Below are 66,897 nucleotides of genomic sequence, written 5' to 3'. Positions count from 1 at the left end.
TCTATCCTGTGTGCCTTCGATGCAGCCCTCCAGCTCCACCAGCAGTGGAGCAGCACTTAGCTGCAGCCCAGCCTAAGGACAACCAACCTGTGGCCCTTTGTCAGCTGAAATCTCAGTTTTCATTTTTAAGCTGCAGGAAAACAGCTCCTCAAGCAGATCCCAGCCACACATGGGTGTCCCCAGGCCTGCTCTGAAGCAATTACCGAGGAGGACAGTGTCTGAGTGGGAAGGAGGAAGGGTCAGGCTGGTGTATGGAGATGAGGATGTTTTCCAGGTCGGAATGATGGGAGCACAATGAAGAGCTGCTCCACACCCTGTCATCATGCCCAGCCTGGCAAAGTCCTCTCATGTTGCAGGAAGCCAGTCATGTCTTTTACAGCTGCACTGGTAGTTGCTTTCCATTAGGAAGGGGTGAGGATGCCCAGGTCTCACTGGGGCTCACACAGAGCCTTGTTACTAAAGCGCCCATTCTTTTAAAACATGCAAAGCCCATTTCTGAGAGAATTTGAAGGGAAAATCGGCATTTGTTCTGTGATCCCACAGACAGGCTGGGGAGGAAGAGGTAGTAATCCACAGGGAGAGGAAATAACCCAGACCATGACTGAAAGCCACATCTCTCAGTGTCCTACAAAACAGCCACTCTGCTGCCTCTCAGTCCCCCTCAGAGCTGAGCGCCAAGGCACAACCTGAAGCCACGAGCAGTGAAATAATATCCCTGCCATTCTAAAAAGAGAAAGCAGAATGAATTAGCAAGTGTTCCCAGCAATTCCAATCCCAGCCCATGCCTGCCTGGATCTCTGCCTGCTTCTGAACACCCAAGGAAAAAGAAAACAGGTCCAAGCTGTGATGAGGGCTGAAGAGATTCTTAATGATTTTCTGCAGAGGAAAAGAATGAGCTGGTGGAGTGAGACAGGATTATGTTCCTTTGTAAGGTTACAGACATGAAGCACACAGTTCATTGCTAATGGGGTTAATCCTTCTATTGGAGAGGAAAAAAAAATCAGATGGTAGCACCTTTAAACTGGCTCTTGGCAAGTACTCAATTATTGCAAGAGACCAATTAAATAAAGTCGGGTCAGAGTGTCTCAGATCGGGGAGAAGGAGTTCTCAACCTCGCCTGGCTCATCAGAAAGATGTCGGGGGTTAGGAGTCTGCTGTGAGTGAGGTTCAAGTCAATAAACTCCTTGTAATTAGCTTCATGTAGTGTTTGTTTTCCTTGAAATACATACAATTAAGTGAAGAAAAAGAAAAGTGTGAAGAGAAAAAAAAACATCCCATGAAAGCAGAAATAAGGCAGGCGGGAGGTGGGCATGTTACTGCACTCTCATGCAGTGGGGCTCCCAGGCTCATTCATGGTGCTGCTCTCCTTGGGGCAGACCTCACCAAAGGACAGTCAATGCTGCAGTTACCTGGAGATGAAACTCAAGCTCTGTCCAAAGCTCTCTCCATCACCTGAGCACTATTTAAACCCCTGTGTTGGGGATTTACAAATGCTTTAATAGCGATCTTTAGATTTGCTGTCTGTACTGGGGAATGCAATTGAGTCTTCCCTATGAGACACACTTAAAGCTGCCTGTTTTTAAAGACTCACTAAAACCCTTAAACGCTTGAGATAAAAAAGTGCCTAAGTGGGATTCTCATTACACTGAGACACATGCACAACTGCCTCATTGTCTTCAGAGGGATTTAATTGCTGCCTATGGAATACAGCACCTGGGTCACTGCTCATCATCTGGACAGAGATAACTTGGCTGTGACCAGAATGTGCATGAGTTTTGCTCCAAAGCAGGCCAAGGATGGACAACTGGCCAATGGCCACAGTGACTTGTGCATTAACACAGTCAGGATCTGTCTCATTCTTAACCACTTCAGTGGTTGCAAAGACGTAACAAAGAGACGATGACAAATCTCAAGCCTTTTGAGAACTGCTCTTAGAGACCTGAAACTACAGGTCACAAATTGATTTGGGTTTTATTCTCTAATAGCTCAGAAAGATTTCTCCTGCATTGGCTTGACAAAAGCCTCTTCATCATGCCAGTTGGATCAATTGAATCCTGCTGGTAATGCTGCACTCTTTGTTACTTTCTCTACTCTTTACACCTCCATGTAAAGAAAATGTGAAATAGGATCCTCTCGAGATACTGGGGAGAAAAGTAAGATATTCAGTATTAACATGCTTAGACATTATCTCAGCAGCTCAGTGGGGATTCTTTTCACCTGATTCTTAATTTAGTACTTTAATACTTCTCCAGATGAGGCTACACAATTAATAAATCCTCTGTGTTACAGAGAATTCTACTGTGCAGAAAGAATATCATATTAAAACAATCTTCTATTTTTAATAAACACCACCCTCCAACAGAAGAACATTACTCACATAACCTGTGTATGATTGTTAAATGTCTGCTGCCTTTTCAAAGGCAGTTGGAGTCATTATCTATGCAAGCCTGAGTATAGGGCAAAAGCAGGTAGTAAAGGAGTTTGGCTTTCAGAACAAGGAGCATGCATCTGAATTAAAAGAGCAACAGAGCAACAACAAAAGAAACACAGGCAGTATTTCATAATGAAACCATTACTGACATTTAGGGGAAACTGAGGCTCACTTATGCAGAAAGCCAGTGGCCACGTTCACATAGATGCAGTGTTTTCACTCCCCAGGCAAATACCAGATCCTTCATGTTTTACTCCATCATGAAAGGACTACGCTTAGGATGGGAAGGTTTTATTTCAGACTGGTTGTGGTGCACTCAGTGAGACTATCATTGTTTCTAGTAACATATCTGTGAGAAATCTTCCTCCTCACACAGATCCCTGACCCTTTGTCTTGGCTTTGGCCTACAGCCACTGTCCTGGCCAAGGGTGACATGGGGTGGGTTTGAGTCCATAACTGCTTTATGGGGCTTTCCATCACCTGGGCATCTGTAACTGCATTACCTGCATTTGGTAACTTTGCTCAGACAGGCTGTAAATCTCTTCTTTCCCTCTGTCCTTCACCTATAGTACGTTTGTAACTTGCTTTTACACCTTTTAACCTTTATTTTTCTTTTGGCCATCTGCTTTGTTAACACTGCATTGATGGATAGCACCATGCAGGCTTAAAAATAATGACAACTCCTATAACAAATGGATAAATAATTGCAGATCATTGTGGATTGCACCAGTGTTTGAAAAGGTGCTTATGAATAGCTTACAATATGTTAATCAGAGATTAAGAGATGTTTTAATAAACAATCAATAATTGCCATCTTATACATTTATGACGTGACAGCACTGGCTCTATTGCTTTTCACCTTTCTGATGTTTACTGCATCTTTACAGGATGGTTTGTGACCTTCAGGAATACGATTTTTAATTTATACCACTTATTTAACACTTATTAAAACATCTCTTTTAATTTATTACCAGTTTATTACATATTCCTGGTATGAGAAACCTTCCCTCTTGCTCCTGCTCTTTCCAGAGCAGAACTAAGGATGTGTATCACCTTTCTTGTTTCACATTCCAGTCGCAACAAAGATCAGTGATTCCTGATGGTGCGTTTGTCTCACTACCTTTCTAAAACGGCTTTCTGTGTTAGCAACACTTGAACTGACACGTCAGCTTTCTGCCAAGGATTGATTGGTTACACACAGTTAATTGGTGAGACGGAGTCACTCAGCCCATTAATTCAAGTTTGGGCATGGGCTCTTTTGTAGACCTGGGGTAGGATGGGCTCATCTGTGCTCTGTACCCAACTCCTGCCGTAACCACCCGTGCTTTGGGGCAGTGCCAGAATTGCACAGTGAGGTAACAGGCCCAGTTTTGCGTATTTGCCTAGTGTGATTATAATCTGTGAAATGAACTCCAGAGCCATCACGCTGCAGTGATCGTTTAACAGACTTGCTGGCCTTTGGAACCTGATCTGGAGAGACAATTGCTCTTGGCAACAGATCACCCCACTGACGGCTCTGATCTTCAACCTCCAGATGTACTAGGAGTAACTGAATGGGATTATGATGAAGTTAAATTGGCAGAGACTTGTTCTCTACTCCATTTCATCTGAAGATGGAAATGAAAATAGCCCAGCCTGGCATCGCCCTGCACAATAACCTCACTCTATTACGAGTTTTCCACTCCTGCAATCTGGAAATGCTTGCTTTGCTCAGACAGATGACCTTGGAAAGCTACTGATGGTGACAGCTGACAAAGCCAACATGTTTTCTAGGGCTGTTTTTTCTCTGGTATTATTCCCCTCAGGTAGTGCTTTCACATGTTATCTGTGTCCTACAGATTTCACCAGTCTCCATCAGGAGCTATTCTGAGCCTCTTGAGTTGTACAGGTTGTCTTTCTGGGGTAGAACACACCATCCTCTCACCCCTGCAAAGGTGCCTTCCAGGTGCACCAAAGACAAAGTGCTGACCTGGTCTGATCCCTCCATCTCCATCCCCTTTTTTCAGCATTCCAAAGATGTCTTATTTCAGAACCAGAACAACTAGGCATGCTGTAGATGAGAACTTTACCTTGGAATAAATGCACGTAGCTCTTCTTGGTATCAGTGGGAGGTCTGAATACATATTTAATATCAAAGGCTTATAGCTTAAAGAAAAAAAAGAGTGACAATTCTTGCTGCCCCGCTCTGAGGCACATGAAAGGAACCTGATTCTGAAGCCATGCTGAGCTCTGAGAATCAGGCCAGCAAGTTACATACCCCCAAACACTTGTTTGTTTTTATAATCCCAGCTGAAACATGGCAAAAAGTTCTTAGGGAAGCAAATATGCAAACTATTTGTTATCTGTGTAATGTTTGCAATGGCAGTCCTCTGCTTTCCCTAATTTCTTCACAATTTACATATAAATGAGACATTGTATCACCGGGTAGTTTTATTTCTCCAAAACACTGACAAGAATGTTGACAAAGTTTTGAGGGTCTTATAGTCAATATTTTCACTAAACACATAATGTAATGCACCATTTGGTTTAAGAAGGAACTGATTTAAAGAGTTGGGAAGTGCTCTGAGAGCACACAGCACAGCAGAGCTAAGGCCTGGAGATTCCCACTGTGGCTACTGGTCTGCCTGAGAAAGCAGCACCACCTTTTTCCACAGCTTCCCCAAATGCACGGTGGTGGCAGCAGAGCCTCCTCTGTGATCCAGTATCTGTACGGAAGTGCTGTTGTGTTTCACAAATGGAAGACGCTATTGTAGGGTCCTGTGAGGTTTCAAAGGGAACCCATCCCTGGGCCCAGTTCTGCCCACATCAGGTGAAACCTGAGGTCTGCAACAGATTGTGTACAGCAACAAGGCAAGTCTGTCACCTGCAGCAATGGTTCAGGCGAATTTAAAGTCATTTAACATCTCTTGCTTAGTGTTCAGCAACACATTTTGCCACTTAGGTACTACTTAACTAACATAGGAGATAAAACCCTAATTTTGCTCCATCTAAAGGGGATCTTTAAGGCAACTTACGTATGATGAAAGAACTTACGTAGGACAAAAGATTTTTTTAATGGCTGCAGGTCTAATCCCTTCTTATTACCCCTCTCATTTACTTGCTGCTTGTTGCCAGAGGTATGGGCAGGGAAAGGCTGGTGAGGGGCTATGTGTTAGTGCTGCTAATTGCTTGGCTCATCTTGATTAGCTGCATCTCTCCAGCTCTCTGGTGTGCTCATTACTATTGCTGAAATCAATTCACTCTACTTGAAGTAGGGCTATTGCTGATCCTCTTCTCCTTTCTTGAGATGATGATTCATGGGCACAGAACCTGCCTGGGTGCTCATGAGAGAGCAGTAGCAGCTCTGGGGATAGTCCTTCATGTAAGATGGAACAGATGGAGACCATGTGAAGGAATTACAGTCTGCCTAGGACCCAGCACATCCCTGCACAGATGAATACAGTAAATCCCTGTGTAGTGCCTACTTGCAGAAGAAAGACTGTCTTTCTTGTTTATGCTTTGAAGAGATCCTAAACCCAGAACACAACCAGCAGCATTTGCATTTAAGGTTTCGTTTTGATGCAAAGAACATGCACGAAGCATATGGTTAGTCACCAAGCCTTCCTGAGAGCTCCACAGGCAGAAGGAAGAACAAAAAGAAGCACAGGATCCATTAAAAGCACATGATGAGCAAAAAAAAAGTCAGCTGCAGTGTTAATAAAGCATTGCTTGCCATCAAAGCTGGATTATTTCAGCAGCTAATCAGCTTCAGAGCATAAAGAGACTCTGGAGCAAGAATGATTGATGACTGAAATTCTACTTGCACTGTTGTAATGAGAAGGGATATCTGTAATCCCTTCCGTGGCTATACCCGAAAACTCAGAGGCACTGGAACAAGCTGGGACAGACAGCAAGTATGAGTCTGAGCAACAGTTATCTCTGCAGACCCAAGGAGCCTTTTGTTTGCGTGATCTGTGTTTTTTTCAAAAGCATGAGTAAGCCTCCAAAGCAATCTCTGCCAGACAAGACTAAATCTCAGCAACGGGTGCTGAATGGGGAGGTGCTTTTAATATTCAGCCTGAGTATCTGAATCCATCAGTGCCTGTGTAGCTCAGGAATCCTGCCCACACACCTACCTTAACGTCACTGGCAGTTTCTTGCCTAACTCCTGCCATCTGTAAGTCAAGCATCTCATCTAAGATGCTGCTAGAGGCTTCCACAGATGTTAATAAAGATCAGTATTTCCTGAAGGAGACTAAACCCACCATTCTTGGACACCTAGGTCCAAATTACTTACTCCATGGACCTATGTTTTTCTTCAAACACTCTGCAAGGAGCCTTGAGGATAGGCTTTAACTAGGCACATACAGCTGGTGAGAGGAATCCATCCACCGTATGAACCCACCCCATGTTCTGACTCCGAGATGTGGCAGAAGTGTGGGGCTGGGGTGGGAGCGAGGGGATTTGCAATTCTACACTGTATAGCACCTGCCTTTCCTGCATGACAGTTGGAGCCTGGAGGCATGGGAGAAGGAGAAAATAGGCAAGAGGACGGGCCAGAAACTTGGAATCAAAACAGCTTTCAAACTTTGCTCTTTATAAATCAACAAGATCCTAATATATCGTTGTTGACTGTATCTTCCTGGCAGCTTTTAATGCCTATTTCTTGCTACTTACATGTGGGTTTTTTCGTGTTTGTATCTGAGTCACTTAAATGCTTCCCCTACTCTATCATGTCTAAATCTCCTTCTGGATTTCACCGAATAGTAGCTATATTCAAACCAGAGGGGAACAAAAAAGAGTGCCAGAATGCACGCATAAGGCCAGTTGCTGATGGATTCAAGCTGATTTATTACCCATTGCCAGAGTTAGAGGTTCAAAATTATGTTAAAAACAATTTACAGTGACACTTCGAGCTGTGAAAGAGAATTCGGGGACTCTCCGCCAAATCTGTGTACATCATCTATCATCTGTCAGTCTGATCCAGTCAATCACCTAACTTAATTCACTGCCTTTATAAAGGCAACTATAATTTTAAGGTCTAAATGCAACATCTCTATAAAATTGATTCCCATGTTACAGTGTTGGTCTGGCATGGATAAGTAATATTAGGAGGACTAGCATGCTAGAATACTTCTCTACTCATTTTACCAGGCCATACTATCATCTTCCATCAGTTTGGCATATGAACTAACTGTAAATAACTTAGATCAGTATGTATAATATTTAGAGAAGGAGTATGAGGTTGGAAGCCAGCGCAAATGAAGCAGAAATACATCCCAAGCTAGGAAGTGTTTTTCCAGTCTGATAATGCATATACATACTAATCACTTGTGACCGTAGACACCAAGCTATAACACAAGGGCTGGAATAGCTCAAAGCATTCACAGCTAAGCTTCCTAGGGCACAGAGATTTCCCTCTTTGCTGAAGTTTTGACAGGGATGGAGGAGGAAGCATCTAATTTTATGCAAATGAAGACTCTGAAATATTTCATTAGTGTTTGTTTTTGCATTACTATGGGTATATAGCAAAGCACTGTCAAATCCAGACCTCCTAAAATCCAGATTTAAAATAGTCTTACTTGCACAAATTGGCTTCGGGATACCTATCAAGAAGCAGGACCCTTGTGCTCGGTGCTGTACCACTCCTCCTGTTTGTTGCAGACACCAACAGAATCATGGAATCCCAGACTGGGGTGGGTTGGAAGGGACCCTAAAGCTCCTCCAGTTCCAATCCCCTGTCACCTTCCACTAGAGCAGGTTGCTCCAAGCCCCATCCAACCTGGCCTTGAACACTGCCAGGGATGGGGCAGCCACAGCTTATTTCATCCACAGTAATCACAGTGAGGTTCAGGTGAGTGCTGGGTATTGAGTACATACCAGGTAAAGCAATCCTTTCCCTGACGGTTTTACACTCTAGATAGAAAAGATAAAGAAGGAAACATAGAAAACACGTTCCAAAGGGACAGTGAATGAGCAGAACCAGAAACAAAACACCATTCACACTTGCCCCTTAAAAGCACATCTCCTCCATTCCTTCACATATGGAAGTCTCCATGCACATCCACAAGGAAAAGCTTACTTTACCCGACATTTGGAATCAGTATTTCGTTACACATTTTTGCCAAACACTAGATCTGCTTGTAGAGGAGACAGATAAAAATGCCAACTGTGTTTCAAAGGACTGGATTTGCTCTTCTCAGCCAAAAGCCAAAAGCCAAGGTGCAAACAAATATCACCTGGATTTCCTGGCAACACTGAAGCTAGAATATGACATTCTTAATGGGACCCCAGCTCATAAGGCCCAAGATGATGGCTTGTGTTTACTCCTTGGGGTTTGCTACAAAGGCTCCACTGGGGCTCCTTTTGCAATCATGGAAAGGATTCCTAGGCACATGGAAAGGAATTGTATCAGACCTCATAAGGATAATGCTGCCTCTGTACTCCTACAGAAGTAGAAAATACACAATAGTCTGCCAGTGTTTTCCACCTGTTCATTACATCTTGTCTAGCTTTGAGAGCTTGCCAGCTATGCATTAACCAACTAGTTGGGATTACCTTGCAATACTGTCTTTATATCCCTTTAGTGGCTGAAGGGAATAGCTAGAGAACGTCAAGTACAAATTCAGTGCTATTTAGCAAGAGCTCAAGGGCACTGATAGAAAGCTGAGCTCAAGGCAATGCATTAACTAGTTGTTGTAAGTGTATATATTTCTGAGTATTTTACATCGCCCCCTGTAGACACACAGCATTCATTTGGAAAGGGTTCACCTCTTTGGGAAAATCCCCAGTCACTGCATGCTGCCTTTGCAAAGAGCCAGTCATATTAACTGCACTGTAAGTGATCACTTTGGCTTCAAGTGCTGGGATTAATCACCAAGCAGTGGGCAAACTGCATGGCCAGATGAGCATTCTTAAAGTAGGTGTTTCATTGCAGCTAAAGCACAGATGTCTTGGTAGATTAAGTTTTTTCCCTCCTCTGTTATACAGAGTAGCCTTGCAAAGACCTATGCAGCAAACCTGGGATGGACCGACTGTTTTCAGGCCCTTTCAGGGATAAAGGATGAAGAGCAGAGAACTTACAGATTGGCTTTAGGAGTATTTGAAAGAGGTTATTATCGTGCTTTCCCCACCTTAAGACCCCTGGGAAATGCCCTGTACAATAGGAGAGAGATGTTTCTGAGGACCTGAAAAGTACCAAATTCTTCTGGATCACAAAGTCCAGAGCAAATTAGCTAACAGAAACCAACTGGCCCATATTTGGCAACCTGAAGGCACAATACAGCTACTTAATATCCGGGAATTTAATGTGCCATGTGTAGAAAATGTCCGTAGTGTAACAGAGATGGCTCTGACCTTTCCCAGCAGGTCAGAAGAGCTCCTTATGCAAGGGCTTCATCAAGTCATAGAGAACTGTGACCGACAGGAGCTCATGATCCACACATGTGACTCAGAGAAGACTCTCCTCCAAGGCACTTAGCACAGTTATCGCTCCCATTTGGCAAATGGTCAGGAATTACACTTGATTTGATGAGGTGCTGGGAGATAAATTTCCTGTCGCCTCTCAATATAGATGTGGTTGTGCAGCAATCAGTGCCAGCAAGCAGATGCCGGGTGTGCTGCTAAGCCACCAGCTTTGGGAGCAGTGCCTTCATTAGCAGTGCCTTCATGAGCAGTGCTTACTCTGAGCTGAGCTGAAGGGCATTCATTAGGTATTTTACGTGCAAATATTCTGCTACATAGGGGCTATCCCTGGCTTAGGCTCTCTGTGGAAGCAGCCTGTCTTGCAGTCAGCTTGCATGGCCCACACTAGGTCTCCAGGGACACGGTCTTAGGAGCTGTTTAATCCCAGGAAAACTAATGAAATTCACTGCACTGGAATGATATCTTGAGGGGAGAGATTAATTTCCTCAGTTTTATCCCAGTATTTCCTGTAGATAGATGAATGCTGGATGACATTGGAATACATTCTTATTTATATGATCCAAATCCCACCTCACACACTAGCAAAAGACCTAAGTATCCAATTCATCTCCCGTCTGGCCCAAGACAGCATCTTGCATGCAGGACCAGCATCTGCAGCTTTTAACCTCTGGCACCTCAGCCACTATGTGGTGCAGCCCTTTCCATCACAATGCTTTAAAGATATGATCCTGATTCAAGAATAGCCTGCCTGTTTGTTCTGTACATTGTTCTTTGTGCATTAATTAATGTGATTCCACTAGAAGAGTTTCCAAAACCCCAAAAGCCAGTGAGACTATTACTGAATTTAACAGAAATAGATTGTTCTGGTATTATTTGTTCTTTAGTGAAATTCTTGAATAATTATTTTTCTTTACTGAAAAACCTGCCTAGCACACCTGATACTCATCTTTTCCATCAAAAGATTCTCCTTTGTCTCACTGTATCTGTCAGCATTGCTGACTATACCATCTTCTTCCACAGCACCCATTCTTTGGTGTTGTTACTTATTGAATTAGACATCCTGAAGGAAGACTGCTATGTCAGATGAAGCCAGGATGCTGGGTGAGTGCTGGGATGGATGTCATGCTTGCTAAGATGACTAAATTATCTTGTCGAGGAACATTATGGGATCAAGTTGAAGTCACTTCTTACAGAATGTAGGATGCTTTGTAATGCACTTCCACATAGCTAAAACTCGAGTGCACTTATTCGTGTTTTCAGTTTGCACTTTTCTACAAGTCCCCATGCCCTGTGGGTTGCAAGGGGCAGGGTAGAGGCCCAGAAGAGCTATATGTTTGCAGAGGTGATTAAACCCAGAAGTGAAACTTTATCTGATATCATGAGTGAGCTGATTTATTACCCCATTGCTGTCAAGGGAAGCTCTGGCATCTTCCTCCTACGTCTGCCCTGGTGCTCCTGAGACCATTCACTGATCTTGTTCAGCTCACTAATCCAGCAGGAAACTTCATTGGCTTTTCCACTGAGGGGTTTATCTGTAGCAGAGCAGGAGCCTGTAGGCAGCCCAAGGGGGACAGAATAGCAGGCAGAGGGAGATCCAGAATTGCCCCTTTCAACAACGGTGAGCCCTGAGATCACCTTGACAGACCAACTCAGCCCAACTCCAGCTACAGTCAGTCCCAGGAAACTAATTCAGTGATCTCAAAGTCTTTAAGTGGATGCCAGTGATCATGTACAATATCCTTAGTGTGCTTGCTCCTAAATCTCATTGGTACACTTATATATGCAGTAGGGTTTTCCCTGCTAATAATCAAAGGTGCTGATTTGCATATGCTCTTGGTTATGTCTTTAAAATATAATGAGGGTAATAAAAGCCAAAGTCCTGCCTGGAATTCTAAATGAATAGTTATCTGTCTCTCCTGTAACCTGTGTGTGCTTTCCTCATTTGGGCAGAATTAAATCTACACCGTCTAAGGAATCTCCAGATGTAAACGGATCAGAAAATAATAGCCATTTATGTCCCAGCAGCGGATGGTTCCTTCTCCTCCTACCCCAGCGGTAAGCAGTGATTTGTAGCAGGGATTACACTTTGCTCCCTGGAAGTGGTGGTGAAGAACATGATGTTGTGTTATTGCCCTCCTGCAACAATGCAAGGGCATAAAATCATAGAATCCAGTCTAAAACTCCTCTGATGCAAGCTGAGGCTGTTTCATATTGTCCTATCACTTGTCACTTGGGAGAAAAGCCTGACCCCCACCTTGCTACAACCTCCTGTCAGGCAGCTGTAGAAAGTGGTAAGGTCCCCCTGAGCCTTCTCCAGACTAAACCCCCAGGTCCCTCAGCTGCTCCCCATTGCATCTGTGCTCCAGGCCCTGCACCAGCTCCAGTGCCCTTCTCTGGCCCCACTCCAGCACCTCAGTGTCTCTCTTGCAGTGAGGGGACCAGAACTGAACACAGGATTCGAGGTGCGGACCACCTGGCCAGTACAGGGGATGCAGTCCTGCTGCCCACACTATTGCTGACCCAAGCCAGGATGCTCTTGGCCTTCTTGGCCCCCGAGCACACTTCTGGTTGGTATTCAGCTGCTGTTAGTCAACACCCTCAGACCCTTTTCCATCAGCAGCTTTCCAGGTATTCATCCCTGGAGCGTTGCATGGGATTGTTGTGACCCAAGTGCAGGCCCCGGCACTGAAAAAGGTTGAACCTCATTCAACCGGCCTCAGCCCTTTGATCCATCCTGTCCAGATCCCTCTTTAGAGCCTTCCTACCATCTGCAGCCTGCTACCTACTGCAGGAACAGTACAACCATCCAAGCTGTGACACGTTTAAATTGATCTCTATTCACTCCCAGTTGGGAAAGTTCTAGAGCCAATCCTGCAGAATCCAGCAGAGCTGTCTGACTGTGACTGACGTGTTCCCACTAGAAGAATTTATGCCACAGACATGAAAGCATTTTACTACTGGACATTATCTTTGAACATGAGTAGAACTCTATTATATGTGAGTGTGGGCCAGTGTGTATAACCATCACTGGGGTAATTCATTCACTTGTATGTCCCTGCAAAGTACTTTACCTGGTTACCTCTGTTAGCAGTAGTGTATTGCTCTTCATTTGCCAAGAGAATTAGATTTATGAGAGGGATGTGCCAGGGACAAATTGGAGACAGCACTGTCTGGCCAAGCATTAGTGTCCAGCTATGATCAGACAGAAAACAGTTCAAAGTGTCTAATGAATGAAACCATCCTACTGAAACTCAGCTCTCCAGTTTCACAGGCAGAGGAGGGGATGTCCCCCAGTACCATTCCCTGTCGTGGTGCCTCTCTCTTGCTCTTGCACAGCTCTCTCAGTGCCTGGTGAAGCAGAGGATGCAGGACAAGGGGCTGCCTGCAATGGCTGCTGTGGGAAAGCACAGATCCTGCAGCCTGGTAATGTGGGCTCTTGCCTGCCATGCAAAGAGGGTCTTCTGGCTGTTGCATGTCCCCATGCACTGACCAACCCCTCTAATGACCCTCAGTCCTTCCCCTGTCATACAGCCTGATACTGGTATTCCCAGAACCCTAGGAGCAGCCCTGGCTTTGGAATTGTATTCCATAGCAGGCAACAGCATTGAAATGGGTCTGGAGGAGGTGTGGGTTTGATGCCTTCCCCAGGTGCTCCCAAGGAACTGAGACATCTGAGTCAGATGTAAAGACAGGGAACAAATGGGAATCCTTCTTGTATTGTGGGATCACAGCACAAGACAGGAGAGAAACCTGCTAGAAGGATTGATGGGCACGAAAGCCAAGTGCTGGCTGCTTCTCCAGAGGGGGTTGTCTGCTAAAATCCAGCAGAGGAAAGATGGAGAGGACACAAGTTAACAATAGCTAAAACAGGCCAGGCCAGGCAGGCTGCCTGCTACACCAGAGCTGTGGATGTGAGGCCAGCATGCAGCTGAGCAGGCACAGCTCCAGCCACCACACAGCCAAAGCAAGCAGTGGTGAGATGTGTACTGTCCAAGAGGCTGCTGTACATCTGTGAGAGCAGAGATGAAACTGGAGCACAGGAGCTGGCAGGCAGCTCACCCACACCAGTGGGGATGGACTGGAAAGAGGGTGACACAGAGCCTCCATCCCTGCCTTGCCTAACAGAGAAGAGTTAAAAGTGACACAGGCCAGGAGAGCATCATCCTGCAGGCTGGGCACAGCCCAGGGGGAGGGAAAGGAGAGGAAGGAGGATGGAAACCAGCTCCTGAAAGCCCCTTGCAGGGGATCTGATGTGAGAAGCCTTCTGAGACGAGATACTGGAGAAGTGGTGGGCAAAACTGGCCAGTCACTGGAGCCTCAGAATTGCTGGAAATGGTTGTCTTAAGAGATCACCTGAGCTTTAGACACATGGTTTGCCTACCTGTTACTATTCAGTGCGTGTTACACAAAAAGGCACTAGAGACACAAGAGTAGAGGAGGAGAGGGGCAGAGGTGGGTTAAAGCTCACTCTCTTGAGCTGTTTGTTCCCAGATCTGCCATAGAAATGCTTGTGACACCACTTTCTGCAGATCTGTGGGGATTTTCTGTGCCCTCACCTGCTGCAACGTGCATGCTCTGGGCTTCAGCTGGATAAATAATCATGTATTTTGGTTTCAGCAGCTTGCAGTAGATAACACTGGCAAAATCAGAAATGAAGGAGTATGAACAACCTGACTTCCTGCCTCCCTTCCAAGCACTAAGCCTGGGACCAGTGCTATGCGTGTGAACCAGCCACAGCAGACCTAGATTTCAGAGATTTCCTTTCCTCCCCCTCCCAAGAAACAAGGAAACAAAGGACTTTATCTAACATTAAATTAATGGGGTTTAAAAGCATAGATTAAGAGACTATTTATGTTTAATTACCCATCTTAGAGCAAGGAAACAGCAGAGAGAGGTGGCTAATGTAATCTACATGTTTCAGCATTCATTGAGTGCTTTGGGGGGTACAGCGAGTATCTCTGTGCTTGCTTTGCAATGAGTCTCTCTTTCTTCATCTCTCCCATCTCACTAAGGTTTCATTCTGCACTTCTCACAACAGGGGGACTTGCTGATTACTCTCCTCTAATTGAGTCTGGGTAATGGAAGTCACTAAAAATCTCTTTCATGTCGTATGTTGTCATAGATCTCATTAGGCCATTAGATTTGTTCTAGGCCCCTTACAACAGAGGCCAGGGGAAAGAAAGGGGGAAAAAAAGAACAAATAAAAAGAATGATGTGCTAATATATTTCAAATGTTTCCAGAGAAACTGCTCAGCCTAATTACAGCTGCTCTTGCATTATTTAACCTGCCTACACACCCCGGGGCTTCCAAGAGAGAAAGAGGCAGACAAGATCCCAAAGAGCTGTTCCATCACACACAGTTGGGTTGGATCACGTCATTGAAGGGGCCAGAGATTTAAAAACTATTCATAAATGCAAATTTTCCCGGGTTAGTTCAAGGTCACCTGGGTACCAGACGGTGTCAACAGCAAAATCAGACCAGACTTGGACTGCTCCAAAGGGATGTTATATCTAGCTATCCCCTTACCACTGTTTGCTTTCACTAGCTCACCATTTTTAGCACACTTTACATCTTTTTGTGCTTTCATTTCACTTGTAATAATACTGTTTACCACAGAAATTGCTACAGCTAGTGAAGGAATCTCCTGTTTTTAAGGAGAAAAGATACTGCATGTCCCTACAGACCTTACTTATTAACACAGCCCATCACAGCCAGCCCACTAAGGTATTTATTCACCACCACTCAGACCTGTGCTTTCATGTGGCTGTGGAATGGCACAGCAGGTGGCTGTCTAGACAGAGACCTGCTTGGGTTGCAGGTACAGGCACAGGCTGCAGCAGGGAGGCTTCAAGCTAAAAGTTGCTTTTCTCACTCTTCACACATACATAACTACTGTAAAATCATTTGCATCTGACATTGTGGCAGAGACCTGCACCCTAAAGCCCTTCTGAGCCCAGCTTTGCTAGCTGCAAAGTAGGGATGTGAGACTCAACACTAGCCAGAGGTTTTGAACAACTTTACAGCCAACACTGGCACTTAGCTTTGAAGAGATCCCATTCATGGGTGTGTCGTGCTGACCTGCCCTAACAAACACAGAGACATGACAGTGTTAATGCGTGGTAAATGCTCCTTCTGGTGCACAGGACCCCAGCAGGTAAAGGCAGGAGCATGAATATCTGAAATTTAACTTTTCCTAGTATCACCCCATTTACTTTATGTCAGACTGTGTTTATCTTCCACTGCTCACATTTAAATGTCAGAGTATCAGCATGTCTAAATTCCTCTTTTCACAGATGGAAACTGTCGATTTTTAAACACAAAAGGCACCCGGGAACGTGATGTACATATTACCCTGGCACACAGTTTAACCTTTAAAGTCTGTTCTTTAAGAACCAGCTTTAGGATGAAGCCAATCACTTCAATAAAATGATCATTTACTGTTCTATAGCTCCTGGATCCTCAAGAAACCAGAACTACTTTGCAAAGTATAAAAGAAGAACAGTTCAGGCTCTAAATAATGTGCAAGATAATGGACGACTACAAGTTTTTGCTTCCCATGTACTGTGGGGTCTTCCTGGCACTGCAAGGCTATGATGTGGAGGACGGCTCAGGCAGAGCCTGGGGAGTTGGCCCTTTGCATTCCCACTTTTCTCCTTGAAAGATAAGAGCATCCTCTTGGACTCTGCAGCACGGACATAGGTGCTATGGACACCAGCACCCAGCAGTGCGAGCCCAGTGGTGCTCCCAAGGAGCCGATACAAAACTGCCCGCAAGGACACCCACAACCAGGCAAAGTAAGCTCCAGAAGGGCTTTACAGACACATCTGGTGGTGGTGAATTATTCAAGCCCTCCTCAATTTTAGGCTGTGATTTTGTGAAATGCTTTTAAGATCCAGAGATACTTGCTGGGTTTTGGGCACCTACCTTTGACTCTCAGATTGCTGCCCGTACATCTACAGCGTGTTGTCTATCCCCTTTGGAGTCCTTCAGTCTGGAAGAGTCAAAAGAAGTACCAAGTCAGACTCCAAACAATACTTTAGGACCAGTTTTCAGGGTGTTTCTGTATCTTCTGGACCCCAGCTAGAGATGTGACAAATAAAATAAGGCTCGGTAAATCACAGGATCCCAGACTGGTTTGGGTTGGAAGGGACCTTAAAGCCCATCCAGCTCCAACCCCTCCCACAGGCAGGGACACCTTCCACTGGAGCAGGCTGCTCCAAGCCCCTGTGTCCAACCTGGCCTTGAACAGGTATCTGAAAATGAACAGAATAATCAGAGCCTGCTTTGGGCATTTTGTGAAAGATGAAAGCAATTTTGCTGTCTGTGGCCCAAAATCGTGTGTGCCTTTTGGGTGACAATGGCTGCGTATTAAACCAGGTGAATTCTAAGGCAAATTTGATGACAGGAGTAGGGAGACAAGGAAGCTCAGAGATGTTATTTTAAGACAAAATGTGCTTTAATTGAATGTTCTCCACTTTGTCGGCTCTTCGCTTGACCAGGTTGGGACATAAAAGCAGTGCTTGCCACATTAGTGTGTCATGGAGCAAAGCTAGGTATCAGGTAAGCAAGAACAGCCATAATGGAGAACCTTTCTCCACATATTTTTGATCCTCAATACACTCCAGTGAATTTGAATCCTTCCTTGCCAAGAAGCAAATTCCAGGGATGCTTTTCTACCACAGTCACACCAAACTCTCTGAGCCATTAAAAGCCAACATGCAAAGGAACAAGGTGTCACTGGTTTGGACATCAAGTAGAAATCCATACGGATTCCTTTCATTTGGGTAATACGTCCCTCTTCTTCTGAAAAATATGCCTCTAGCTCATGGTGAGAAAATCTCTTTCTCACTTTCACTTATGGAGCCCTGGAGATATCTCCACCAATTACAACGTTATTAGCTCTTTTAAAGGACAAAAACAAATGGGCAATTGAGGTTTGATTGCATTACGGAATGGTCTTTTTTTCCTCTGTTTATTTTTGTCAGCTCTGTCTAGGTAATATATTCCAGGAAATGAGACAGTGATGCTATCTGGGGACAAGTTTAGCTTAGATAGGTCTGCACAACCTTTTGGTCTCAGCTCTGTGGATACCCTCTGGAGTTTCATACTCTGCCCTGCTGCGTTTGAGACTTGCTGCCTACCAAGACTTGCCTTTGCTTTCATCTCTGCCAAATTCAGTACAAAACTGTCTGACAAAATGCAGTTTTGCAGGTCTTGCTCATACACCAGAGTGGCAACAAGGTCTGGGATCATTTGTAAGCTCTTTGTATTATGTTGGGTAAACTGTTTCAGAGCCCCTCTCAGCACTGTGGCTCTCAGACTGAGCTCTCCTCTGCACCCACTAACCTCAATCAGATCAAGGAAAAAGTGTTGCATCCCCCTGTGCTGCTTTTACAGTGGGCTCTACGTTTTTCCATACACTGGAAGGAGGCTGAGTGCAGCAAGGCTCATGCAACCAACCAGGCATTAAAGGTAGGACTGGCACGATTAATCCCTTACAGACAGGGATGCTAATCCAGCATGCAGCATTTTCCATTGATCCCTGAAAAGCACTCCCGTAACCATCCCTTGATGTCTGTGTGACACAAGTAACTGTTCAATTAAATCACAATGAAATGGTTTTTTAATACCCTTCTTAGAACAAAGCTACTTGGCAGGGAAAGGTGAAGAATGGGTAAAATAGTCTACTAATGAATTGCATTACATTTCATCCTCCAGCACTGTAACCTCCCCCTTATAATTACAGTAACTCCGAGCTAGAGGTTTTGTGGGATGAATGGGATGAGTAGTAGAGAGTATAATGCTGCTGAAGAAGCAGTAAGTTAGTTATGGTGGTTAACAGGAGAAGGGCTGAGTAGGACTGACGCCTAGGATGGCACAGTCTCACTGAAATGCCGCTGTCAGCACAAGTGCAGAGCTCTGCCTGCACGCAGCTGTGGCCACCAGATGCTACGTAAGCTGATTTGCTGTGTAATTTTATGGATGGGCTTTAAAATATGGCTGTTGGGCAGTGATAAGCCTCCAACTTTATCTGCAAAAGAGAGTCGTTATTTATCAAGATTGATTGGATTATAAAGTCAGGCCCTTTAATTAAACAGTCCTGTAATCCAAAAGGAAAATAATACAAGTTGATGCCCAGCACATGGAGTGGCTTGCTCTTAAAGCACCTGGGCTCTGTCTGCTACCACAAGTCCATGCATACTGTCAACAGCTTCTGTCCAACTCCATATCCTGACTGTTTTTTTAATAAACTCTATGATATTGAATTCACCAGTTCACATTTGTGCATGCTCAGCAGATGGCTTTATGAAGAGGTGATAGCAGTTTTCCAACCATCCCGCTGGAAGTTACCCCAAAAGGTGATTTTCCCCCCTCCAAACGCTTCAATATTCAGTGGGAGTGGTGTCTGTTCATGTCCCAGCAATGGCTTGTCTCAAGGGTGCAACCTGAAAGTGCAAAATTGACTGGTGCCTGTGGGGAGCGCTCCAGCCCGGTGCAGAGCTGTCTGGAGCAGCTCTGTCCCACCACAGGCAAATTCCACAGGGGGAGAACAACAAATCCCTGACCCGTTCTGAGCCTCACGTTGGGATTTGAAAGCTGGACTACTGATGCTCACAGCAAAGCAAACCATTGCCTTGCTTTTAAGATGAGGAATATAATGTGGTTTTTAATACCTCTTTTTTGAGCAGCTGGAATATTTTTGCCAGTTTCATTTCTTTTCTTTTTTTTTCCTTCTTCTTTTTAATTTAAACGTCACAGAGGACATTTCAAGCTGATTAGTTAAAGTCTGGTAAAGTAATAAAGTGACTGGGAATAGTATATGCAGGCAGAATTCCCAGATCAGCAGCAGTTACGGCTGCTGAAGCACTCGGAGGTCCCAGGACAGGCAGGAGGTTCGCAGTGCCCTTGGCTGAGCTGGCAGGAAAAGGTCAGGGACTTCTCTGCGGAGGCGAGAAGCAATTCAGGCTGAGGTCACTGCAAGAAGCTTTAGATTCCCCTGAGCACTGAGCAATGCAAAAAAGCCAGCAGTGAGTGCTCACAAAGCCCAGCTCAACCTGGTGGAACAAATAAAGCCCCAAACCTCTTCTGCAAGATGAAGGCACAGTGCAGCCACAGTCTGCAAATGCGCTTGCCACTGTCTTTGTCAGGATGAGATCCTTCCTTCTCCTCCCTGTTTCCCCTCCCCAGCCTTAAGATGTGTTTGCTTTTGCTTCTCTTCACTTTGTTTGTAGGTCCAGGCTCTGGCAGGGAGCGTGCTACCTTCCAGATGCTGAAATGGATTATTGGATTAACTCCTCCATCAGCTGTTTGGCCTCGCAGAGGCTGGAGGTCAGGGAAGTTATTAATTCACAGCCTTCTCCATTTGCTCATGGCAAACGGATGGAGCTATTGACTTTGCAGATTCAGTGGGATCTTACAGACATATTACAGAGTGCAGTTCTGTAGGCAATAAATCAGTATACATCTTTTGATGTCTCTTGTTATCAAATGAAAAAGAAGCATCTGCCACATTATAGATGTGTTCACATGCCAAGGGGAAAAATGGAGTGTGTGAGAGATGCGCCAGCCTCTCCAGCAGTAGAGTGCCAGCTTTAAGACCCATGCCTGCAGGGCAGATGACTATGGTATTGCCAGCAATGGAGATAAGCTCTTGGCTGTGGGTGACACCCTGGGAGGCAGTGCTGCCACCCAGGGGCCTGTAGGTAGGTGGGTGACAGTCATAGAATCACAGAACAGTTTGGGTTGGAAGAGACCTTAAAGATCATCCAGGTCCAACCTTCTGCCACAGGCAGGGATACATTCCACCAGACCAGGCTGCTACAAGCCCTGTCCAACCTGGCCTCAAACACTTCCCATTGCCTGCCTGGGTGCTGGCTGCACTCTTGGCCCTGGCAGTCATTCCCTGCTTCCTCCCGTGCAAGGATGACAAGCCAAAAGGGAGGTGGAGAGCCCATGACCGTGACAAGTCAACGGAACACTGGGTAGGTGGGAAGCCAGCTGGCCAGGCAGGGCGCAAAGCAGGAAAGGTTTTAAGCACCAGTGATGGTGCTAAGGCAATCCTTGGGAACAAAATGGGTTTCCTAAGCCTCTGCAACCTGCAGCATGGCCATGCAGCACAGCAGCTACCCTCAGCCTTTGTGTGCTCCCCAGGCAACTGAAATGGCCCACAAGCATATGCATGTCCCAAGCTGCAGCTGAGCCGCCTCACTCAGCTCTTCAAGGAGATGTGGCCAAGCAGCAGAGATGGTTACTGCCAGCAGGGCAAAGGGCCAGCATTTCTCTGTGAAGATCATATGCCTCAGAAATCATGCACAGTGGAAGCCTTTGCTGGTACATCATCACAGCAAAGGGAACATGGATGCAGTGATGTTTTCTTCCACATCCAGATGAACTGGTGCCTGGCCATCACCAGCTCTTGCTGGCCAACACCAGCTTTTCGCTTGCTCCAGCACCATGAGCTGTGAAAGATCCAACCCTGGTTTAAGGAGTTGTCCAGAGCTTTCAACTTGCTGGGACGGACAGTATCCCCTGGACACAACAGAAGGAGTTTCTGTGCATCTGGAATTTGGCTTTAACTTCATTCTTCTAGGAAGATGGATTTTGAATAGGAGCTGATCTAGTCTTATAAGCTTATGAATAGAGAAGCCTCACCTATGGCAACTTCTGGCCTCTCAAGGGCAAACCACTCAGCAGATAAAAGTCCAGATACCTCTGGATGATGTCAGTGGTTTTCTGATTTCTCCTTATGCTATGGAGAATAGTGATAGGATGGAACTATAGTGCCTTGGAGATGTGAGTGCCCTGAAGAGATGGCAGGAGGTTTGGCTCAGCTCGGACACAGTCCAGAGCCTGAGCACTCACCAGCTAGCAGAGGGGGCTGAGCCCACAAAGGAAAGCCAGACCCTTTGCAAGAGCAGGGTTTAACTGCAGCATTTTCTGTTTCCATTGGGCTACAGGTTGTACCTGACCTTACTGACTGAGCAGTGTTCTGATTTCAGTAAATTAACGTCTATACTGGCTGCTCATCTGCTCTTGAAATGCATATTCCTATTATATTCCTTATTAGTAAGATACACCATGCTATGCTTAGTTAACAATAAAAGTAGGGACTTTTGACATGTTTCTCTGTCCTCAGACTAGACAGATTGTTAAATATCATTATATTTCTAGTATTACTATGTGGCAACATGAATCAAGTGGCTATGAATAGATTAAGATGGAAATCAGAAGTGTAATTCTAACCATCAGAGGCATGAGACTCAGAAACAGCCTTTTAATGTGATTAATGAAGCGAAAATCTAACTAGTTTGAAGATGGAAGTTTGATAAATGTAAAAGAGTTCTGTGCCATCCTTGCATATGGAGTGTCATGGGAATGTCATTTTGAGCTGATGCTGCTTTGTAATCAATAAAAATAGGATCTGTCTAATATGTTCAGGGAAACCACTTGTTACAGCTTTTTGTAAGGGAACTGTACAAGAGCTTGAGGAACATCCGGCGCAACAGAGAAGAGCAGTGCTTAGTCTAGCCATGAGCTCTGGCAAAGCAAATGGTTTGGGGCATGAAGCAAATGGGTTTGGAGCAACTGGTGGTCTCCTGGGAGGAAGGGTAATAACTGACGTATTTAATGTGGGCTTTTGTCCTGCTGTGCTTCTTCCTGAGCTCATGAGAATTAGTGCTTCAGGGTTTGGCTTAGTATGGACAAAGTCTGGATACCATGAGCTCACTTGGGCACTCTTTGAAAATCTATTTGTCTATTAGTAATCCTTAGGCAACAGGTTTTGGACAGAGAGCTAATCCCTAATGAGGATTTAAGGTTGCAAACTGAGTTGGTACATCCTCATGTGACCATTCCCCTCTCGGTCTTATTTATCAGCACAGAGCTTTTGCTAAAGAGAGATATTGAGGTATAGAAGGATGTAATAACATTTTGGGTTTGTTATAAATGTTTTGAAAGCTTTACTTTGCCTGTGAACATCCATAGGCTATCAACTGATGACAGTCAGGAGCACAGGATGTGAAAATGTCTGTGTCTCCTGGATAACTCCACACCTCACCAACCATGGAGGGTGCTGCAAGAAAAACAGCCTCTCCTTCTGGAGCTGGTGCCAGTGCCAAGAGGAGAAAATAACAGCTCCCTAGCAATCAAGCTAAGAATTGAGAGAACCCATTTAACCCCTACTGTGCATCAAGGCAGAACCACAAGGAGATGAGACAGGAGACAGGAGCTTCAAGGCCTCTGAAGAGATGCTGGCAAAGGGGGAAGAAAAAGTGCAGCAGGTAGGATGTGGTTCATGGTTTGAGACATGGAGCTGAGCATCCAGTAAAAAAGAGCCTAAAGAGTTAAAAACCTCCCTTCTTTCTCTCATGCACCTGATAAATAAAATAAAATTTCCATCTCAGAGATGATCCAAGACCATTTTCCAATAGGAAACAAACCCAGGGCTTAGAAAACACACACACAAAGTAGATGAAACTTAAAAGCATTTTCCCAGCATAGTAGTTATAAAAAAAGAGAGGTGACCTTTAAAGAAAGGCAGTGAGAGTTCATTTGCTGTAAAAAATAAGTTTAAAAAAATCAGCTGGGTTAAGCCAAAAAGCCCTCCCTCCCAGACACTCTCCTGCTATAGGTTAGCGCTCTTTTTAATAGGTGCTTCAGCATCAGGATTTAAAAATTCATTTTCTTTTAGTGCTGGAATAAATGGAAGTCAAGGACTGAAACATCCTCTCCTTCCCCATCCTCCTCTCTTGATGGAACACAGCCAGAGGTAGTGGCTGCTCCCTTTTCCTTGCACATCACTTTACCCAGGAATTTAAGCCCTCACTGGCATCCAGGTGGTTAAAAGGGAAGAGGTGGAATATCTCCCTCTCTCCACTCTCCCGAAGATCACATCCAGAGCTGAGAAAAGTGCACTAATTCTGTCTAAGACTTCTTTGAACTGGAAAGAAATGCCAACCTAGAACTTTGCTCCACACACGGCAGTGCCCCAAGCAGACATTGGAGCATTGCAGGAAGATGTCTTCCTCCTGGGCAAGTTCTATGATGCCCATGGTGAACCTTTTGCTCACTCCCTTCAGGAGCCATACTCATGGTGCCCATACACATCAGCCATTTTTGTGTTTCACAGTCCTTCAAACAGTGGGATAAAGAACACGTACAACACAAACATTTGGCACAGACCTTTCAGATGCTTGTAGCCGTGATGGTCTCTGTGTTCTCCTCTGAGATGGTGCTCCTGGCAGCAGCTGTTCTGGTGTGAGCATTGCATTCTCCTCAGGACCAGGCCAAAAACGTTTATTTCCTATGGAAAATACAACCATCATGGAGCAATACTGCTGTAAAATGATTACTTTCAAAGTCTCCGAGGTAGTGGCCAGTCTGTCTGCCTCTTTCCTGGTATAAAAAGGATGTATAAAAGGACAACAGCTAAATTAAAATGCCAAACTGAACAGTTAAGCTATTATCTTTACAAATAATACACAGGGTGTCCTTCACTTTTAAAGAACAGGCAAGAGTGATACAGCTTGAGGCTCCTCACATGGAGCATCAGCTGCTGGTGGCATGTCAAGTGCTGATGGTCTCATCATTAAATAACTGAGTCGTGGAAAATAAAATGCAAGCTCCAAGTGAAGGACTGAGCTAGGATTAAGGCTCCTGTGCAATACCTGATGGCATCCCTGTAGGTAAAGACTGGCAAAGCAGAGTAAATATGGTATAATCCTGGTGCGGTCCAAACAACTGGACCACACAGCAGGGAAAACCCAGCAGGAGATGAGGAAGGTGCCATCCACAACATAGCTGTGAACACAGCTCCTGCTCCCACTTGGACCCCAGCACACCTACACAGAGAGAGCAGACACTCGCTGCGGGTGCTGACTGACACTGCAGCCTGAAGAGTCTTTACATATGATCATCCTTGATGTCTCTTATGAGTTTTATTAATTTTAAAAGCTTTCTGATCTCTTCCAGTTAAGCTTTAATTACTGTTCTTCATTTGCAGCCCCTAGAAAGATCAAAACCAGTTTACAGGGACAGGCTTTTTATTCCTTACCAACCCTGCCCCCTGTCTTCACTGGGGATTATATTCCTTCCCTCTGCACATCCATGAGATCATTAAGTATAAAGCAGCAGTCAGACAGCAACATCTATACAACAGTATTCCCATCGCCTGTGGCAGGATGCCAGACAGTAAATATGACTTTAAGGCTGTACAGTTGGTCTTTTGAGCTTTTACAGCTTCTAGCTGGAGGGGAAAAAGGAAGAAAAGAGACCAGCTGGTGCAGTTACTCTTGCTTTCAATTGCCAGTTATGCAACAGGCAGATACATGGATGTGCTTTGAACCCTTATGAGTTGGTGTGAAGGCCACCGCCACCTTCATCTTACAATAGCAAGTGGCTAAAAGATGCCACAGGTTGGGGAACTCACTGGTTGCTTTGTCTGAAATGCAGAATTGCTTTCAAAGGGTCAGGTTTCTTCCATCTGTGCCCAGTGGCTCTGAAATTTGACTTTCTCTTTGCACCTTCTTACAACCACTTATACATTTGTCAGCTCAACAGAAGTTGTCTGCAGCTGAGCTGTGTTGTAGCTCACTAAGAGCCATATGTGAGAACTTGTCCATGCACAACATGATGGTTACTCCTGTGTGTGCTGGACATGGGCTGGTATTTGGCTTGCTGGACTGACCTGCTGAGCTGAGCTTCAGCTCTGGCTGTGCTGTTTAAAGCCTGAGGACTAGAAACTAAATCTAACTTCCCAAATCCCTAAACAAGCCACTTGCTGTCCAAGGGGCTGGAGACCCAAGATGCTGCACTTCAGACACTTCAAGGGGCTGGAAGATCCATCACCCCTCCTTCTTCCTTAGATTTTACTTGGAAAGTAAAATGTTAACAGCAAGACACTTACTCTCAAGCATGCTTTCTACAGTGGCTTGTCTGGGATTCAGAAACCTTTTGCTCTGTTCTCCAGCTGCTCTAAAATCTCTTGACAAGGAGTCCCAACTCTTTTCTCCAGGTATCACCTCAGTCCAACAACTGCAATAAAAAGAAAAACAAACAAGCTGAGAAGTGTTCTGAGCAAATGTGGGGAAATATTTTTTGCAGTAAAGTCTAAGCAGTTTTGCAGAGCTCTTCTCAAGTGCATTTACTGAAATTTCCCCAGAGCCTTCCTAATGTAAGTACTGTTGGAAAGATCCTAACTAAGAGAAACAGCTCCTGCTGAGTGATAGTCCAGAGCTTTATTAGTGGAGATCAAAGAGAATAAAACAATTACTGCAATTTCCAACGAATGGTTTTTCCAGGGGCATGGAGATGAAGGCTGTGAAAATGGGCGTCTGTGTGTTTAAGTAATGGGTAGGCATTCTGGTCTTTAATTTTTTTGATAGCAGAGGGAATCACCTCCTATTCTGGGATATTCTAATGCAAATACGAAGCAATTTTTTGGCTTCCATGGAGTGCTCACACTCCCTAGAGCTCTGTGTGCGTGTGTGTGTGAAAACTGTGATGCAGGACACAGACTGCAGCCCAGCAGCAGGACCTGGACACCTTACAGTCCAGTGGATGACAGGACGCCCTCACGTGTCCTTGGATCAGGCCTGATTCAATCCTGTGCTCACTCTTGGAGTCCCAAGAGACAAATCCTAATGAATCAAATGTTGCCACTGTTGCATTTGCAGGGGAGCATCCTCAGGATAGCTGGTAGAGATATGGCTACGCATGCTGTGGAAAGCAGGTACATTACCCTCCGTAGATGCACAAGGGATGATCCCCAGACTTGTTCTGCTCTTGCATCAGAGGCTGCAATGACCCTGCTCTGTGCATGGCAGCTTCTCTAAAGCAAAACAATTGTCCTTTATCCTATTACATTGTAACATGTGATTTAGAGATGATTCATCCCTTTTATTTGAGCATGGACTTGGCTATTATCCTGCATTTCAGCCAAATATTATTAGGAATGTTGATGTGTCTACACAGGGCCATTTTCTTCAAAATTAATCTAAGAACTCTTAAAATGAATGAGCATATATCAAAGATTTCTTTGGAACACAAGCAGACTTAATTTGGTTTATCTTAATGCATTTTGGCAACAAATCACAACAAACCAAGGAAATGTCTCTGTTATTCTGTCCACATAGATGCAGCAAATGCAGCTGAAAGAATCCACTTGAAACTCCAGCCTTCAGTTAGTCCAGGTTAATCTTCCCATGTAAACAAGCCCTAAGAGCACACTGTCTTTACAGAACAGGGTATGCCCAAGCATCGGGGGCTGTCTCCAGACTCTCAGTTCTACTTCACTCATTTCAGAGCAGCTTAAAGCCAGGAACAGCATCCAGTTTGGCAAGTCTGTCATGCAGAAAGCTTTCTGTGACTTCAGGTGTTGGAAAACATGAGTGTTAAGAGCTGATGAGGGAAAGTGGCACTGCCTGAAGATGATAACTGCATGTGATCCGAAGAAGACATGAAGCAGGAAATCTCTTTTCTCTGTGAGAGCCCTACAAACAAGCTGACAGCTCCAAAATCTTCCTCTTGCCTTAGGAGAGGAATAAATGGGACTGTACAAGTAACTAGGGTTTCCTGAAGAGACACTGGTGTGAAGACTGAGGCAAAGCAGGCCACCCACTGGGAGGCGGGCAGCATCACATCCCAGGTTTGGAAATGGAGGGGACACATGTGAGACAGCATATTCCCCATGGATGTCCATTACATTGCTCAGCCCATTACAAAAGCAATATTAAGAAGATTAAACAAATCTGACTAAAGAGAAAGAGCAAATTCACTGCTAATGAGAGGAATATCTGCCAAAGCCTCTTGCCACAAAATGGGTCCTTGTGTACAGTTATGGCCCAGGGAAAAGTGCTCATTTGGCACATGTCCACTCACCTGAATCTTACAACACTCTGGCCAGAAGCTCATCTCTGCCGAAAGAGTGAAGATGCCTCAGAGAGCTGCTGCTGGTCAAAACAGCAAATGAATGGACTCCGGGACATGGACCTGGCAGGGCAGAAGATGCTCTTCATTCAGAGAAAAAGCCTTTAGTGTTACAAGGGATACAAACATTTTAAGATATCACCTATGTACTCTAAAGTAACGGGAGAGATTGATCTACTTAAGAAGAGAGAAAACTTTTCTACCAGGATGCTTTTTCACTTAAATCTTTGCACAGTTTGGAAGCAACAATTTGCATGGAAGGTGCTGAGCAAATGTAATTTTCACAGAACGAAGAGAAAAGAAGCATAATTTACCTTATGGATGGTTGCCTAAAAATATCAGTGCCCTTTATCAATAAGCAAAGATCTCAAAATCATGTACAACCTTTTCTTAAGCACTTAAAGGTTTTTTCTGTTTTGTTCTCAATTACATTTTCATTTCCCTTGCATTAACACTTAAAAGAGTTGTTCTGGTGCAGTTTTCTGCAGGGACAAGAGTCTCTCTCAACCATTTCCAGACAGAATATTCATTATTTAGTTGAATGAAGTCAAAAACAAAACAGCCCCACCATGGCCAGGGCCACACAGCAATGCAGTAACTTGGCTGGGACCGGATCCAAGCCATGGCTCTCGGTCTCTGCTCATTCCTAGGACAGACTCTTTCCTTTGAAGGCAAAAGGGGAAATGAAAGTGATTGTAGGACACTCTCCAGGGCACAATCACAAGCTAAATAGGCTTTGTTTATGTAGACAGCTTTCTAAAAGTCAAATCATTGATAATGGGGAATCTTAATATCAGGCTGTTGTCTGGGATAACCACAGTGGACTCGCTGGGGACTGCTCTTGGAGGGCGTACAGCATACTGTATTTACACGCATACTTCAGCAGTCAAGATCAGAAGCAGTTTTGGACTCAGTCTAGGAAATGAGCCAGGTATGATAAATAAGATATATTCTGGGGAATATGTAGGGCCAGTGAATTACAGAGACAGGCTTGGTATCAAGGCGGTCTTGCCTCTCACCGTTCCCACTGGGAACATAGCCCAGTGCCATCCAGATGGCTTTGTACATCCTAAAGGAGCACACTGGCCTCCCCAGAGCATCCAAGATTCAGTCCTTCTCCTCTGCCACCTACAGTAGCTTTCCAAGCTGCAGAGCCAACTCAAGACCAGGCTGACTGGGTGTCATTAGCAGACAGAGACAGACAAATAGCATCATTCTGGGTTAGCTCATACACGCATGACTTGTGGTTTGAAAAGAGACCTTGAGCTTTGCTGAACCCAATGTACTCGTCTTTAATTTTCACTTTCCCAGCAGAGATACACCCACATTCCTCCAAAGAATTACAGTTACTTTGGACCAGGCATTAGCTGAATAACTTCACTTCTCATTGCCCCTACTTTAAAGCATCTGAGAGAATAAGCTGGTCTGGAAACACATCACTTTTGTTTGCTCTTTCCTCGGGGAATCTGATATTATTAATGTTTTGTCCTAAGTATCTGGAAGTTATGGAAAATGTTCAATGTCTCCTGCATTCAGGGCTTCTAGAACCAACGTTTTATCACCCAAAACAACATTTCAGAAAGTCAGCTGCTGGCGTTAGCCAGGAATGAGGGAGCAGAGACAAGTGTTGGTAATTCAAGAGACGGATCAGACTTCAAGAACAATAAGAGAAAGTTATTATGAAGGAATGATTCATAAGAAAAGAAATAAGCTGATGGCCTGATGCTGCTGTGTAAATATTTACCAACGAGTAATAGCTTTGCAGAAGATCTGTTAATGTCAAATTTGCTAATAAGAAGAAGAGAGTGAGATGTATTATGAATACTGCTCAGTTACACAGTTGAGAAAGTTCCTTCTAGACAAGGACATTCCTTTTCCATTTTCCTTGCAGTTTATGGACATAAACTCAATGGCTGAAAAAAGAATCTTAGAAGAGAAACACACTCCAGAAATTTTAAGTTGTTGTCCTTAAACCCAAACCACTCATCCATTTTAACTGTGTATTGAACCTTCTCACCTGCCAGACAATGGTCTGATGGAGCTGGAGCCTGGCCACCCAAGTACAATCAAGCCACCCACAAAAGAGGGGGGAAAGCAAGCTTTTAGTGCTGACCAGTCAAAACCCTGATATAAATGTCATTTTATTACAGCTATTCCACTTAGTGACTCTGAAAGTTGTGCCCTATCCCTGTGAATTTTCATACTTAATACCTCCTAGTAAGTGAAATGTACTCTGCAGGAATAGGTCAGTAATTCTCAGCTTCCTAAAAGGAAATCTGGTTTGTGGATTTTTGTCTATGTATTTGAGAAAATGACTTTCAGACCCCTCTTCACATTCACATTCAGGCTTTTAATTTCTAATTCCCCATTACTCATCTCTCTGCCTGGACCTGGTTCTCCTGAGAACACTTGAGGGAATCATCCTCCACACTTGGAAATTTAATGGGCCTTCAACATTATTTTCAGGAAAGTAGAATAAAAGTAAAGAGTTGGAATGGTTGAACTGTGCAGGGTCACTGTTCTGTTAGTCTGAGCCTTGATTTCTGGCAAAAGCACTGGCCATAACCTGAAACAGAGATTATTTGTGCAGATATTTTCCCCACTGTGTCCTGGCCACTATGGCCTGAGTCGTGCTTCTGTGTGACCCCAAGGGCTCGCTTGCTGTCCCCTTGCTCAGCTCCCCCCTGCTCAGAGCTGCCCCTTCCCACAGACTTCAAGCACTGAACATTTCTGATAAGAAATAACATCTCAGCAAAGTGTGGCAGCTCAGCAAAAGCCATTTCCCAGGGACTCACTGCAAGGTGCTGCAGGAGGTGAGAACTTGCACGCTTCAGATTACCAGCTTTCTCTCTTGCTAATTCCCTGACATAAAGTGAAATTCTCAGACCACACAGTGCTTTTGATTAGCTCTACCAGAGATATGGAAAGCAGCAACATGTCCAGACTCCGACAGCAGATCCCCAAGACACAAGCCCATAGAAACTACCTGCAGCAAGAGTGATTCTGCCTCCAGTAACGAAATTTGGCTTGAGCCCTGCCCCACTATGTGCACTCTCCACCTTCAGAACTTAAAACCTCCAAAAGTCCAACCTGAAACTTTCATCACTTTCCTTGATGACCCTCCCATGCCTTAACACAGCCTCGCTGCCTACACAGGAGTTGAGGGTGCTTGGAAAGCCCAGGACATACACTTGTTTGCCTGGGACATGGACTGGTTTGCCCTGGTGGGAGCAGAGACTGCTTTGGGAGTGCTTTTCAGGAGAAATACTCAGCCCTGCAATGGAAAATCCTTCTCAAGACTATTATGTGCTGAAATTCCCACCTACCCAACTCACTGCTTTTGAAGACTTAGTTCTTCATCCCCCAGTCTGAAGATAACGTGAAGAGCACAGAGTGCAACCTCAGCTCAAGCATAAAATGGAAATGAAACGTTTTTCTACTTGCATTTGCAAAGACCTTCAGGCTCAGCCTTTTATATGCTTTATGGATCTGCAATTTAATATCTTGACTGTTTTACCTATCATTGTTTTACTGTTGGAGCCTGTGAGGATCACACTATGGAACAGTCGAGGAGATGACCACACTCATATTTGATGGGACTCTGAAGGAAATACAGAAAGACCCAAGAGGGAAATTGTTTAGCTAAAAAACAAAGCCATCTCCTAATTTATGCAATTATTTATGTAGAATTTATACCAATGTCCCCCATGCTGTTGATAGACTCTAGCCATCCATCATACATCTCAGGCACTGCCTGGCTGCGTGGAGCTCATAAGGAGGGTGGATGGTTGTGATGGGGCTCCGTGCCAAAACAAGGATCTTCCCAGGATATCTCAGTGCAGGATCAAGGCCCTGGTTTGTACCAGACAGAACTCTCAACAGGCCTGAGCTTGTTCAAACAAAATCTCTGCTTTCTGCTCTGCCTGCAGATGTACATTTTGGCTGCAGAAAGAGAATGAAGCTGAAGGGGAGACTGTTTTTCAACTATAAAGTTGGAAAAAGCTGGGAAAACAAAGCTTACTGAAACGGATGGCCCATGTTCCAAACCACAGCAAACCTCTGGGCTCCACGCAGAGAAAGCAGTGTCCTTGGGTGATAAACTGATTGTTTGCCTCTTAGCTGTGGAATTTATTAGTGCTGTAAAGCTGCTGCCCATGCTGAGGAGTCCTGTTATTCTCTTGAACCGAAAGAATAATAAAAGGCTTCTCTGGAAATTCTTTACATCTCTGTTTTAAACAGATGGCTGCTGAACTCCATAAGGTCAGCAGTGCACTGGCTGATTATTAACACGTGGCTCCTTTAAGCAGAATAAATTAGGAAAAGTGAAAAAGAAAACACCAAAAAGACAGTCCAAGACTTGCTTTCTAAGCAGAAGAGCTTGGTGCAGCCACACATGGGTTTCAGTTTTGAAGAATCACAGGACAAACATCCCTGACTGACAGCAACTGCTGGAAAGCAAAACTAAATGTGTGTTTAGTTCAAGCATTTTTAGTTTAAAACCGAAGAATTCAAGTACCTTTAGTTCAAAATGTATTGCTCAAGCAGGTCCAGGAGACAGAGTACTGATACCCTTCAAATGGGAGGGCAATTCGGTGAAGGAGACTCAACAAACTCAAAAGACTTCATCATGATTCAGTGCGGTGCTCCACCAGCAAACCCGCCACTCCCATGCTGATGTTTGATTTGGGATGAAGGCATGCTACAAAACCAGCCATCAAGATGTTTGGATGTGCATAAGGGCATCTAATAAGACAAAAGTGTATCAAAAGAAAACAGCTATGTGGAATTTGAAAGTCAAAAGCTGAGAAGGTTTTAAAGAGAGAATATCCTGTCTTGCTATAAGCATGAGATGGAGATTTTGCTGGTAAATGCCAGTGTAATTTCATTTACCCACTGGAACTAAACCAGTTTATTCCATCAAAGGTCTGAGCAACCAGACTGCTTTCTCTTCACAAACAATGCAAGTGCTATTTCTGCCTGTGCCTACACAGGAGCTGCCAGCAGCACAAGAGGCCTGGCAGTACTGGGCAAGGCCAGTATCGGGCTTGTTTCAGCAGCTCAGTGCTTGCATTGCCAAGCCAGACCCTGACCAGGCACTCACCAGCTCCTGCTTTCAGTCCTTCTGCCTGGCAGCACACAGCAGGCAGCTCCTCACCAAAACACAGCCCATCTTTGTACCAACATTGGTTGGAGAGGAGAGAAGCCTGGATTTTAGCTAATTATTCTCAACCTCCAAAGTGCCACTACGATGTGCATTATCAGCTTGACATCCCTGCTGTGCTGTAAGCAGGAGTGTCCTCACTTTTCTCATTGTTGCACAGTCCTGGCTTATCACCACTAGGAAGATAGACACTTGAGGGGGTTGCAGAGATGACACATCTCTACTTGCTGTCCCTCTCCCTTTTGCCCAGTACTCGCTGCTCTCCATCTGACTTAGGTCTCTTTACCCATGTCTGGTTTTAATCAAACCTGTCGGTACAAAGACACTGAACTTCTGAAAAGCTTCAGTCCCTGCACTATAATTAAAATGATTTCTGTAATGCTTCCCTATCTAGATAGATTTCAGGAAGGATAAAGTGCAAACTCCCAGAGCTGGTGGAAAATGCAAATAAACAGAGCGCGTATCTGGCATAGAGAGCTGTCACTCAACCTGATCGCACTCGCTGGAAGGATCTAATCAAACACAGTCTGCCTCTGAGATCCAAGGCAGGGAAGTGAAGCTTTAAATGGTGTTTTCATCCATGCTGGAACAGCTCAATTTATGCTTTGTTTTGTCTGTGAAATAGCTACTTTTAAAAAAGAAATGCTACTGCTGCTACAGATAATTCATGTTATCTGAATCTACTGAATTTTAGGAAGGGGTGATGAGATTCAAAAGTGGAGACACTTCTAATTTCAGTGATATGAGACAATGTAAAGACAAAACCTATGTTCTAAGATAACCTTTGGTCTTACATCTTTTGCTGAACAGTAGAGATTCTGAGGCTAGCTTATGTTTATTTCTTCAGCTGAAATGTAACACTTTGCCATATGTCAGTATTAAAACAAAAATCTCACTTCTGAACTCCTCAGTGTTTTTATTGATGTATTCTGTTGCTCTCAGGCAGGGACTGGGAGTACCAGACACTGCCTTATGTAAAATAATTGACTGTATTTTGTCTCCTCTGAACTAATACACCACATTTCCTCCCTATTTATCATCTAGCTGAATGCACTGTGTTTTCTATCTATCACCTTGCTAAGGCACTCATCACCAGCGTATGCAGCCAGCAGAGAAATAGTATAATGATGCTACATTAAATAAAGAAAAAAACAAAAAATCAGTGTTCCACCAAGAGGAACACTGAGCCAACTTCTGACAAGTGGGTTGCCATGAGAAGAATTTGGCCTTCATTTTCAAGCAGAGAACATTTCTGGAGCAGCACTTCCAGCCCATGATATTCACAGGCTTTTCCTTGCAATGCTACATGGCTTGGGTAAGCCAGGGTTCATCTCTCATCCTCCCTCTCCACCCCAGCCCTTCTTGCTGGGAATGACACAGCTCTCCTTGTCAATACCCAGTTTAAGCCCAAGATTTCCTGTCCTGGTCATTGGGGACATGGAGATCAGGTGTTGCATGCACATGAGCCAAGAGAGGATATGAAAGCTATGAGATCAGAGTTCTGCATCTAGTTTCTGGGCCTGAAACGGGTCAGACCCAGCCAGCCTTTGCTAGCAAGCTCACCTTAGTAAGAGTCTGGGTTAGAAGCTGCATTTCAGAAAGGCAGACCCTCTCAAGGGCTATTAAATGACTCGAGAAACTGAGTCACTCAAACAGCAGCAAATATGACAAAAATGACATAAATTTTGTGAGAATCTGCCTGATACACGGAGTAAGAAAAGCAAATCAGGATCCTTAGCTGCAGTGGTTCTTCCACTGTCAAACACTGCACCACCTGGGGTTGTTGGTGTGAATCTTTAAGCGATGGGAGTAGTCCAAACTGCAGGACTGGGGTCTGGGATCTGAAATGCAGTGAAAGCAACCCCTGGCTGCCTCACAGTCAATTCATCATGACAATGTCCACTGTGAACAAAAATGGGAGATCAATTTTGTAAGCAAGTCTGGCCTGAGAATGGGCAGCTCAGGCCAATGCCCCTCTAATGTACCACAGAAGCTTTAATGTACTATCACTCTGTTTCAGCTATATTTTTTTTCCCCTTATTGCAAAATGCTGAATGATGGTTAAATGCTAGATGGTATTTCCTGTGTGACTGATCGCTTGCCTTTGTGCATGACTGGTTATTTGTTAGCAGGGAGCACTTCAAAGACTAGCAGCCAGCCCAGGAAAGTGGTTCAGCTCTCTTTGCCCACCCCACTCTGTTAGCTGAGAGAGAGGAAACATCTTTTGGCACTTCACAACAGATATGAAAAGTGACTGCACTGTTTTTGATGCAGAGGCACCACATCTCCCTGACAGCAGCACATCCAGATATTTTTCTCAGTGGAAAATGGGAGAGAGAGTGGGGAGGGGAAGAAGAGTAAATTATATTCATGCCTGGTGATCAGTCAGACCTGTTTGCAATATATCTCTTTATACCTGGCCAACTATAGAAGGTTTATGATGTGATTTCCCCTAACAAGGCTTCCCTACATTAAACATGAAAACAAAGCCCTTTCTTCCAGGAAAATCTATGTCAGGTGGTTTTGTTGATCTTGTTTCTGATTTCTCTGCTGATGGGACAGTATTTAATTCGTCATTATGTTTATTAATTCCAAGAAAACAGCCATGATAGAGCTGTGCTGTGTTCAGGTTTTGTTCAGCTTAGGACAACAAAGTAAGTTGGTGTTGGCTGCCTCCCTTCAGCAGGTCCCCATAGGCAACCCCCAAAGCATCAGCACAGCTTGAAAAGCACATTTTCAGAACACTCCATCATGCATTGGCCTCTGCTTAGAGCAATATTTGAATAGAAGCAGGTCACATTTTCAAGCTTTTGATTGCCTTTATGAAGAGAAGGAACACATTAAAGGACCCAGACCTTCTTTAAAGAAAGGGTTTCCAGTACTTCTGTGCTATGGACAAGACGCAAACATCCCAGCTACTGGTGTGTGAAAGGAAACCTTTCCCTTCTCCATGTGCAAGACCCATACTAGTCCACTGAGCAGTCTGCAGTCTGTCCTACAGACAGCAGCATGGAATGATTTAACTGCAACAAGGAGATTGGATCCAGGTGACAACGCTGCTTTAGCCACTTATGCTAATTTAAAAAAAATCAAACAAAATAAAGTAAGGAAACAAAATGAAGCAGCAACAACAGCAAGCCAAAGAGCTCACAAGGCACCTGACATAAATAGGCGCATTTGCTGTAAGAAGGGGAACAAGTTTCCTGTAAAAGGATTCTAGCCAAGATTAAGATTAATCTACTACATGTCAAAAGATTTGAGCTAGAAAAAAATTCTGTTCTGTTCTTCCAGTATGTTTTGTCATCTTCTGCTCTTGGAACATTTTGAATAGCTGTTAATAATTTATATGTTACAGAGGCATATTAAATCACTCAACTGGCAGAATGGCTTTGAAACACAGGGGCCCTGGGTCTGCCCTGGATAATGAAGGGAACTCCTCAATCTGCCAGGTGCCAGTAGGTTTTGCTTTTATTTCTTGCAAGAATGTGATATGCAGCCTGTTAGGACACAATGTGTCTGTGAACACTCAAAAGCATGCTTAGCCTGATACAAAAAAACCCATACAAAACATAGCCTGATGAAAACATCTGTCTGGTCCTTGGAAATATTGACCAGTTGGGACCCCAAAACTGCTCTCTGAAGTAATCCTTGCTCCAGATAAGAAAGACTATACATGGTTTTTGTGCAGTGTTTCCCTGTTGGAAAAGATGGTACTTTAGCAGTCACATTTAGGGCCCAGAACTCAGCTAAGTTTGCAGCCTTAGCCACTGACCCACCTTCAGAACTGCCTGGGTGACACTGAATGAGCTGTGATAAGATGCTGCTAATAAAAGCTCTTTTGAAACCTTCAGAGAAAAATGCTGCTTAATAGCAAATCACTGCTGCCCTTATTTTGAAAAAATGTATTTTCCATACCAAGGACTTTCACTCTGAATAGCTCAGCAGGGTTTTTCCTTACTGTACTTTAAAACTGCAAAATTTGCATAGATCATCATGCAGAGAAGCCCACAAGCAGAGGAAAGAAAAGTACAGGCTGGGGGTAACATAAGGAAAGGAACAGACAGGACAGTTACAGTTAGTGGGAAAATGCAAGAAAAAGGAGATAAATGAGGTGTGAAGGGAAAGCAAAGCGTGTCATTTCTGAGACTTCCCAATGCAAAGAGTATCATCTACTGCTGCTATTTAAGCGGAGGGCCAATTATAATATTTGCAAAAGGGAAGGTGAAGGATTTCTTATCTCTGCTGGGATTGAAGCTCCTTTTTCAACACTGTCCCTACAGAAAATAGCCTTTGCTGGACATGTGCTGCCAGCTGCAGCACAGGGTTGGTGGGCAGCTGCTTGCAGCCCATGCACAACGCATCTTTCCAATGCAAGCCCTCCATCAAGCACTTGATCTTGCCTAAAGAGTGCAAGACCCCGCTGGAAAATTGACCACTGACTTACTGTGGATTTAGAGCAAACTCTAATAAAGCAAAGTGTCCCCTGCATAAGTTTGTGTGGTGCGAGCAGCACCTCTCAGCAGGCAGGGAGTCATTTCTCCACGCCGTTACCTGCTGTGCTCACCTCGATGCAGCTCAGACACTGCTCTCCGCCAGCAGCCGATCAGCCGGGATGACACCGAGCAAGCTCCTGCGCACATGGCTTTTTCTTCCCATTTTCTACAATGAAACGACATTGAAGAGAAAGGATCTGTCGCAGTGCAAGGACGAGAGTGCCCCCTATTGTCACCGTGCTCTTCAACACCTTCCCTCCTTCCTCCAAGAGCTCTGAAGGGATAGCTCTGCCTCGAACCCTCCAATTTCCTTTATTGCTGCTCATTGATGGCATCCCCCCAGACTTAATGTAATTCAAGCACAAACTACATTTCCCACGTGAAAATTCACCAGGCGATGCCACAGGAACTGAATTTCACATGCGCCCGACCTATGACAAGGCCGGAGTCATACAAATTGCCTTAAGGATGAACATTTTGGTATAAAAATGGAAGGAGGTGCGAAAATGTATTAAACTGAAGGCCCTAAGCCCAGGGGATGCCGCAAGCCCCTCCACAGGCCTTGCCCCCCCACTCGAGAGCTACCTAGACCACCCCAGAGGGGCGTGCAGCACCTCCTCCTCACCTCCAGAGCTTACTGGGCGGGAACCTGGCTGAAACCCTGCCAGGGTCCTCTTCCATTTCCCAAACCAACACCATGAAGCGTTACTGCGCTCACGCGGCGGCTGGAAACGAAAAGTTCCTCAGCACAAAGGGAAGCCAGAACGCAACGTGGAGACTTCAGCGTACCTTTGTTCTCACCAACACGGTCGCACACGCGGATTATAAACACTGTGACACGCTCCAAGGCCTGCGACGGGGAAACCTCCCGCCCCAGGCCGTGAAGACGGCGGCACTTCGCACCAGAGCCCACCATGACGCCGCCATGACACCTCCACTACCGCCACTGTGCCCCCGCTGCCTCCCGATTGGACATCCGGCTTGCCCTTATGAGACGCGCCCTCGGGGCGGATCTGCGCTCTGATTGGTGGATAGCACCGTGCGCTACCGGGGGGGCGGGATGTTTCCCGTCACCGCCTCGGGTTTCCCTTCGCAGCGGGGGGGAGGACCCGCCTCCTCATTGGCTGCCGCTGTTGCCACGGCGACGGCAGGACGCAGTGCGGCCCAGCAGGGTGCGGGGCCTGGCCCTGCGGGAGGCGCCGGTGCCATGGCGCAGGCCAAGGCGCTGCTGACCAAGGAGCCAGCGCCGCAGGCTGTGCCCGTCGCCGAGCTACCCAGGAAGGTGTGTGAGGTGGCGCTGAACACGGGGCCCGACTCCTCCAGCGGCCTGACCACGTCCGGCTTCCGTACTGCCAAGTATCTGACCCACGAGTGGCAGCAGAGAAACTCTGATCTGTACAACAAGGCCTTCACCGGCTGCGAGCGGGGCGAGTGCAGCCGGGCCGAGTCCAAGGAGCTGTCTGCCCATGCCGCTGGCACTGCTCAGCGTGCCCAGCAGAACTCCACAGCCGCCCTGGGCCAGCGCCTGCAGGACATACACTTCTGGAAGTCTGAGCTCCAGAGGCAGATTGAGGACCTGGATGCTGAGACAGGCCTCCTGGCAGCCCAGAAGCTGCGGCTGGAAAGGGCGCTCGATGCCACCGCAGTGCCCTATGCCATTGCCATTGATAACCTGCAGTGTCGGGAGAGGAGGCAACCCCCGGACCTGGTCAATGATGAGGTGGAACAAGAGCTGCTGAAGGTGAGCAGGATGTTAGGATGTTAGGGGGGTTCTTGGCAGCTATCTCTTAGTGCTGCTCTACTCTCTAGAATGGTGAACAACTTGGTCAGTATGTGATAACTGCAGGTACCTTGTGGCAATGCTGAGGCCTAGGGCAGCCTGGACTCTGTGTCACGCCTAGGTTTAAGAAGGGTTGTTTAAAATCCTTCCTCTGTTTAAAATGTATTTAAAATCACATGAGGATGACTACAGGAGACCAGACGCACGCCCCCCCTGACAAGATCCAAACAAAATCAAAACAGAGGTTTCCTGAACCAAGATGGGTATCCTATTGTGTCATTAAACTTCTTCTCAACTTATTCTCCTCATTGCCACAGGTTACACTTTAAAAATTCAGTACCCAGTAAGCAAAGTACCCTTAATAAGGACCACTGAAATGCACCTTGACTGTTCCCATGCTCAAACTGTCCAAATCTGGCAGACTCTGACATTACCTTTTCCTACTGAGACTGATGTAGTCTTGCCAAGGTTCATGACAAGGTGATGATCCAGCACTGTGCAGCAGTGTCTCAACACAGACCATCATTTAAACATCCTGCACGATGTAGTTGTATGACACCTACACAAGATAATAGTTCAAGGCAAGCAAAGGGCACAGGCAGTTGGTACTTCTGACAATGTGACTTCAACAAACCTGAGATTCTCCTGACATTTGTTTTATCCTTTTCCTCTTTTAGAGGATGCTGTACTTCAGCTGACAGTTGTCTGTCACTGAGATCCACCACGGTGTGTAAATTGCCTTCAAAGCTGGTGTAATTCTTGTGGCTGCCCATGTTACAGAGAACAGATCCCAGGGTCATTTTTCATTCTGGAATTACACCTATTCGAGTGTCCCATAAATAAAGGAATGATTATTTGCCTTCAGTCTCCAGTTTACTGTGAACATTGATTCATGATGAGTTACTGATTAAACCAGATGATTAATACTACGTGTTAGAAAAATATTGAAGAGACTTACATGGTTGATGGCATTATAGTGTTTAGCATGATTGCAGTTAGCAGTATTTCAAAGAGGAATGGTGTACAGTTGCTGAATCTTAATCAATATTTAAGAGGTTGATCCTGTCAAAAATATAAACATGTGAGAGTTAGCGTACAGGATATTTCAGTGTGTGAATTGTTACAAGATTCAGATTACAGGAAAGCAATTCTTTTGATCAGCTGCTGATGTTTTATAGAAATCATGGAATGTAACATTTACTAAAAGAAATCACTGCCTGGCAGGATTTCTCTCGTATATTTCTTTCCTCCTGATCTCAGGGAATAGTCTGTTCGTTGCTCAGAAGTGCATCTGCTGCTGCTGCTGCTAATTCTTCACCTGAAATTGGGATTGTGTGCCTGTGACGACAGGCAAGACAACAGCCAAGTAGGATGTCATCAAAAAGGAATGATGTGAGCTCAGTTGAGGCGGATGTGCCAGCAGCAGATGGACTCTTGAGAAATGAAGATTTTGTTGCCATGCCAATGACCTTTGCAGTGCAGAAGGAAGAGAAGTACACAATATCAGAGGAAATCCTTCCCATTTTCACAAAGGAATAGATTTTATGGCACAAACGCTTGCAAATAAGTGTTAAAATGTGCCCTCTGTGGCTTTGCCAGCTCTTGAAGTTGCAGCAGTACTCTTACCTCTTTCACTGCAAGAAATCAGATTGTACTTTGTAGTTCTTAATCTCTCCAAAACTAATAATTCTTGACACTTAGTGCTGCTCTTCTGTGAATTCTGACTGTTCACTGCACAGATTTCCAAGCTGATGGCACAGTTCCCTGGTAGCTCTGTGCTACAGCATTTGCTGATTTGAGGAGTTCTGCAAATTTTATTACTAAAGTACTGACATACCATTTCTGAACGTTGCTCACTTGTCCAGTCACTTTCTAACCTTAATTCTCTCAAGAAATTACAATGCAAGAGAGAGCCAGCATAATTTATTCTCTTCCCTTGCAAAAACTGAGGAAAAGAAGAAACAGTTTCCAAAAGTCAGCTATGTTAGGAAATAGATGTTCCTCTCATTGCAGTTTTAATTACACAGCTAATTGATATTCTGCAACATTTTCCTTTCTTTGAAATTCTCGTTCTCCTACTAGCAGCCCAGGTCTGTGTTGGCATCATTCTCTGGTATCTTTGCTGTGTTCCTGCTGGCTCCAATGGACAGACACTGGGGGAACCTGCAGCCAGGAGAAGAGGATGTGTGGATAAGGGACTGTCTTTCCCATCATCATGGAAAAGCTTTTCATAGCACAGAGGTTTTGTTCCCCCTGTCAGTCTTCTGCAGCAGTGAAAAAGATTTCCCAGTTCCCAGAGCATCCTGCTGAGACAACCACATTTCAGCAGCCCCTTGGCAGATGACATTTGAAGAGACAGCATCAAATACACAGATACAAGCAGTTTTGAATCTCTGCATGTAATTGCACTTTCATTATCTGTTCAGATGGCTCACAAAGAAAACAGAGGTATTTCTGATGGACGTTTTATGCAGCCAGATAACATTTGGGGGTTTCCTGGTGGGGTTTTTTTTGGCACACCACCTATTTCTTCAGGGAGTTTTGGGTCCAATTCATCTGTTCTGTTTCCTTTGCAGCATGAATCGCATTTAGATCACCTATCGTGATAAATGCCACCACTAATTAGCCACGGCTGGAATGAGAGACTAATGTATTTAAGTAAAAGCTCCTCACATGCATAGTAAAATCAGCTGCTACTCAGAAGTTCATTGACTCCACTTAACAGCATATTAATCTTTTTTTAATGCAGTTCTGGTTAAGAAAAAGAAACAGAAAGACACATTTTTTTCCCCAGTAAAGACTGATGACTAAAAAGAAGATAAAATCTCTCAAATAGAGTAATTTTACTTTGCTGCTGCATTGGAAATAGCTGAATTTAAAAGCAGTCAAGCCATCAGCTTTGTATGAGGTTTTTGTCTTTCAAAAGCTCTATGACATCTCCTCTGAACCCCCTTTGCATCAGTTTAATGGCAGTTTAGTAAGTTGATGTGCACACATTTAATTTTGAAAATGTAAGCCCTAGCAAAGGACTTGCCACGTGGTGGTGAACTGTCAATAAATCATGTTTCAGCTGCATATATACTGCATTTCAAGGTTATTTCCACTGTCCAGACTCATTAGCTGAGTGCCAGATATGACTGTGGAATAAGTGGATGTACTTACATTGACACCATTTTTCTACCCTAGATTCAGAGTGTTGATTTGTTGTGTGTTTGCTTCAACAATGAAGTCAGCCCCAGCTATTCCCTCATGCCAAAGACAAAAGCTTCAGCCAAGATCCTGTCAACTGTGTAAAATTAAAGTTTAAAAAGGTGGAGAAAGGATTCATATGTATGTATTCCTGCTAAGTGCAGTACTGGGGCAAGGAAGACAACAGAATACCATTTCCAGACACTTTGCCAAGTGAATCAGTTGTACAATAGAGCACTCCTGTATGTAGACAGCTCAGTTAAGTGTGCAGTGCTTATTTTCAGTATCTGAAATAATTCAGAGACCAGCAGGATAAAGGCCCATGAAAGAAGTAGGATTTTGAAGATGGTACCTGCTTTTACTCCCAGTTGTAATGAAGAACAATCTTCCTCTTACACATTGTTTGGGGGTCAGAAGCTGGTGAGATCATTGAGCTCGCTTGCTTTTATTTGCTGTGCTGATGCACGGTGTCATGTTGTTGCTGATGGATGGATGGATGCAGCTGGGTTTGAAATCAAGGGTGACTGCACAGCTTCTCTCACAGGGTTCTACCAGTTCCTCTTAGCTGCTCTCACACTGTATCATGCTGGTCCCTGGAGCTGTATTTAGACATTGCTGACGTCTGCAACTCACTGATGGAAAGAAGGCTGCAAAAGACCTGAGTTTGTAAATTCATGAAAGTCATAAACATCTGCTCTTAAACATTTTCTTTGCACCATTAATTAGACACTTACAAAGTCATGAACTGGGATGGTTTTATCACAAGATTTGAGGAAAATTCAACTTCTGCATCATAAACATTAAATACCGTAATAAAACCAATGGCTGGGAATATGCTGAACTATCAGATGTTCCCTCCCTGTTAATTGACAACCATTTATAATAACAGAGAGTTATTATTAGTGTTAACTGTGGAGAAGACAGCTTAAAAGAAGCCAAGATCACTTCAGATTTGACAGTATTTCATTTTAATAGACAGCACATGATGACATGTATGGGAAAATGAGGAGAAGAAAACGACATTTCAAACACAAATGTCAGTTAATGTTTTCTCTGAACCAGAGATGCTTCTATCTCGTAGTACTCTTCCACTTGCTTTTCCTGTCAGTGCAGACTGGGCCTTCAGATGGATTACCAGCACAGTTCTGTGAACCCACCACAAAAAGGTTATCTCTTCTGCCACTTGCTGAAACCCAGATCTGCCCTCATGATTTCAGTGGGGAATCACCCACATGTTTATGGGTGAAATCACTGAGTCCAAGAAAGATGTGCTCCTGGCTGCAGGTTGTTGGAATTTACTCTTCAAAGAACATGTGAAGGAGCAGACATGGCCTTTTAGAAGTCCTCCACGTGGTGTCTGAGGTTCCCAGGTCCTTCTCCTCTGCAGGTAGTGCTACCTGGAAAGAATTACTTCAGTGTGGACCTTCTCCCACATCAATCCCATGAGCCATCCATAGCTATGGGTGGGCAACAGGCTGGATGTCTAACATGTCTGAAGAGTACAGCTGGGATGAAGGATCTTCCTTTTCGACCTATTGCCACAGCAACTCCCAGCCATACAACTTGACTTTTAATCTATTTTAAAAGTTAAGATTTAGTAGATAAGCATTGAAAATTCATTGTCATTTACGCCTGCTTATTCACTCTAACCAGTCTTTGGCTGCCATTAATGATGAGAACTGTCTCTTCAGTTTTAAATGTCATATTTGAATGCATATCTCCTCAACAAGGAATCCATTTGTAAATTTTATTTTAGGTCATTCCACAAGAGAATTCCTTTTTTACTGCATTATTTCACTCTTTCCATGTGAGAGACCTTAACTGCTAAAGGAAGGCTTTTCTTAATTGACATTACTCATAGGAGACTGGTGGTCTTTATATTTACATCCAACACAAAATAATATCAATTACTGTAAATGTAATTTCGAGTGCTGGGTCTTCCCAACCCTTTGAAATCATGGGAATTTTTACTTTGACAATTCATACATTGTAATACTTCCTCTGTGCAGGAATTGAGGTTTTGTGTTCTCATAGTTTGTAAAATGATACCTTCAGCTATGTATTCATTTTAGTTTTGCTCTTTTAGAGCCTTAAAAATAATATTTTCTTTCCGATCATGATTATCATCCTTTTCCATTTGGAAATAAAATGATCTTTTTTATGGTCCCTGTTGGTTTCTTATGATGGAGAAACTGACACCACAGGGACATACACACTCATTTATTTGTCAAAACCAGTGCAAAGACGAACGAGTGCCAGCAGTGTTCTGGGAATAAAGTTTATTAGTAAGGATATACTCCCTTAGCTGTCATTGGATGACTATCATTGATGTAAACCAGCAAAATTAATGAGGAGGTTTTCATATACAAATCTCTTTTTACTATTTGAGCCTTGAATATTAAATAATAACAAAGAAAACACTTGCTGGATTGTGTTTTATATAATACTGTGTAATCACCAGGTCAGTAAAGTCACGTAGAACACTGATAATCCCTAAAGCAGCATTATTGCAGTCAAAAAAGAGCACCTGGTATTTTTGTTCAATAAAAGAATATTAAAAAGTGCGGTCTTTTTTGGTTTAATCATGTTTGTGTTGAAGTAAGCATTCCTTCTAAAACCAGCTTGAGTTGAAACTGCAGACATTGGCTCTGTTATCAAAGTGAGGCAAAGCTTCATGTCTTGCAGCTGAGAGGAAATCAACCCCTCAGTCAACATTGCATATTTGAGATAACTGCAGGCTTTTGATACTGTCCCTCACCAGGAGCAAAATGGGTTCTGGAATAAATAGATCTAATAAAGAAAATAAAGCTCTAAGTGTCATTTGGCCTACATTATGACAGCTTTCCTACACCTGCTGCAATAGGTATTTAAATCATAGAGTAGTAACTGCTGGTTCTAGTAAATACAAAGCATTCGAAGGAGGCAGGCCAACAAGATGCTGATACTTTATGTTAAATAGCACCTTATCACCAGTCAAAGTGTACTTCTGGAGAGCTGCAGGATGGTGGGAAGCCTCTCCCTTGCATGCAGATAAAACACTTCCAACAGGACAAGGCAGCTGCAAGGACTCAGCAGGTTCTGGAAGCCAGTGTCTTGCCAAAGGAGCTGATCTGCTGTTACCTTATTTTTCCCTACTTCAAGGCTGTGCAAGTCATTCAGGTATTCTGTTTAATCTCATAGAACATGGACTTTTTCATAGAATATGCAATATGAAAATAATGAATCCCTGGGTTTTAGAGGTGTTCCAAGTATTGCTGCTGCCTTAGACTTACCACTGAGTTAACCTCAGCATCTGCTAACTCCTTGGAAAATCATGTCTTCCAATGATAGGGTGAGTAGTGAGCAGAAGAGTTAAGTGTTTCTCCACAGCCATTGAAATCAAATTGCTTTGCAGGATAGTATGTTCTGCTCTGGGTATCACAGAAGTCTCAATGTTTTTGTTTAGGAAGCTGAGCTCATCAGAAATATTCAGGAGCTTTTGAAAAGAACTTTGTCGCAAGCTGCTAACCAGATGCGGTAAGCCAGTTTTCATGTTACCATTGTAGATAACTGATAGAGCCAAATATATAGGGGTAAAGTGCCCAGTGGATAAAGATCATACCAGAGCCAGGCTTATGAGCTGTGTGAATTCCATTTAAACCTGAAAAGAGGTACTCGGTGATGAAACTCCAGGATTTCCAAGTGGGGTAAGGTAGGAGGAGTCGTGCCCTAAAGCCATGCTTTAGATTTGCAGTCCTGGTTTCGAGTCTCTGTATTGATCTCTCTAATTCTCCAACACTAAACCTCAGTGCAATGAAAGTTATTATCTGGGTATCATTCTACCTTGTTCACTGTGTGATGTATTTGTAGTATAGGCTCTTTTAAAATAGTTTATCTGATCAAAGGACCTTTCCAAGAGGAGTTTTTTGCCACCAGATGTCAGTGTGAACTTAAAATATAAACCTTCATTCTACCTTCTGTATTACTATGGATGTTCTTTGCATTTCAAAAGGAATATTTGCTTTTAATTTATAACAAGCTCTTTGGCAAGATGTGACGTGAATCCTAAGGTGCATCGGTACGAAAGAGTCCACTGCTGTAAGCCTTTATATTTTAGGTTTTATTCTTTCTAATTTGTGCTATTTACCAGATAAAGTGAAATATATTTAGAGAGAATGTTTATAAACGCAAAATAATTTAAAGTAGTTCTTTTATATCAATTAGAGTATGAGAAGAGTCTATTGAGTTTAGGCTTTGCTTTTCATGATTGTTTTAAGATCATTTTAGCACCATTTTAGTACCGTCGTTTAGTGTGAGTGGTCGGCAGTCTTCGTCATTCCTTATGTTAGAGTGCCATCTGGTGTTAACAGTTGATAACGACCCCTGCCTTTTGTAATCTGAAGTCATTCTAATTGGGCGACCTGTGACTCATTTAATCGGCAAAAAAGGAGCAGTTTTAACTCTGAATATCATCGTACTTCTCTCTTCCAAGGACAATAACACTGCCTGCATGCTCCAGTCTTTGAAAGCCTGGATCGGAGCACTGAGAGAATAATAGAGGGTCACTTTATGGAGGTCTTAAATTTGAGTCATGCTCAAGCAAAAGAGAAGGATGGGTCTTCTGCTAACACTACCTGATGTCTTATTATGGGAGGAGTGTTCTGTTGGGCAACCCTCCTACCTATTCTGCCCATAATAACTGCAGCCATAACCACTACTGAAAACATCCCGTGTTTTAGGATTACAATATAAAATCCAAGGTTCAACAACTCCTTTGTCTCTGGGCATAAGAGCTCTAAGCCTTCAGTAGACACAGAACAGTACTGAAGGTCTAGGGTAGTGATTAGCACATCAGGCTTACTGTCATTCCATCAGATAGTTGTGGGAGAGAAGGTTTGGTTAGGATTTTCCATACAGAAAGTTTATGTTCCCATTATTCCTGAAAGACAAAGACTCAGAGCCTCGGTTCACAGAAGCTTTGTTAATTGTGTTGTTTTCCATTAACAGTGTGTAACTTTTCAGGTTAAATCGGGATCATAAAGAGATCTGTGAAATGGACTGGTCAGACAAAGTTGAGACGTACAACATTGATGATAAATGTGGCAGATACAGTAATGAGAGCACCAACATCCAGTTCCACCCTAGTTCAGTAAAGTATGAGGAAAGGTGAGTAATTGCTGTCATTATCCTTTGGTAAGCTACAAGACGTTCTTTGTGTCAGTGAAAGCTGTCCTGATGGTCTGAATTAAAGGTGTGATTCCTGCTTCTTTGGACAACCATGTCATAGCTTTAAAATAGCTGCATGGATAGTAAAGGTACTGCTACCACTGGTGGCCAAGTTGGTTCACTATATGCAAACTGAGCTTGTAAATGTTTTTCTTGGAAATAATGAGCTTTATACTTTTAAAGGCTGATCTAAATCCATTGAGACCTATTGTTTGACATCAGCAGGCATGCCATTCTTTCAGGAAAGGCAAGTGCTTCCAGAAACAGAGAGTATTACTATTGCTGTAAATCCTGCTGCTTGCCCCTGCTCTTTCAGGCAGTGTTCATATGATGCAGTGTCCCAGGTGCTGTGTGTTTCCTCCTGCTGCTCAAAATGATGAAGTACAACCAGAGATCTTGCTTCTTTCTGTTTCAAAAATATGTATGTGTATACCTTCTTTAACTTAGTAGTATCCAAAGATGGAAGAAATTTGGATGACTTTGTTTATTACTTCCCTCAGAAACCACAAAACGAATGAGAGTTTGTCTCTCTTCATGATAAGTCTGGGCTGCATGCAGCGGTGAAAACAAATAGAGGTTGACAGCACTTACACAGGAAAAGAACCAGTTTCAGATTGTCTTCTTGAGTGCAACTTGAACAAAAGAGCAAGGTTCCTATTTGTTTACCATTTGCCTCTTCTTCCAGTGCCTCAACACCAGAGACATGGCCCAAGTTCACTCATGACAACATCTATAGGGCAGAACAAGAAAAAATGGCTTCCATCAGTCTCCGTGCCTTGATTGACAGTATTCTTCATGATGTATCTGAGGACCTGAGGAGACAATGTGCTGCTGTGAATGAGGCTTTTGTCAGGCGCTGTGAGGAGCTGGACGATGCAAAACACAACCTAGAGCATCATCTGAAGAACGTAAGTGCTGTTTTTTGAATGCTGGCTACAGGCATAAAAATCTCTTTTGAGAAGATCACAGTAGATTTGTCCTCCAGAACAAAATGTAGTCCATGTCAAGTATCAAACACTATCTTGTGTCAGCTTACTATACAATAAGTCTGATTGTGGCTCCAATTCAGCCTTTTGCTGTCTGTTGTGCTTCTCTAAATGAGAGATGGATGTAAATATGAAGAAAGTCAAAGAGAAGTTCTCAGTCTCCTTCAAAATCACTTGAATTATTCTTGGATAATTTACAATTAAAAGCAATTCATGGAGGTAGGATGTGTTACCATCCCACATGAGACGTAAAAGAGGTTTTGAACAGCCTGCAGAATATTTTCTGCTGCTTTTTAGAAAGATCAGATTCTCATTTTAGTAGTAGAGGTCAAACCCACCTTTGTACTTCTATTTCTTCCCTATTTTGGCCAAACAGGAGGTCAAAACTGTAACTGATTTACTAGGCCCATGAACAGATGGATAAAGCCTACTCAGAGACAATGTGTATCTGGTTTTAAACAGTTCTTTTTCTTGGGTGTCCTCTTAGGTGCTTAGGGAGATTGGGAATCAAGAAGCAAACATTGCTGCTCTCAAAAAAGCCATCAAAGACAAAGAAGCCCCAGTGAAAGTTGCTCAAACAAGGCTGTATGACAGGTCTTTTAGGCCCAACGTAGAGCTCTGCAGAGACGAAGCACAATTCAGGTAAAAACTATTAAACAAGTCCTCCAAGGTGTCCATTCTATCCAGAAGTAATGTTAGACAGGTTTTGCACCTTTTAGTGGCAACACATAGTCTTTAGCTTTTATTACTAGGTTTGATTCTGATGTAAGTCAGAAATAATTCAATTGACTGAAATCACTGGGAGGAAAATATCACTTTAACTTAATTTATAGACAAATGGAAAAATCTATAGATTCAACTCCGCTTTTTGTCTCAACACTTGCTTCTCTGAACTGTGTGGTTTCTTTCTGATTTAGATGATCCAAAGAAATTGGACAGCGTGTGTGGATCACTTGCAACCCTGTTGCTCTTAGCAAAAGTCACCACAAGGTGGACTATGTGCCAAATGAATTATGCTTCAAGTGCTGAGAATATAAATGAGCTGCAACATACTCATAGTCTGAGACGAGTCCTCCGTACTACAAAGCATCGGGCTGGTGGCATTTGATTTCTAGTAATAATCAGTTTTAAAATTGGAGGTCAACAAATCCTTTCAAATTAAAGGTCTGAATGTCACATTTGTCAGTTTTGATCTCATTACAGGCTTTGTAATTGATTCTCCTCCTTCACCCATAGGAAAAGTGGAGAATCAGCTTTTGCAGGCTTATAATATCCTTGTAGCAAAGGGGCCTACCATTCAAAGCTGATATGCTGTGCTTAATACAGTGAGAAAAAAAGTTAGTTAATCCAGGTGCTTTGTACCATCTCAGACACACTTCCCTAAAGTCCTGATTCAGCAACCCACCATGCACAAGCTTTTCAGTACGTATGTTTCTTTCAGTGGGATTTAAGGACACAGGCAAGTGCATTGCTGAGTGGGCATGTGTTTAATTGCCAGGCTTATGCTTTCTGTAGTTGCTCCGTTTGCCCAGAACACAGGGATCTTGTTTTCCCAGGAAGTAAATATGTGCCTTCTCTGCAGCAGATTGCAGTAAAGCATATAACCCCCACTGACTTTCGGTTGAAGTGACATGCTGCTTTTTAACAAATGAAGTTCTACTGCTTCTTTAAAAGCTTATCTGCTTTTAAACACTGTTTTCTGATCTCTGGCACAAGTACCATCTGTAACCCTTGGGTTTTATACCAGTGAACAGGTATCAAAAACCAGGTTTAACAAAATGCTGATCCAGTCAAACTGGGTGACTTATCAAACAATTTCTGTCCTGTAACCCTTAGTACAAGTGTTCTACACAGCGGGAGAGGGTGAGGATGGATAGTTTCGCTGTGCTTAGTGGCAAAAAGCATTCTTGGTACAATCTGAATCATGGGATACTTCTATACAGAAGCTGTGAAAGTGAACACTGCTTTTGACCAAGTATGTAGGACTTCTCTGAGCTCCTTTGTTGTTAGGTATTATGATTCCATAGCTGTTGATCTTTATCCCTTCTACAGTTCTATGCTTTTTTAACTGCCTTCTGCTCTTTTTTTTACTACTTACTGTAATTGTGTGCAGGTTGATCAGTGAAGTTGAAGAACTAATGGAGACCATTGAATCCCTGAAGCAAAAACTGCTGGAATCTGAACAGTCTCTGAAAAACCTGGAAGGCACAAGGATGGATTTAGAAAAAGAAATAGCTGTGAAAAGAAACAGTATTTTTATTGACAGGCAGAAGTGCATGGCCCACCGCATGCGCTACCCTATTGTTCTTAAATTAGCAGGTCACTAGGGGTAGTGGCTGGACTAACTATGCAAAGTCTGGAAGAAAAACGGAGTCTAGACTCTTTCATATAAAATATATGGATAATATTATACACAAAAGTACTGTGTTCACTGTATTTGCTTCTATTTGGATTAAAATGCATTGGTATATTACGATGGTGAGCTTTGAGTCTTTACTTTAAAAGCTCTATAAAACCTTGCCTGTGGAAGTGTAGTGAGTTTAAAACACAGCTTAAAGGCAATTTATTACGTCTAGAATGATTCTATGTATGTAATAATTTATTACTATGAATGTACTAATTTATTACATTTAGAATGATTCTATGTCATATATGCATCATTTGCATCGTATGTGATATTGGGGGTTTCACCCTAATAAGTGGATAAGTTGAGTGAATCTTTCTTGGGAATAATAATAGTATACATAGATGTAGATATAACATTGATAGCTTGCTAGGCAGCCTGTAATGAGAGCAATAAAACTGCTTGCCTGACAGAAGATCACATGCTCAGCAAGGAAACAGATGATAGATTTTTAAGCTGCTCAAATATTATTAGCGAGTAAAAAAGAGTTTGCTCAGGTTAGATGACAATCTGTTTATTGGCAAAACCACTCCCAGTCTGAAACATCTCCTCATGTAATCTGAAAATGAATCCAAGGATTTTTAACCTTAAAGTCAATACATTTAGGGTTTTTTTTTTCCAGCAAAAAAGCCTATCTAAACAGCCTGTGAATAGCAGTTGTGACTTTCACAATAAGCACTTGGATGTGGAATTGAGCTCTGGATCTGTTCTGACTTCCCTGGAAGCAAGGTACCCATAATGGAGAGCACATCAGCTTCATCTACTCCAGCAGAGCAATGTAACAAATGCCATTCATCCATTAGCTTAGTAGGCCACCTGGTTAAATATGTTGCACGTCAAAAAGGGGAAAAGATGGCACAGAACAGAATTTCATTATGGTTTCCTGTATTACAGGGTTTTTACTTTTAAAAAGCAGCTGATCAAAGAGAGAAAATACAAAGCAAAAAGCAAAACACACATCCCCCCCATCCCCTAGCCAGTGTACATTTGTGAATAGCCCTGCTCTGTTGAGCAGAGAGGAGAGGCCATTAGCCTATCTGTTTTTCTCACAGGCAGCTATTTGTATTATCTAAACTCAGGATGTGCAGAATGCTATCCAGCAATTGCCCTCCTGCTAAAAGCTACTACCATTTCTTTGCAAACCAGCTGCATCAGTGAGGGCTTTGGACCCAAGCCTCTATTTTACAGGCTTTGTGTTCAAGAGTTTTGTTTTGCCTTTCTAATAGATTTTGACTTCATCATTATCTTTTCATAGCCCAAACGTTGAATCCTTACTAGTGAGAAATAGCATGTAGGTTAAAAATAAATAAATGAGGCTTTACTATGCTTTTCTGTGCACAGAACTTAAAACAGATGACTGTTGTAGACTGAAAACCTTCTCCCTCATTCTGCCTTTCCTAGAACGCATTCAGCACCTTTCTTCTTGGCAGCATGTTTTAGCCTGTTATTCATGCCCAAATCTTCCAGCCTGATCAGTGGATGCACACCTTGTACACAGCTGTATCCCTGCAGTTGTGTATAAAACTGACTTTAGCTGCACCAGAAGAATAAAACACTTGAAAGGGTGTTTCACGGTTCAGAGCTGTGGTGTTAACAGGGTTTTGGCCAGTCAGCCCCAACCTCTAGGCTTCGGCTGCACATACATCTCTAAGCACACACATAAAATAGAGTGAAAAATAAGTGAACCAGGCTTCAGGCTAATGGGAATATTCACAGAAAGCTTTCAGAAAGCACAGAAAGGAGCAACATGTTCAAATTGACCTTACTCACCCGCTAAAGGCAAAAATGGAAATCTAAGTGGAATTCAGGTAATGATTATGGCAGATGGGATGAGGAGAATATGCAGTCCAGGACCCAGAGCATTTATTTGGATTCAAGAGTTTTGCTTTAGAGAGAGGAAAAGAGAAGTGCTGTCATCTTCTCTGAGACTGTGCTGAGTACAAATAACCTTACGCCCCATATTGAGTTGTAAATGGCGCTTCCCCTAATTAAAGCCTATCCGTTTAATTTACCTTTGTGAACTAAATTAGTCTGCCCTTGCTTTAGGCCACTGAAGGCAAATCCTGCTCTGGTAAATCTCATGCATTAGCAGGAGTGTAATCACTGCCCTCTTCACATGCTAGTAGATGAATACAAACAAGTTGTAAGAGTGAGAATCAGATGGAATAGCTTCAAGTTTCAGTAATTATTTTTTCTTTAATTACTGATTAAAAAATAATCAAAGCCACTGCTCCAGCATGTAAATATGGGTTTATATTAATTTCCTCATCATTCATTCTTAAGCTGAGGGTTTAGCAGGAAATACTTTAAAAGATGTTTTAGCTGGCTCTTGTGAGAGCCAGGGCCAGAGGTGAGCTATAGCTTCCAACTCTCTTGAGCCCTACCTGCTGCTCTGGGTGAGTGTGGACTTCTTTGTCTTCATTAGGATTTATTTGTTTATTATCCTGGGGGATTTCTGATGCTGAAGGGAAGGTTTAATTCCTGTCAAATCTGAGAGTTTTCTGGTCTGATTACAGATAGAGGAAGGATTTAATGATGTGATAAATGATGCCTGGTACAGGGACTTCAGGTAAAACCAGGAGTGAAGACGTATTAAGAACTTGCTACTTAAGAGCAGATAACATTCTGCAAAGAAGGCTGCAGAGAAATAAGACATAATATTTGTGTACCATTTTTATCATGAATAGGTGATTTTCTATTTAATAATTTCAGCACATGAAAACATTTAGTACCAAAGTGGCAGACACCAGCCCTGATGTGTCCAGGTGAGATCTCTTCAGAAGACCATTGTGCCTGCTTCTGGAGCCCTGACACATGGCACAAACATCACCTGCTGGAAATATTGATCTTTAACTTAGCCCTAGTGGTAAATAGCCCCCAAGGACAGCCAGCAACTCCATCTGTGTCTGAAAGAAAGGATCTGAACAAGGACAGGTTTTCCTATTGTTCTTCAAGATGCTGTTTGGGGTCATTTGCAGTGTAATTACAAAATAACCCACACAAAAGTGGAAATTACGTTAAAATCTTTTCCTGAGCAATTTTTCCAAGTATTTTCTGGATAGTCTCTTAGTTCTGTTGGCCCCTCTGAGTAAACTGCATCAGTCTTAGGAGTCATAAAAGTCATGGTAACAATTTTATGGCCATGAACAGTGCGCATTAGTGGCCTGTTTTGTTCCTGGGATGTGTCTGATCATTGGGTCACACACTGGGTCCGCAATGGGCTGAGAACAGGAGCAATGAAGAACCTTTAAAGTATGATCCAAAGAATCCTCATACAGGGGTTGTTTGCAGGACTGTTGCAAGCTTGTTTGTAAGGTTTGTTTCCATACGCAAGATCCCATTTTCCATGTCCAAAGTGACAGGATGGTCTTCATAGCACTGAGAAGCAAATCCTAGGTGAACACGGATGAGGAGAAGTGGCTGAATAGTGAAAGGATGGTGCAGCTAATATGCCTATGAACTGACAACCTGAGCTGGGCTTGCCATTGGTAACATCGCTGGATATTAGTTTGTAACTAAGTACTGTTTGGTGAACATGCTCATCTTGATAATTTAAGTTTGTTTGGAAAATAGCTACCTGGTATTTGTCATTTGTCCTCTTGTTCAGAGTTTATATACATGGGGTGTATACCCAAGCAGTGACCAACCCACACTGTGAGCAAACTGTACTTTGATCTGTTGATGTTCAAGCTATGAAAGCAATGCTTAAGACCACAATCAACCAAAGGGTTATGAAAGCCTGCAAGGAAGGTTGCCTTCATCACACCACCTCAGAGTATCTGCTCACTCCAAGCTCCTTTGTTACTCTCCCTTCCCTGGGAGCACATTCATCACCAAATGGATGAGAAGGAGTTTATCTCACTGGGTGCCTTTGCATCTAGTTCCTTCAAATAGAGTTTGCCTTGAAGAATGGCTTCAGTGGGGCTCCTGCATTGAGTCTGCTCAGGGAACAGGTGTCACATCTTGTAATATCTTCATCAAGACTGAGACACAATGCACTGGAATGGAAGCTCATTCTTTGAGATGCTGAGTGCCTCTGCAGTTGTCTCAGGAGTGACAGGCCCCTCAGGATCACATCCCGGTTACATTCCTCTCTGGATGAGGAACAGCAGCCTGTTTCACCTCTCTGTGGGGGAGGAATACAGTTGTTTCTATGACAACCTCACTGCTTCATCCTTGTTTCAAAAAATCCTTTGTAGAGGGGGATATTCTGGTTACTACAACTTGTTACATGTGCCAGGCACGTTTAGTCCTACAAGTTCTTCTTAAGCTTTCCTTAGGAGAAAAAATAAAGGATGGGAAGAGTGGGAAAGTTGAGTATTGGGAGGACTAGAGAGTAGGAAAATTCCTCTTTGCAGCAATCCCAAAGGAACTGGGATTGGAAACACTGAGAGCCAAGGGATGGGTCACCAGCCCCCGGGAGAGCATCAATGCTTTCTCCCAGCCTTCCCTCCTGCTCCCTGGTTTGGGATTGTATAGATACGACGTGCATAAGGCTGTAGCATATTTTACTCTCACAGCTCCAGCATGTGAACAATTACATCAGCTCTGCTGGCATTTAATCAAGCCACGTCCTGCTCCCATGGACGTAGCCTGGCTGAGAACATCATCTGCCCAGTAATCGCAGGATGAGAGGGTACAGGACGTGGGCTCTCCTGAGCCAAGATTCCTGGCATTTTACGACACCAGCTTTTGCCCAAGGACAAATTCAGATCTGTAAAACAAAGGCAGGGGTCATACAGCTTTGTAACTCCCATCCATACGAATCAGTTGCATGCTGAGATCACAAGAGAGCTCTTAGGGCTCTGCATAGATATTTCAAGGGCTGTAAACAAAACACATTGAACCAGCCAAACAAACCCAACCTGCAAGTCCCACGTGGTTTTAGCTTCAGTGCCAAAGGACAGGCAGGATGGAGCAGAGAGCATCCAGGAGCTGTGAAATTATCCTAAGGCTTCTTTCAACCTGTCCTTTAAGCCTCTCCATTGCCCTTGCACACAGGTAGAAGCATGCCTAGATGCTGAGTTTTCTCTTCCTGCAGGGTTAATGAACTTCCCAACTTTCTTTTTTGAGTTTTCAGGATATTGGAAAGAAGTTTCCTTCAAAGCAGGGGCTTTCCTGCAGGGGGGAATATGGCTGCTCCTGCCCATCCGTGCTGAAGGGCTTCATGGCATCCCAGGGAAAATGGTAGAGCCCCTGACTATAACAGAGCTGTTATCAGCTCTTAGTTAGCCATAGTTGCACTTAGCTGGAGCTCTTCTTGTTGTGTAGACATTTTCCAAACCCCATTAGCAGTCACAGAGGAAAGAGCACATTCAGGCTATGAGCCAGCAGGACTCTTGCAGAACTCAGCATTAGCTGCATGTTGTGGCAACACAGTGTCTGCACCATGAATTACCACCCAAGTCGTTCATTTCATGTCCATTTAGGAGAGAAAATGGGAAGGGGAACAACAGGGTGGGGGGTTTCCAGGTATCACACAGCTCATTGTGACTGTGTTCACCGATTGAGCTGAAGTACAGGGTTTGTCCCAGACATGGGATGCCAGGAGAAAGTGTCAAACTCACCGAGATCAAATGTAGGAGCTTTTCTTTTTTAGGAAACACAGAAATGTTGCAGTTTCTCCTTCCTTAACCAGCTCCTTTTGAGAACCTATGAACTGAGTGAATCATTACTGGAGGGGTCTAAATCAGCCAGGAATGAATCTATGCCACTCAGCAGCTCAGAAGAGGTGGGATGCAGAGAGCAAACGGGAGAGGTTACATGCTTACTCCGTAGCTGCTTTTCCAAGAGGAGGAGGCTGGTAAGAGACATCTGTGATAGTGGTACGAAGGGATCTGTTCATTGCAGGGTGGTTTCTTCAGCCACGCAATGAAATTACCTGCTGCAGTATGAGCCTATCAAAGCAGCAGTGCTCAAAGTCCCACTTACAAGTGCTGGGCATCCTCAGTCCCCAGTGGGGCATATCTAAGAGCACTTCATTGTGCCCAGCGCCTTGGGGCTGCTCCTGTCCAGGGCAATGCGCTAAGCTGCCTGTTGCAGCTTTTGGTGTGCAGATGTGGAAGCATCCCTTGTGCTGGGAGCTGAAGAGCAGGATTACACACCAAATAAATGGACATTAACCAAAGGCTTTGGCTGCATTTCCATTTCACGCTTACCCTGTAACAGTGGAGTGCCTTGTTCAGATGTAGGCTTGTGATTAAGGATTGCCTTCAGGCCTTGTAAATAGAGGATGACTTTTATGATTGCTGCAGTGTATGAGCTCTTCACAGGAGAGGCTTTTAAAATCCAAATGGGTCCAGGTGTGCAAGAGTTTAATGCGGGGCTGTGAGCACCCATCTCCGCCTGCAAATTCCAATTGATCTTTGCAAAGGCCACTTTGCCTGTAAAACTGTTCTGTGCTTTCTGTGAAAGCCTGGGAGGCTTTCTGTGTCCAGGCACAGTGGGCACTTGTCTGCAAACCTGGCAGTAGGTTACCATGGAAAGCTGACCAAAGGCTACTGCCAAGAATCGAGGAGCTGGCAGGTTTGCTGTTGTGTCTACACGAGCAGTGAATGCAGCAAACAGCTTCTCTACACGTACAGCAGAGGATCCTTGTTTGCAGGACACCATCCTTGCAGCATTCCTGGCACAGGGAATAGTGCTGGGTTACAGTGGAGTTTGCAGAGTGTGCAGGCTTCACAGCAGAAGATGGATCGAGGCTTTAAAGCATCTCAACAAGAGCCGCCCAAAGCACAGGAGCAGTTTTGCCTTCCATGGGCCATGGGTACCGAGCGACTCCACTTGGGAACGGGCTGCAGACTGTGCAGGGGAGCAAGAAAACTCCCTCCTCCCTCACATAACACAAACAGGGCTTGTCCTCCGAGGAGACAGCCTCCTTCAACCCCCCTGCCAAACAAATGTGGCAAGTTTCATAGGAATACAAGTGAGCAGCTCTAACACTTGTTTAAGTCTCTGCCGGCTTCCAAAGAAGAGGAGGGCAGAGCTTGCCCTGTAAATCTGGTGAATAGGAGCAAGCAAGCTCTTCTCTTTCATTACCTGCAGATTATTGCTTTGCCTTTGGACTCCTGGGTCTAAAAGGGAAACTTCCCCAGGGTCTGCACTCCCTGTGCTAAGAAGGAGCAAACCTCATTCCCCTCCCGCACCCCCTGCTCTGTCCTCCTCCCGTTGTGACAATACTGTTTGGTCACTGTAGTTATTATGCGCTCACTTTGCTTTACAGGCAGGAATGGCTTTTACAAGGTCCCAGTGTCTCTGACGTTGATGATGCAAAGCTGTATCCAGCTGCTTCCTCCAGTAAAATAAAGAATTAAAGCAGGCAAAGCTGATGCTTTTCCGAGCTGAAGCTGTGACAGAGCAAGAAGGCAGCCGGCAAATGCAGCTGGAATTGACTCTGCCAGCGCCATATCCCAATCTCCTATGTGCATTGTGCTGCTCCCTCCCCACCTTGGACCATCCTCAGCACCCAGCAAACCTTTCCTGTCTGCATCAACATCCCTTTCCAAGCTGGATTGCTCTGATGTAAGTAAACCTATTGCATTATGTGGCCTTATCCGGAGTGTCCTTTAAATAAGGCTTAGTTCTTACTATGCATTGAAGTCCCACTCAAATCACTGGGAATTAAGTGGCACTGGCATTTGGGAGCATCACCTCTAATTTTGGCCTTTCCTTAGGACACCACCAGGGTAAACCCTCATTTATGGTTTCTAATTACCTCCCTATCTGTTTGGTGCTAGGCTTTGCTGAGCTTAGCTCACACCTTGCTCCCACCTTGAACCAGGCTGGTCCATGGGCTGGGGGAGACAAACAGCCTGGGTTTGCCATGAATGTCACCTCCTCCCATTATCCTAATGCTTTCCCATGGCTGTCCTCTGGTGCTGAAGGGAAACTTCAACGCATGCAAGGGAGCATCCTTCAGAACCATGAGCATCAAGCCTTTGTGACTGTACACACAGCCTCCTAATTCCCAGTTTGTGTCACAGCACAAGACGTGTGTGTGCACTCAGAGGTAAACACATTCCATCGCTTTGCCCCTAAACCAACATTTAAATCAAAAGAACTGGTCCTCCAACCACCAAATAAGCTATGTTTAACTGCTCTGCATCTGCTCCAACATTCCAGCTGACAGTTTAATCAAAGCTCTTACAAATCCAGTCCCACTGCTCGCTGCCAGCTCTGATTTACGGACGTGTTGTCGCTGCCCGTCGCACGCTACGATGAACTATGAGTCCTGTGGGAAGCATCCGCTTTCAGCCCTGTTTTACTGTCCTCTGATGGGGGTAAATCTCCTTGTGACAGCAAGGAAAATGGGAATAACTGTAAGAGGGCTGTAGTATAGAGTTGTGTGAGAGAGCAAACAAGCAGACCACTCCTGCTGATGGTCTCTTTAAGTGCCCCTTTGGAAATGTGATGCTGAACATCACAGGTGGCAAGAACAGCTTCTTTTTGTTTGCTGATAGGTGGGAAAAGCAGCCAGAAATCCCCAAAGGATCATCTTTTAAACACTGATGCCACTGTCATAGAATTGCAACTGCCGCCTGAAGGTCAGGTACAACAAAAGGATGTTCTACAGCAAAGAAACAAGCTGAGGAGCAGGGACTGTGATTATTTCACATGACTTTGTCTGATGAACTGCTGTGGGATCAGCTGAGGATATTCCAGCTACAGAGGAAGGAATAAACCGAGGGTGAACCTCAGAAACAAGGAGACACCTGAAAACACCTCTACAAGGTTAAAATCCTGCAGGGAACCTGCAGCCCTCCTGCTCACAGTCATACAACCACAGCATCCCAGCACGGTTTAGGTTGGAAAGGACCTTAAAGCTCATACAGTTGCAACCCCCTGCAGCCAGCAGTGCAAGTTGCATGGGCTTTAGGGGAGGACTGGAGCTCTTCAGAGCAGCAGGGAGAGCCCAGCTTGACCAACACACCCATTTCTGAGTTATCAATGAGCAAACTCTCATCTTGCAAAGCCTGCTTTCCAACCTGCTTTTCCAGAGGCAGCTGGAGATGTGCTGACAACATTTGTTAACTATTCTGTTTAAAGCCACAGTTGTCCCTTCAGCCTCTTCCCTTTGTCTCTGCTCATCTTTTATTACCAGGATAAGAGGTATCTCTCCCTTTTCAGCCTCCCAGCTTTCACTGCAGGGCCAGGCCCAGTGAGGGCGATGCACTCTTTGAGCTCAGCCTGCTCCCCAGCCCTGCACGGACCACATCCGGCACAAAAGAGGCTCTTTGCTCCATTAACCCTCAAAGAAAGCTCTCTTGAAACCTCCCTGGGCAAAACAGCACATAGAAAGCACAAACCTACAGCCTGGACTGTGCACAGTCAAACCCTGGTGATGTCTTGCCTCAAGGTCCCTCTGTCCATCCCCAAGGGATGCTGGATTTTGTGCCTGTCTCCAGCTGCGATGCTCATGGCAAGCAACATGTTCAGTATTCAGGTTTGATGATTGCCATGCACTTACGTGGCTGGGAATAGAGAAACCAGCACCTACTGCTGAAACCTGTCCTGTTGAAATAGCTCCAGTTTTCTGCTTCAATCTCTGAATCACTGCACCAAAATCCACTCAACCCACCTGCAGCACCAGGGGGTGTGGGAATGAAATGATGAAGGGGAAAGGAAAGGCCACAGGCTGTTTTCATGCAGGAAAAGGAGTCTGATCTGTCAAAAAGATTGTTTCTTACAAATTGCCTGTCTGGTTGTGGTGCTGAACAAGTTACATTTTTCTCCCTGACAGCTCATCATAAAGCGAGTGCTGAGCGGAGGAGCCCTTTACAAGAAATGAAGCAACGGAGATCCTGCTATCCAGCTTTATCCGCTCTCCTTGCTCACAGTCCTAGTGGATGGAGAGGAATTAAATGAAAGACCAAACAAACCCAAGAACTGCCACAACCTGCAAGTCCAGTGATGTTTTTCCCTCCTGCACACTTTTTATACTTAAAGGAGCAAATTCAACAGCGTGAAAAGACTCCAGGGCACATCCACTTGTGTTATTTTCCACAAGGATTTTCCTGACTTCTATGGGTAGGACAGGGAAAACATTGCAGGAAGATTTGCCCCAACTTTTGCAATCAGCAAAGTGTGGGTCCTGCCCATGCCATCAGCCATCAGTGCATGAAAGTTGGGGTTACAGAGGGGAAAATCACTGCCTTTAATGAGCAATAAGGGAAACAGAACATGGGCTGGGAACAACAAACTCCCAAATACCAAAACACATTTGTCACCCTCTCTGATATGACCCTTTGTCACAGTGTGCTTGCCTGACTGAAATGGAAGTTGAGGGGGTATTGTTTCACACGTCAAGTGAAACGCATTGTGTGACCTGCTCTGAAACGGCTTCACCTGTTTACTGATCCTGACTCTTTCCGACACCCCCATCTCCCTAAAAACCAATACCCAGTAATTTCCAATACGGAAATATTTCCAGTGGAAAAATCCAGAATGAAAATCCTCCCCTCTTTTAATTCTTCCCTGCAATCACTCACTCACAGGTAACTTTGCTGCCAGAGGAACTGCAGCTTTGTTTAACTGAACAGGAATTATTCAACTTCCCCATCTTTCCCCCACCCAAATACCACTTAGTTCAAGAAACAAGCGGATTTTCTTATCACTGGTTAAAAAGAAAGGCTCCCAGCTGCATTAGCAGAGGAATAGCACTGGGGGGGTGCATCAGGTTGTTTTCCCTCTGGCTTTTCTATGTCTAGCAGCAGGCCTGGGATGGATCAAATTATGTCAATCACTGAACCTTGATGGAAATTGGTTGGAGCACATCCTGCAGAGCCAGGTTAACCCCCAGGGCTTGGGTTTGGGCTTTCAGAGGCAATTAGCAGCAGTGACGTGATTAAGGGTGAGGATGAGATCGGGGAGATGGCTCCCACTGACCCCAAATGATCCCAGTTTCACACCCAGCAGCAGCTGAAGGGCTTTGCCCCCTCCCCAGAGCCCACATTTCCCGTTGGAGTCGAGATCTGGCTCCGAGCACTCCAAAATAATGATTTATGTAAATGTGGTGCTTTCATTAAAAAAGGGGCTAAAAACATAGGCTTGCAAACATCACTGAGTGGCAGAATGGTGTGTAATTTGCCGGAGTTTTCAACACAGCGTTACAATGCCTATCTTAATTGTGATAAATTACTTCAAATGAGTAGGTGTCAAGTGAATTGATTGAAATAACACAGCATCACCACTGTCAAAAGCTCTTTTCATCATGGTCTTTTTCCTTAAAGTTTTGGTTCTTCTGAGGTTTTCTGTCTATAAACCACCCCTTCGAGCTTTTTCCCCCTCTTCCCTTCCTGTTCACACACCAGCAGCTGCTGAGCACAGCGTTTCTCTGAAGGCTTTCCTTAGGAGCATTCCTACCCTTGACATCAATCCCTGGAGCCACATGCAGAGCTTCTGTTCAGGGAGACAGATCTCTTGTAGACCCCCTTTAGGTACCATTTTAAGGATCCTTTTTAAGGATCCCTGTGCTTTTTTAGTGATTTCAGTTGAAGATCATTCCCTTTGTCACTAAAAATGCCTTTTTGGAGCATTTTGAGCTGAAACACAGCACATCACCAGCTGAAGCATCAAAGCAATGACACAGCTGTTATCAGCAAACCTCAAGCATCCCATGGCAGCATAATAAAGCATTTCCTGGGGCTCTTTGCCAGCAAAATGCATCCAAGTCAATTGTGACAACTGATGTGCTACAGGCCACCAGCCTGGACACCTCTTGCAGGCAGCAGTGCCAGAGACTGATGGGTCAAATCCTGCCACACTGGATGTGGCCATGGGAGTTCCCTGGTTGAAAGCAACACCCTTCCTCCCATAAACAAAATAAATAGCCAGATCCATCAGCCACTATTGGTAACAAGGCTCTGTGCACTGGCACACACTAATTGTACATAGCAGGCCACAGCAACACACTTTCTGCTTCAAGGCAGCTGGATTCAGAGTATTCAGAGTATTAGAATCTATATCTTAGACTTGACATCAAGAAGCACTTCTTTACTGAGAGGGTGGTCAGACACTGGAACAGGCTTCCTAGAGAGGTGGTTGATGCCCTGAGCCTGTCAGTGGTTAAGAGGTATTTGGACAATGCCCTCAATGGTGTGATTTAACTTCTGGTCAGCTCTGAAGTGGTCAGGCAGTGGGACTGGATGGTAGCTGTAGGTCCCTTTAAATGATGGAAGCCACTCCTATTCTATTCTATTCTATTCTATTCTATTCTATTCTGTTCTGTTCTGTTCTACTCTACTCTACTCTAAGCACACTTTTTTCTCTGAACTAGAGACTTTACAACTGTGCTTTATGAAATGGTTCAGAAATCCAATCTCACACAGGCTTTTGGGCCTTCAGAGCCATGAAGTCACAGCTGCTGGCACTGATGGCAGTGACTTTCTCCCAGCCCCAAGCTGCTGGTTAGCAAGCTCATGGCTGGGGGTTGGCAGCTTCCAAACTGCCCTCACCATCGTGCAACAACAAGAACCTGCAGAGTTATGGCAGTGGGCACAGCCCAGCTGCCTTTATTGAGTGTGCCCTTCAGTTTTCCTCATTACATCATCAAAGTGAAGCCCAAACTGCATATTCCTGAATATTCTGCCTTCTGGAACACTGTAATGTGCTGACATTTCTGACAGACCATCAGTGGTGAGAGGTTAACTGCCCAGCAGAGAAGATGCTCGTAGCAGTGATGTGAGAAGCACCGCAAGGTCAGAGTGTGACCAGAGGGAGGTGTTGACCCCCTCCAGATTTCCTCACCAAATCACTTCCATCCTTCCCCTGTCAGAGGTGACAGTTGTTTTCCCAGCCATGCACTCTGGGAGCTGCAGTGTCAAACCCTCTGATTGAATTAATGTGGGTAATTTATAGGGAGGCAAAACAGAATGAAAAGTAAAGTAACCAGAAATGAGATTATTTTTCAAGGTACATTTAACTTAGGGTGGCATTTGAGAGCACGAACCTTTAACAGAAATAAGCAAAGCCCATTTGTCTGAGAGCTTCAATATTTAATTCCCAGGAAGACAGACACAGTTTTTGCAGATTATAATAATTATTTCAGACTTGATCAGCAAAAGGGAGAAGCTTTGAGCTGTTGGCATAATAAAAAAGTCAGACACTGAAAGTAATGACAAATTGGCCGTGCACTGGAAAACCCTGCAGGGACAGGCGGCTTTGGGGTGGGGACAGATCAGGGCTCTCCTAATACTTGTCAGCAGTTTTGTAGCCACAGGCAAATCTTGCCATCTGGTTGCTTTCCCTTTCTGCTTTCCTTCCATTCAGAGCAAGAACTGTTTGCAGCAAAGATCACGGGAGCCCTTTGCCCTGCATCAAAGCGATGCTTGAGCCCTTCATTCAGCCTCAGTTTTCCAAATATAGCAAAAGCAGGCACGCAGAGGGGAAGCACCTGACTGAACTGCTTGTAATTACCATGGTACCAGTTGGCTTAGGTCTGAAATGGGTGCCTGAAGGCTTATCCATCTAATCCTGACCCTTTGCTGATGCTGCTGCAATACTGACTCAGTGAAACCCACGGATGCTCACCATGGGGAACATGTTGCATCGTTCAGCTGGACCTGCATGTGTGGTGAGCAAATCATAGAATCATATAGTCATAGACTGGTTTGGGCTGGAAGGGACCTTAAAGCTCATCCAGTTCCAACCCCCTGCCACAGGAAGGGACACCTTCCACTAGACCAGGTTGCTCAAGCCCCATCCAACCCAATGTTTGGAGTTTGAGCAATGACATTTCACCCTGCAGGAAGTGCTGATGAAGAGCTGAGAGCATTGTTCTTCTTCCTAATAGTGAAAACCAAAATGGCTTTAGTGAGATACCTTAACCCAGATTTCTTAGCCAAGGTCTGCACTTCGTTGTCCAGAGCTCATTAGTTGGGGTCTGCTGGTAGAGCAGTTCTGTATGCCAATATTTCAGGGGACAGATTTGAAGTACACAGGAAGACACTTCATGGAGAAAAACAGAGGGGAAGGGACAGTATAGCAGTGAAGGCAGCTTCTGAAAAGGGATTTTAGAACTTCTGAGGAAAGAGAAAATGCATTCATAAATTAAGGTTAATCATAATGAATGAATGACTGTGTTTCCTCTGGGGGTAGGAGGGGGAGAGAACCAAAATGGTTATATTATCATGGTTATTTTATCTCTAAATCTATCAAATTGAATAGATTGTTCCTTCCACCAGTAAATGGGATCCTACTCAGCTTCATTTTGTCCTTTGATAAGTTAAACTCAGAAGCTAAATTAAAACACTTCAGAAAGGGAGAGTTTAATAGTCCTTCAGTAAACAGCTCAGCACAAGTTAAACTGTGGCATTTCCCCTCTGTTTTCTCCAGTGCATCCCTAAGTGAGCACATCCTCAGAATGAGGCACTGCTTCCTCTCTGTGCCCCATCCTTTCTGATCAAGCTGAGCCTCACAGGGATGTACTTATTGAAGGTGGGATGTTCAGCTGGGGGATGTAATTAATATGCACTGATGTGGGAGGCGATGCCTTCAGTAGTACGCTCAGTGGATGCATCCCTGATGATCTGAAGTCAGATCATCACAAGACAGATCTCAGCTGTTGAGGACCAGTATGATAAACTGACTTCAAAGAAACAAGCTTCCCCCAGCCTGGGAGCAAACCCTGCATCTCCCTTCATTTGAACAGATATAAAATCTTTTGCACAGTAGGAGCAAGCTAATTTTGAAGGTGAGACACACCAGAAGCCTAATTAAATAGGACCATCTCTTACACATGCAGAACAGGACACTTGCAGGAGTAGGAAAGTAATTGTAGCCTTTTTCCTTGACAGGCAGCTAGAACTAACTCTGCTGCAGCAGTGATCTGAATATGTATATAAAAGAATCCGTCCCATCGGAGAAATGATTAGAGCAAAGGCCACCATGATCTTCACTTGCTTAAGTGTAGCTAAGAATCATTTAGCAGGAAGATCATTGTTATGTTTAATTAATTGCCATCTTGTGGTTATTGTACTTCTAATATCTTTCTTAAATGGCCCATAGAAGTGTCATCTACGGAGGGATGTTTTTTGTGGTTTCTATGTGAATATTTCCAGGCTGGAAAAACAAGTCCACTTGAATAGACTGAGCACAGGGGCCAGTCCGCTATAAAGAGCAGTGATGCAGAGAATCAAAAAGAATGAGGAATTAAGAGAAGTTTTTGTCCCTGTGCAGTAATGAGGGTTTCTGATAAAACATCACCTCTTTTCAGGGCTAACATTGGGAATTCAGACAAAAAAGTCCCTCTCTGGGACTCCATATAGAGAGCAGGCAGCTCAGGTATGGGCAGTAACCCAGGGAAGAGCTCATGGGGCAGCTGCTTTTATGAGTACAGCCCAAATGCTCTCAGCATCAGCCTCCTGCAACTAGCTAGTCCGTTTTTAACCCTTCAAACCCACTTTTCAAGGTCTCTGATCATTCAGGTAGGCAGGAAGTACAAGAGAACTTGGAAAACTAAGCTTGGTGCAGAAACATCTTCAGTAATGTCTGAAGCTCTCAAGTGGCATCTCCACCACCCAGCCCAGTGAAACCCTGTCTTTTGTTGGATGACGCCCATATGTCTATTGCTAGTGCACATCTCCAGCCCCACCATTCTTCCATGCACCAGTTATCCATTACAATGGCACTGCTCATCTATTCACATCCAATGTGATTTATAACCCTCTAAAATCAAGGGGAAGTCCTGCCTTTGATTTCAGAGATTTTAGGATAAACTCCTAATTTCACGCTTTGCCTGAGAAGCAGATAAAAACAATTTGAGAAAGGCATTTTTCCTTGGAAAATTAATCTTTTTTAAGTTAATTCAAGGCACAGAATTATTTCTGCAATGTCCTATAAATAAAAATAATTGGTGTACTTAAAACAAATAGATTTTACAGTAATCAGATTCCCCAGCCTGGCTTTTTATCCCCTTTATTG

The 66,897-nt window shown here is 44.1% G+C and overlaps 1 protein-coding gene and 1 long non-coding RNA gene across 2 annotated transcripts; one reads left to right on the top strand and one right to left on the bottom strand.

Annotated features, from left to right (window-relative positions):
- Window positions 1-27,725: 27,725 nt before the first annotated feature.
- Window positions 27,726-38,342, bottom strand: LOC133210019 (uncharacterized). Its single transcript, XR_009724836.1, has 4 exons — window positions 38,205-38,342; window positions 37,487-37,581; window positions 28,330-28,424; window positions 27,726-27,824 (listed from the first exon to the last, which is right to left on the bottom strand). It is a non-coding gene; the product is annotated as an uncharacterized LOC133210019 (long non-coding RNA).
- A 190-nt stretch (window positions 38,343-38,532) lies between these two features.
- On the top strand, window positions 38,533-51,048 carry TEKT4 (tektin 4). The gene is made up of 6 exons (XM_061349234.1): window positions 38,533-39,156; window positions 45,830-45,900; window positions 47,386-47,529; window positions 48,275-48,497; window positions 49,063-49,217; window positions 50,689-51,048. The coding sequence occupies exons 1-6, from the start codon at window positions 38,623-38,625 to the stop codon at window positions 50,900-50,902; spliced, it is 1,341 nt and encodes a 446-aa protein (XP_061205218.1). The 5' UTR covers window positions 38,533-38,622; the 3' UTR covers window positions 50,903-51,048.
- Window positions 51,049-66,897: the final 15,849 nt, after the last annotated feature.

Source organism: Neopsephotus bourkii, unplaced genomic scaffold (assembly GCF_033783945.1).
Source record: "Neopsephotus bourkii isolate Nb327-2 ecotype Australia unplaced genomic scaffold, CSIRO-AGI_Nbou_v1 NB_384, whole genome shotgun sequence".
Classification (NCBI taxonomy): domain Eukaryota; kingdom Metazoa; phylum Chordata; class Aves; order Psittaciformes; family Psittacidae; genus Neopsephotus; species Neopsephotus bourkii.
This window is presented reverse-complemented; position numbering and strand designations above follow the sequence as displayed.

Bases quoted from the DNA above. Each gene is read 5' to 3' on its own strand.
- TEKT4 (XM_061349234.1), top strand. From the start codon at position 38,623: ATGGCGCAGGCCAAGGCGCTGCTGACCAAGGAGCCAGCGCCGCAGGCT. The intron at 45,901-47,385 runs GTAAGCCAGTTT...GTAACTTTTCAG, and splicing joins CAAGCTGCTAACCAGATGCG to GTTAAATCGGGATCATAAAG. The intron at 49,218-50,688 runs GTAAAAACTATT...AATTGTGTGCAG, and splicing joins AGAGACGAAGCACAATTCAG to GTTGATCAGTGAAGTTGAAG.